This window comes from Hetaerina americana, unplaced genomic scaffold (assembly GCF_022747635.1).
Source record: "Hetaerina americana unplaced genomic scaffold, ioHetAmer1.1.p SCAF_98, whole genome shotgun sequence".
Lineage (NCBI taxonomy): Eukaryota > Metazoa > Arthropoda > Insecta > Odonata > Calopterygidae > Hetaerina > Hetaerina americana.
The window spans coordinates 157405-229493 of record NW_027287627.1 but is presented as its reverse complement, the minus strand read 5'-3'; the positions used below and the strand labels follow the sequence as shown (position 1 = coordinate 229493).

Below are 72089 nucleotides of genomic sequence, written 5' to 3'. Positions count from 1 at the left end.
AGTTTATCTAAGCTAGAGGGTTCATAATTATTTTTCATTTGTTGTAATTTTTAATTTTATGTCCCTAAGTATAATAAGTGAGCCCATGACGCAGAGAGAAACCTCTAATAAGCCTTGATAGTGCGAGTGTATGTGACAAGCAAGGATCAATGATGCAGAGTACATCCAAGCTAGACAGTTTGTATTTTTTTTTGTTTTTATAATTTGATTATTTGTTACTTATGGGCCACTGGTGCAGAGAGAACTTCTTGTAAGATGATTGAATGTGATTGCTTTGGAGTAGCAAGGATCAATGCTGTATTGTCCAAGCTAGATACTACATGATTTATATGCAGTTGCCATTTAATTGTTCTTATTATTTATGGTATCTAATTATGTCAATTATTTTTAATTTTTTAATGTTATTTCTTATTAGTTTTTTTCATTTTTTATATAATTTTATAATTTTTATAGATTTACTGTTTATATCTTCTCTATTTTCCCTCATCCATCCTTTGCCCATTTATGAGAGTGTGGCTGGTGTTGACTCTTCACATTATATTTCGGAGGTTATTGGTGCTCTGAATTATTGGTAGCATATAAAATGAGGGTTCTCAGGATTATGCAAGTATATGATAATTCTTCAGAAGATGGGCAAAATTTGAGTACTATTCAGCAAGGTTAAATCATTATCGAAAAGTAAGAAGGACAGATCTATTCTAACAATCAGAGATAAATTGAGTATGAAAATAGCTTAAAAAAAGATCCAAGAGAATTGAAATGAATAATGTGAAAAACTGTCTGTTAAAGAACTTAGGCCAACATCGTTACACAGTAAGAGAACTTGGGTCAGATAAAGAATGCTAAGACAGAAAATATCCAAGAAACTTGGAAAGAATATTAAAAAAAACTGAATGGTTAAGACCTAAGGTATCCAAATTTATGCATGAAAAAGTAAGCTTACAGTGAAGAAGACGCCTTAGGTCCAGGCATATCCGATGTTGGCATAGAAGGGGCTTTAAAGCCAATTAAGTTGATAAGGTGGTAGGGGTAGACAATGTTTTCAGAAATACCAAAAGGTTTTGGAAAATATGAGAGAAAGAGTATATAGACTGGTTAATAAATGTAAGGATGGAATCTGGCCAGAAAAATTTATGTGATAAGTTTTAGTTCCTTTCCAAATAAGGTAAAAGTCACATCATGTGAAGACTACAGAACAATTAGTGTGAAATACTGTACATCTACAGTGTTCTTCTTTGGTTTGTCAACAAAAGGATACAATCAAGCAAATAATTACTTAGGGGATTTTTTTCATGAGCTATCAGCTAAAATATGTATTATGTTGCAAACAAGTTAACAATTTTTTTCTTCATTTCAAAAAAAAGCATGTATAACAAAAATATTTTTCATGATATCCTGAAAATCTGTGATATATTTTCATTGATCTTGCAGGATCCTTTGGAAAATGCAGAAATAAATATATCCCCTGAAGAAGAAGTTGATATTAAGGATGATTGTGATGCTGACATTCCTCAGATGGAAGTAAGACTGGGAGGGGAGGTGTTGCAGGAACAAGGTAAGGAGAGCTAAGGACTGTGCTGACACTTCCCTTTTTCTACTGTCTGGTGTAATATAACCATTGGAGATTAACTCTTGCAGTACTACTAAGGTTTTTTGGAAAACCTGGGTTGATTTTTTAAAATTGTTTTTAAAATAACAGAAAGGCCATTTTAAAAAGTTTGATAATTTTGCAAAAAAGATGTTTATATTATCATTGCTTTTAGAATAATTTATAAATGTATATTATATTATTTATTTAGCAACTTAGACAAGATCTTTTATTAATCTTGCTCTGTTTTTAAGCTTTTTTCTTTTGTTTTGATATAAGATTATTATTTTAGATTTTATCAGTAAAGAATGATATCTTACAAAACCCAAAACAACCATTTCCCCATTTCAATATCTGGTTTTCACCTTTCACCAAAGCATTTGTGAGAAATATTAAGCTTATTAAAAAATTGACATGCAAAATTTTTTGATGAATTTGTAATGTCTGCACAATTCTTTTAATGAAAAATTAAGATGGGATTAAGACTCCATCTCGGGATGTCCTCCTATAGGTCTATAGAGCATCTTCATGGCAAAGTTACCTGATCTGGTTTACTTAAACCTGAAGTTGCTCATTGAAACACAGGCTAAACTGTTGTCAGAGAAATAACCTGCATGGTGATATCCTGAGAATGGGAAGTCTTTCATCTGAATGCCACAAAAATCTATGATCCTAAGATGTGAGTTAGTTTAGTGCCTTTTAATTTTACCCTAAGGTCCTCATGGGATATTTTGGTATGGCAAAATAGACAATTTGCTTGGGTAACTCATTAAATTTTGCCGAAAGTTGATATTTTTTATTTTAGCCAATAAAAGTATATACAATTCATTCAATGAAATCAAATCAAAAGTAAGGAAAATCAATTTTTTGAATTAATTTAATTTAAGGTCATTACACAGCACTGCCTCACCATTGATCATGTCAATAAGTTATCAAGATAGGCTAAGACATATACAGGATACCTTTAGTGCTGCAAAAATTTAGTGTGAAAATTTGATTAATTAGTTTTTTCATGAATTTTAAAAATAATTTTAATGAAATATCTTCTGAAAAATGCATATAGAGTTAATTATAATTCATCATAATAAGTTGCAAAAATAATTTGCCACTAAGTAATTCATTATATTTTAGCCAAGAAAGATACAATTTATGTTCCCAACGCAATCATTAAATAGTTCAAATCATCTGAAAATCCTAAGATATATAGGATAATTAAAACTAATTAATTGCACTATTTAATGTTATCTGCTGCATACTCACATTTTCCTAGTCCTAATCTTACTATTTTCTTAATTACGTCATATCTATTGTTATTGATTTATTTTCTTTATTATATTAAATGCAACAATATGAAATTTCCCTGATTTTAAAAATTCTTTTCACAGAGAAAAATATATCATTCTTTAAATGATATATTTCCTTTCATGTGTGCTATGAAATACTTCAGAAATATTTTTCTTGATCTTTCTTGAAGTCCCTGTTTAAAAAATAATGGTTTTGGTATCAGGGTAACACTAAGTAAACCCATGCAGAACAGTTATGTGAGACAATTATGACCCCTTTTATTAGCTATTTTCCTTTATTGGTTGTGTGTTTGCAATAAAAAACCTGAGTTCATTTTACTTTAAGGCCATGCTATATTCCTTTTTTTGCTCAGCAATATCAGTTTAAATCTTATCAATAAAATATTAAAAAGCAAAATAACCTAGTTTGTATCTCTCATTTATTGGGAAGATATTGAAGATATTGTAAGTGACTTTTAGTACATACTTTATGTACTTACAAAGGATAAGGTGCTTATTGATTAAGCATGATGGATGAAATAAGCAATTGACATAACAACAGAAAGGGTAAAATTTTGCAGATACACAAATGAGGACCCAAAGGTAACAGAAATTGGGATGCAGTAGTCAATAAGAGCTGTTTCAGTGGAACAATTTTTTTTTCATTTTGGCAGAAAACATGGTGGAGTATTCAGAGTAAAATACTGCAGTATAATTTTATTTCCTGTTGGATGAATTACCAGTGCAACCATTAGTAATGCTCAAGACTTGTTATGCCAATCTCTTCTAAGGAAACCCAGAGTCTATGAGTGATTTATACTTTTGAGAACCAATTCAATTCAAAAGACCAATCACAGTCAGGCTACCCTTCAACATCAGCAACTGATTAAAATATTGACAAAATCAATGCACTCATTGGTGAAGATCATCACAGAACCATTAATCAACTCTGTAAGATGTCTGGAATTTCCTTGCATTTCTTTTTGGTTGATTTTTTCTGAAGATTTGCATATGAAAAGAAAGATTTTCATACCTTATTGCAGCAAAATTGGGCTCATACCCTTCTCTTTGTGATGCAATTTTTGAAAAAAAAATAGCATGACATCATTTCTCTACTGCCCTTCCCTGAGAAAAACATATTGACTCTGACGAAGGTAAAAAAAATGTGCTAGAAAGCATAATTCAGAATGATCTGAGGCTTTCCTGGCAAATACTGTGGATGAAGGCTTCTCCGGTTTTGCACCAGGTCAGTTAGGGTAGCACCAACGTTTCGACAGCTAACTTTGCCATCGTCTTCAGGGTGAATTGGCATTGCCAGGAATGTGCCCGGGATTTATGTTTGCTCTTGAGTCTGCCGACTCGTGATTACTAATCTGGAATCCATTGTCTCAATTTACCTGGTTCTTGTTCAATCTTATGTGGACTCCTTCATTGACAATCCGGTCCAAGTATCCATTGGCTGGACAAAGGACCTTTGTCTTAGAGAATTCTATTCTATGTTCCTTTTCGATGCAATTTTCTGCCACTGCCAATTTCTTGGTGTAGCAGAGTTTGATACATCTCTTGTTTTCAATGAGTTGCTTTTCCACTGATCTCCCCGTTTCCCCAATGTATGATCTCCCACACTCGCAGGGTATTTCGTAAACCCCAGCTCTTTTTAGATTCTGGTCGTCCTTCAAGGTGGATAAGAAGGATTTCAACTTGCTCTGAGGTTTATGTATTGTCTCCACCTTATGTTTCTTAAGAATCCTGCCAATCTTTTTCAATATGGTGGACAAAAACAGGCTGTAGGCTCTGGCAATCAGAAAACAGCGGACTCCAAGCCAAACGTATTAATACTGGGCACAATCCCGGCAATGTCACTTCACCCTGAAGACAATGGTGGAATTATCTGTCGAAATGTTGGTGCTACCCAACCTGACCTGGTGCGAAACCAGAGAAGCCCTTATCCCCAGGCATAATTCAGGTCAGCTTTAGTTAATGACAGATGCTTTCTTCCTGGGATTTCAGCACAGCTGAACTTGCTAACATACATACATACATTGACAAATGACTTTTTACAGTAAATGATGTGTACATGCATACCTATAATAATTTATTTAAAATAATACGTTTATCCAAACTGGTTTAAACAATTTTTTTCATTGCAGGAATATATTATTAAATGAATATCAACCTTACCTTATCCTTCAAATGTTTCAGATGATTACCAAAAACAAGATAATGCAGGAGAAAATGCTTCAGCCACTCAACTGAATGTGAATAAAATTTGCAACAATGTATTTGAACAAAGGGACCCTCTCAAAGATGATGTAATTCATGTGCATCTTAACAAGGTGATGCAATTCAAATGTGATGTTTGTTTGGAGGTATTTAAGAGAAAAAAACATCTTGAAAGTCATATCAAATGGGTGCATGCTCTTAACAAGGAGCACCAATGTGAATTCTGCTCCAAAAACTTTCTAAATTTAAGTAAACTCAAAAGGCACATGTCAACACATACTGCGGAAAGGCCATTTCAATGTGCATTATGTTTAAAAGGTTTCGCTAAAAATATAAATTTACAGATTCATATGTTAACACACACTGGAGAAAGGCCACACAGGTGTGAAATATGTAGCAAAGGATTTGCTCTTAGTAGTAGCTTAAAGAGGCATGTCTTGACACATACTGATGGAAAGAGGTACAAATGTGATGTGTGTTTAAAAGCATTTCCTTATAAATGTTTTCTAAAGGATCATATGTTGACACATACTGGTCAAAGGCCACACAAGTGCAACATCTGTTCAAAAGCATTCGCTCAGAGAAGTCATCTGAAGTCACACATGATTACACACACTGGTGAAACACCACACAAGTGTCATATTTGTTCTAAACCATTTGCAACAAAAGCTTCTTTAATAGGCCACATTACGACACACACTGGTGAAAAACCGCACAAGTGTGACATTTGTGCAAAGGCATTTGCTATGAGAAGTCATTTAAAGACACACATAATGACACACACTGGCGAAAGGCCACACAAGTGCAACATCTGCCCAAAAGCTTTTATCCAGAGCTGTGAACTAAAGGCACATATGCTGACACACACTGGTGAAAAGCCACATAAGTGTGTCATTTGTTTGAAAGCTTTTGCTGTGGGTAATCTTCTAAAGAGACACATGAAGACACACACTGGAGAAAGGCCATAAAAGTGCAATGTCTGTTCAAAAGCATTCATACAGCGTTGTCATCTAATCTCACACATGCTGACACACTCTGGTGAAAGGCCTCACAAGTGCAATGTCTGTTCAAAAGAATTCATTCTGCGTACTCACCTTTTCACACACATGAAGACACCCTGCAAAATGATCATAAAAATGTAAGATCCTAGAGCTTATTTCACTCTATAGAAACGATTGTAAAACTTTCATTAAAACTTTGTAACAAAGTGACATTATTATCCTGTTTAATGTAATTTCTTCAAATAAAAAAGAATTGATAAAATGACAAATCTCAGCATTATTATGTTTATCATGATAACAATAATTAATCCTCTTAGTGCGGCGGGGATCTCAGGGGTACTAGTGAAAAGTGCGAAAGGGTAATTTAAGAAAATGTATCACCTTAGAAAAAAAAAATATGAAGTTATTTGTTTACATATCCATGTTCAGTTTTTTTAATTTAAAATATAATATTATAGTTAATAATGATGTAATATATTTACATCATCTGAAATATTAATGTAATTACTACAGTATCATAAATTTGAAGAATATTTTTTAGCAATTATATTTCGATTTTTAGACACAAAACTTACGTTTTTTTAAAAACATTTTTCAATTAAACAACGATATTTAAACATAATAAAGAATCAAGAAAACATGCAGAAAATATTATTAATAAATAAAGAAAAACCAGTGAATTGCAAATTTTTTTGACAGCCTCTGCATAGTTTGATTTTGTTGAAAAGGCTGATCTCACTGTTTCAAATTGGGACTTTTCCCCTTCCTTGAGGCTGCAGCAATGTGCTTACAATAAAAGGCAGAAAAAAACCAATTTCTTACTCACAGAGAACTGCTGAAAATGTAATCCATTACACAGGGCGCAATTGATTAGATAGGATGGACGGCAAGAGAAACAAAAATGATTACAAAGCAGTGCTCTCATTTTCATCGTCTCAACAAAGTCTGTACAACTCCGGGGATTGTATTGCTGACTTCATCTTAAAGAAAGTGGGTTGGGATGTTTGGAGTTTGAAGTATCAGGCTCTGCAGAAAAATAGGTTTGGATTGCTGTTACCTCTTGTGGAAGCAGTCTTCAGGATAAATTAGTATTGAAGTAATTCATTCATGAGGACCATCTCTTGATGGAAGAAAGGGAAATAGGGGAGACTACCTAGAAGGTTCACTTATCTAGAAAATTAGAACTTCGGGTTCCAGATGGGTTTGCATATCAAGGCACTTTGCCTAATTAGATGGTTCTACTTGGGTATCTTTGGCACTAAGATTCTGGCTTTCAAGGAAGGCTTTGATGGATATTTTGTTTCTTGCTGGTAGTGTTAGGAGCCATGTCTCATTAATTCTGATAATTCATAGCAAAAAATGGATCAGTTTCCTCTTGAATTGTTTGAAACATTGATAAAAATTTGTTGGAAGATTTGTTGGTAAATGGCTTTCAGCAAATGCAGGATTCACCTTGCCCAGATATTTCCTATCCCTAATTCCTTGTAGAAGTATTTTGCCCCCTTTGTTATAATTAATTCATGGCCATTTGTTATTTAATATGTTGCTTCAATTTATGGCCATTCTTCAGGTGGATCATTTCCAAGGGATATAAGATCATGTTTTATTTAAGCTTCCTAGTTTTTAATGGTTGATATTGAAGAACTAGAGTCCCTGTACATTTAGTTAACTTTTGATTAATTTCCTCAGAGAATAATGCATCCATAATGAAGAATTCTTAGGCTGCAGGAAATTCAAGTTAATTTATTTCAACAGAAGCTATATAAGGAGCCACCTGCCACTCCTTGCCTTCAAGAGAATCAATGGTAAATGAAAGTGATAAACAGGAATTAGTGACAAGTGAATCAAACACAGTGGGTGATAGTGGACTTGATATGGACCCATACCAAGAGATGAGTGTATAGCAATTGCCACTGCAACTCCCTACACATGAAATGCATGACAATGACGAAGGCTTTGTTTCTCAGAGCCAGACGAGGAACGGGAGCCAAAGGAGAAGCCACTGTCACCAGGACTAGAAGAAGAAGGAGGCTCTTCTTCCTTACCACAGGCATATACCCATATAGATTTGCATCCCAGTTAGACCATTGGTTGGGTTGCCAATGTACTTAGACCAGAAAGGAGAATCCTTTACCTTCCTGCCCTCGTGGTCGACACCGGTGATCAATGCATATATGACAATGCTGGTAAACAGTGGGATCCTGACAATGGAAAAGATGACGTGCACCTTTCCCTTTGTAGCAATCTTGAAAGCGGGAGGTGGCAAGAGGATCATTCAAGACCTGTCGCCATCTATCAAGTATATCTGAACTCTAAAGTTCACCCTCCACTCAGCTATGCAGGCACTGGAGGTAATTCCCATCAATTCCCAATTGATTAAATTGGATATAAAAGATGCCTTTTAACTTAGGAAAAATACTATCTTTGCTTTCTACAAAATAAACTTTATTGGTCGACTAGTTTTGTTACACTGTAACATCCTCAGGACTAGTGGTACAATATAGATTTATCTGAGTTACATACTCGGTTGAGTAGAGGTAACAGATGGAAGATGGGGGAGTGTAATTAAGGAAAGGAGAGTTGTAAGAGGGAGGGGGAGAAGGGTTGGGAATGGAGCATGGGTTTGCGTCATGGGGATTTTTTGGGATGTAGAATAGGAATGTCCAGGAGGAGTGAGTGGAAAGGGAAGAGTTGGTCATTAGTTATCTTTTCCTTCTTCTTAACCATTTTTAGAATTTCTAACTGCTCTTAGATATCCAGCTGCGTCCCTTTCTTTACTCTGTGCAGTAATTCGGGGATGAAATCCACTCGGTGGCCTTCCTTCGAGAGATGAGTTGCAAATTGAGACATCCCAGTGTTCTTTATGAAATCCCTCCGGTGTTCTTCCGCTCAAACCATTGAGCTCCTCCCTGTCTGATCAATATATTTAGCACCACAGTCAGCACATTGCAATGGGTGAACCCCGCTCTGGAGAGTTGGTTTCATGGGGTCTTTGACTGCTGGTAGCAAACTCCTTAGGTTTTTATTATTGTAAAAGGCAGGTTTTATGTTCATATCACTGAGTACACGGCCTATTTTAAAGGAGGGTTTTCCTACATATTTAATGTGTCGCCACAAAGCTAGGTCTCTGGGTGGGGGTCAGTAAATTTCTCTGAATAAATTTTTTTTCCTTTTGTTATCGAACAAGTCATCAATCAATTTTTCTGTGTGCCCATTGGCCAAAGCCATTCCTTTAATATTATTTATTTCCAACTTGAAGGCTGAGAGGTCTTAAGGGATAACTAATGCCCTGTGTATCATGCTTTGAAAGGCTGCAAGTTTTTGGTGAAATGCATGTTTTGATGATGCATGGATGACCTGGTCTGTACAAGTGAGCTTGTGGAAAATAGAAAATTTGTGTTTTTCCTCTTTAATGGAAATAGCTAGATCCAGGAAATTCAAATTAAAACCCTCTTGGAACTCCTTGGTGAATTAAATCCTTGAGGTTAAAGAATTGATGAGCTTTAAAAAATTTACCAATTGTCTCTGTGTATCTGTCCACAAACATAATACATCATCTACGTAACGGAACCAGTAGTGCACATTTTTGAGGAGAGGATTTTCACTTTTGAAAAGTACCATTTCTAGGTTATTCAGAAATATTTCAGCCAGTAGAGGTGATAGGGGGGAGCCCATAGCTAGACCTTCCAATGGTTGATATAGGTTTCCATTAAACAAGAAATAATTCTAGGGTTGTGAAGTGCAAATTTGTAGAACATTCCCAATTTCATGGAAAATATAGCATAAAGAGCTCCATAGAACTGACAAACTCCTTAACACATATAACTCCACCAACGAATTCCATATTAGTATCATTTGATGTTGTAAACTTATTCACAAGTGTCCCAAGAGAAGAAGCAGTGCTCCTAGCAAAAGAAGTGCTACTTAATGCTAAAACACCAGAAATTATTTGCAATGAAGTCATATCTTTATTGACATTTTGTATAAATTGCATGTTGTCTGCAAATTTTATGCTGAAGAGAGTAAGGCTGTGAATGTCCGGAATGATGTGATCCCTGTCAAAGAGGAGGTTGGCACTTCTAGTGGTTGCTCTGTTGCTCCTGTAAAGGATGTAGAATTGCCAATGCTCAAATCAATGCAAGGTGACTGGTCCAGCAATGATGAAGCAGAAAATTTGGTGAGTGTTCATATTCATGTTGCTTGCATAGTTAGCATTCTTTGCTTTGAAATCAGTTTTGTTCTTTGCTATGTGAATTTTAATTATCTTCCCTCTTTACATGAATTTGCACTTTCCATTTTGTTATCATATCACCTCACTTAAGTTATTGTGACCAGCAATGACTGCAGTTTATATACCTCTGTTTGCATTAGTGGTTAGGAGTATGTAAACAATTTTATCAGTAATTATAACTATGGAAGTATGAAAACATCTTTGCATCTCTAATGCTTTTCTTTGATCTTGCAAGATCCTTCAAATAATGAATGATTCTGCTTGTCTTTAAATTAAGAATTGGAAATTAAGGATGAGTGCGTAATTAGGATTCCTTGGGAGGAAGGATGCCCAGGAAAGGATCAGTTGCTGGAACAAGATAAGATAGTCTCACCACTGTTGTGGGTATACTTTTTCATCAGGAAAAGCCTTTTCACTGCCCTCAGTGTTTTGTTTTTAGTTATTATGTACCATCAGTTGATATGTATCAAGTATATGTAAAATCAAAATGCAAATAACTTTTTTCAGTTGGCAATTTGTAAATGCCATTTCAATATCTTTGGCTAACATTTACTCCCTTTTTTGAGGGTTCATTTTGGTATTAAGGCAGTTTCTTTGTTAGAGTTTAGTCTGCAAACCATGCCATTTTATAAGTGCTTTGGGCTGAAACCATCAGATAGCCCAAAACTCTGACTTCATCATTTCTTCCTCCTTAAGGTGTTTCCCAGTAGTTCCCTCTCAATCTACCAATAGCAATTACTGATTTGTTTTCCTTTCTGTCTACCCTACCTTCTCAAAAGCCACATTTCAAAAGTGTTTCAATAATCATATTTCTGAGTTATGTGAAATTAAAGCTGAAAGATCCAGACAGTAAAATTATTAAAGGCTTGTTATATGATGAGGTTCACTGTCTGAAGTGCCAACCTAGCAATACCTTCTATATTGGACATTATACCACAACCCTTCGTATTAGAATCAATAACAACCTCAAGGCTCACTCTAGAATTCTTCCAATTGGGATACTTCCAATTGCCCAAAAAAGCCTAGGGCATAAGGTGAATAAATATTCCAACTAAATAACATGTCATTAAAGTTGTAATCATTTATTTAAAAACCTGTGTGGCTATGTCTTAGATGGACCCTGGCATTACAAAATAATGAGCCCTGAAACCCTGATATTCGTGATATTATATTTAAGGATGGATAAAATGGTGAATGAAAATGTTTATAAAAGCATAGTTTTCATAGACCTATGAACTGATAAATTATTATCGGTAGAAGTGCACATATGATCAACACCCTTGATCATCATTCTCTTCTACATACAAAGCAATCATAAGCAGAAAGAAATTGAGAGGATTTACCACCTTTACAGAACATAATAAATAATGAGTTCATGCAGGAAAATAAGAGAGTAACATTTGTAACATATGATAGTGATATAAGATTGGAATAAGATATAAGGCAGAGTAGACAGGGTGATTAGGTCCAAGACCACAGTTTGTGGAATCACCACATGAAGAAAGGCATTGAGTTCTGCAGGTTAAAGATGAGGATTAGCTATTACTTATTCCTTATTAGGACACGAAAAAACATAGGTATGCATGAAAATTGCCAGGTGACTCAGATAGGACTTAGTGAGGTAATTATTACTGAGGTTTAAGAAGAATTAGGCATTAAAAATTAAATAATAAATTAACACAAATGAAACTAGTATAAAAACTATTGTATAAATGCTGACTGAGGCTATGGAAAGTCGACAGAGTAAGGGTGGAATTGATACACTATACAGTAATGCAGACTGATTTTCATTTGTCCAATGTCATTGGCTTCCTGATCCTATTATACTTTCAGGGAGAGATTATTGGAAGGGAGAATGGTGAGAAAGTGCGTTAAATAATAAATTTATTTTCCACGTGAATGTGAATTTTTTTATGCTGGAATATGTATGATCAGTTACCATATTATCTGCCACTTCATTGTCTGACAAATGACTGCTACCTTCCTCTATTGATGCAACAATTGATGAATGAATATCACCTTCTGGAGAAGTAGGTCATCCAATGGCAATATCAACCTCCTCTTTGACAATAATCATGTCATCTGGGATGCCACAGCCCTCTTGTCAATATCATCACTGTCAATCAAGTTGTCAGAATAATCTTTCTCGAATTCACCAGGAATGTATTGCAAAGCATTAAAATTCCATAATTCATTAAAATGCTCTGTCAAAATTTATAAATTAGAGTATCAATGTAATAAATCCTTATGTCAAAACTCTTTCATATATTTCTAATGAGAATTATATGAGACTAACTCATTTTGCAAAAAAATAACAATTGTACCAAAAGGCAATTAAATTGCTGACATCAACTATTCATAAAAGAGATTACATATAACTGCATGGTGGACTACAATTTAAATGTAAGTTTTGGTAAGGACAACAAAATAGAAATCTGATGCATTTTATTAATCTTGCCAAAGAAATACAACAGCAGACTATATAATTGGTTAAATAATAAACAGAGGTTAATCATTTTTAGAAAAAAAGGAACCATTGTGGAGATATGTTGTGAGGATATGGACACAACCTAATAGACTATGCCATTAACATGTATTAACACCAGAATGCACGTAACTCCTCTCGCCTAAACTTATATATACATTTGGACAACAGTGTACGGAATATATAAACCAAATACCAATTCATTTAAGATATCTAACGAACAAAATTTTTAAAACACTTAGCAAGACAACTTTACTTACTTTGGCATCTATTAAATCCTCTATCGTATTTTCCAAATTTATTTGGAATTTAGTATTCTAAACCGAAAACATTGACCAACAGACCGCGACTGTTGATCAATGATACGCCCATTGATTTACTAGACAATCTAACGTCAGAGAAATAATGCAATTTGTCAAAATGTATTGAACGTGTATTAAAAGTTATTAACACAGCCGAAAGAATTAAGTAAACAACGTTATAGCAGGGCATTTGCATTTCGTTTTTCTTTTGTTACACTCAATTGAGTTGTGATGCTATGGATTGAAATGGAAATAAATGATCTTAATCCGATCCTAATATTTGGGGTTATTTCAATGTAATCTACGAATTAGGTAAATTAAAAAATCTACCCTTTAATACATGTTTATTATGCGATGAAGTATGATAGGCATTCTTTAATATAAAGTGGAAAGCAAAAAAACTAATTACTTGGTGAATGTTTTGTTCATTCTTTCGACGACTGTTTAAACACCATCTGCAGAGTTAAAATACGGCTTTAGCGGATATTCTGATCGTTTTCAAGTCTACAGAAGAATTGAACTAAAAACCAACTATAGAAGTACACGGCCGTTTTTCACACATTACTTCACGCAGCATTTAAAGTTTTAAATATTGCAATAACATATAAAATACGTAGCTCGTCTGCTGACCACTTGCATTTCGTTCTTCATTTGTTAGGAAGTTGTTTGAATGCAAAAGGAATAGGCTGGTCTAAAAAGAGAGGATCTTATTCCAGATCACACATATGAAAACCTTTCTCGCGATTACTCAGATTTCATTCAATGCGGAGTCTTGGAAAATCGGAATCCGCCTTTCCTAAGATATTTTTGATCTTTTGTAGTATCAATGAAATCATAGAATTGGAAAATAAATAAATGAATGAAAACATTGCTGTTCCGTTCTTTCATTTCAAGATCCGTGTCAAAAGGTTTACAATAACCATTGTTTACGAGGCAAACATTCAAGATTAACCAAAAATAAAGGCATCTATCAGCCGTCGTAATTCTAGAGTAATGAAATTAAATTATAAGTTCTACTGTACCATTTTTTCACTAGGCTTCTTTAAGAATACTCGTCAAAATAATTATTCGATAGAATTTGATGAACTGCTCTAATAGTTATAAATGGGCCTAGGAAAATCTGGGAGGCAGAGTATCGTAGGGATTATATCATAGGGCCATAATACTATTATTATCTTGAGCTAATGGAAAACTCTGATCGTTTGAACTACCATAATAACGAACAACTAGCTTTGATTATACAAATATGGGTGGGAATAGTATCTAAGGGATACATCCCAGATAGGAAAGGACGCTATTCCACATACTGTCCATGTCTGAAACTGCTATCAGGGGCGCATGGGGAAAGAAGAATCAGTATGAGCAGCTTTAGGAGTATGACTATGGCATGCCGTCTCTTCTTTTGTCACCTGTCCTGCTAAATGTATAATAGGCGTTCATTGGAGCCTAATGTATTATGTGTGTGGAGAAAAATGTAGGAGGTTAAGCAGACATGACTGAAAACGGATAAAAATGGGCAAATAAGGGAGGAGTTTGGGGATTGTTTGGGAGAAATCCAAAGGATGGATCATTATTGAATTTTAATGATGCATGAAATCGTTAATTCACTATTCATTCAAAATAAACTGAATTTTATTTTAATAAAAACACAGAACTGCCATTAAAACTTTGATTTACAGCAAGTTTTTTCTGGAGTAAACAGGTCAAGAAAAATCTAAATATTAATATTGTAGCTTTTGCTAAAAAGGTATGAGTAGTAATTAACACATGATTTTGGACTTGCCTCTTTATATTAAACGAAAACCCGGAATTAATGAATTCACATTACAAACGTCATTTATTTGGAAAATTACTGAGCAGAAGAATATCAGCAAATACTTAGGAAAATAACTATCAATTTAAATGGTCTAATTAAAAACAAATAACAGAGCAATTCAAACTTTACTTTTATAATTATTTCAAATCATTTGTCTTCTGTCTAACAGTCGTTGTATGTTTAAAAATCCATGCCATGGTTTTGTTTCAACTTCCGATGTTAAAATTTATTAACTCAAAAAAAATGACGTATTAAGTAATTCGTGCTTGGTTCATTAACACATTAAAAAGGTAACTTATGCCAGAAATGATTTCATGAATATTTTTTTCACTCTGAATAGTGACGCTTTCTGAAAAATGTTTTATCCGAAAACTCAGCTTATCACAACATCATTTTAAAAAGATGAAACTTGGGGGTTAACTTATAAATAATAAATAAGGTTAACTCTAATACTACGGAATTGTAATATTATTTTTAAATTGTCCTTTTTAGGTAACCATATACTATTTTAAACTCTTGCTATTTGAAGAGTTTTATTTGTTGATAAGAATGATTACACTCAATTAAGTGAGAGATTAAATAATTATAAGATGCGGAAATTTATTTGAATTTGGTGATCACTTGGAGCCAAAATATAACCAGATCGACTCTACACCTCGCACTTAGTAATCGATTCAGAACAAACGACCCATCGATATGTAGACGGCCATCTTGGAATCTATTGCTTACGAGTTTTTAATGTTGCCGTTTTTAAGTGCTACGAAGATGTCTCGACAAGAAAGTTTAAAGTGTAGATTATGTCTTGGCCGTGGTGGTCGGTTGACAAATATTTTTAGTGAAAACGACGATGCTGAGCAGTTGGTACGGGAAGCAATAGAAGAGTTATTGGAATTGAAAGTAAGCTAGCCATGAATGTTTACGTTTTCACCATGACGCTTTTATGGTAATTTTACCACAAATTTGTCGGTATTTCCCTGTTTTGGGTCAATATAAAGCCTTTGCATCACTATGTTAATAATAAGAGTCCTTTTGAGAGAAGATGTGTGGGGTTTATTAGCTTGATAATCTTGTTTTCGTAGGTATTGGAGGATAGAAGCCACCCGTGGTTTATTTGCTATCAGTGCTTTAAAATACTGACCGATTTCTATATGTTTAAGCAGCAATGCTACGAAAACAATCTTACGTTGGAGAGGCAAACGGAATACAAACAGGAAGAGGGAAATATTTGCCGCGAAAAGGTGAGTTGTCTCCAAGTTATGTTTTTATTTTATAATGTCCGTGGTAACAATATCCGTTACGAATTTAGTCATATTTTTCAATAAACGTGTTTATATTTAATAGATTTCATTCCAAGTGTACAAATGCCTAAATGGCTAATAACCGAATGGCAAATACGGGCATCGACTTAAAAGTTGTGAATATTGTTCGCATTAACGATGTTCGTGAGAAATAATTGAATACTTGATTAATTAGAAGAGAATGTGTGAGAGTACTTAGACTGCCTTTTTTTCAAAAATTCGTGAAAATAATTGATAAAAAAAGGCAATTACGTTTCATTAATTGTAAAAAAAATAATAAAAAAGATAATGAATTTACGTATGTACCACTGTGAAATATAATCTCGTGTGAAAATAATATATTGTAGTAATGACTTCTTGTTCAAAAGCCAGTAGAACCCTATTTTCTTGAAGAAATTTCCTCCTCATGAAGAAACTCCAAGAATTATTAAGTAAAATGTGCAATTGTGTAATTTTTAATCAGCGCTATCAACATAATTTGTAATTTGAATCGGAGTTACATCTATAATTACTTTTTACCAATTGTGCAGCTTAATTGTATATAGGCATCATAGTTGCGCAAGGATTAAAAATTAATGCAGGTGCCAAAAAGGTGTAAAGTGGACGTTGGAAAATTGATAAATCCTTTTCTTATGTTTTATTTATTCATATTGAATAAAGTATTTTTCCATTGAGATCTTCTCTAATAACTAATGACATAGTCAGAAACACTTGTTTTTAATTTTTTAAACGTTATTAATATTTTTGTTACAACGTAATTTAAGCTTCTTATTACATTTTATAATAATTTTCCAAAGATAAGAATGTTATCCACCCATGCTAATGTATAAGCTGGACATTTTATATTACAAAACAGGCAGTTTATGAGGTATATGCTCATAATTTATTCATCAAATGTGGCATTGGTGCATCAAGGAGAGCTTATATTTTCCCAATTTATCTTGTTTTATAATTAAATTAAATAATTGACTTTCCAATTCGACATACTTTTGTCGACCTTTCACCTTGAAGAGTGGTAGGCCTAGGAGTGGGGAGTGAGAGGGATACAAAATTCATTGGCAAGGATATCTTTGCAACAGATGCATTTCAAAATCTGCAACTGCTCAAAGCATCAAGCCTTTGACATTTATATGCAAAATAAATAATTTAAGTCAAAGTAATATCAGTGGACACTTTTGATGAGTTTCTTTGCAAAGAGGAATGTTAAGCTCTTATTTTTTACACATTTGGTTTTCTTTAATTCTTTCCCTAAATTTTCCATCCTGTAGTTTTTCAGTTCATTTTGGAAACAAATTTATCTAGAGAATGACTAGCATATTTTCTTATTTATATAAATTATTGGTTTTAATTGTTTAACACTTATAGTTTTGAATGATTCCACAATTTAGAATAATTCTCATTCAGTCATTGGAGAATGTCTGAAATTTATATTTTTACTTTATATATATCAAATGATAACCTAATACAATTCATTTTTTAAGATAGTATCTGTTCAAAATTTCTAATCCTTAAATGTTGAAATTAGCAAACATAATGTCTTTCTGTATTTTAGAATTTTTTAGATTATTTATTGGTTTTGCTGTGATACCTAGCCCCACTATATGTAAATAGAAATAATCTTCTCCCGGATTAAAATGAAAATATGTTATGCCATAAGCATAAGATATTAGGACAAAAGCCCTGCTGTTTAATTTCAAATTGCAATTATCACAATCATTTTCATTCAATAAAAAATTGTTGATTTTGCACTCTACTTTAATTTATAGGTTGCTAGTCATATTTTTTATTATTTTCAAAATTTTTAACAATTATGTACAGATCACAATGAAAAGAGAGATGATGGATGTTGGAAAGCCGGAGGGTATTGAAATTCCAGCAAGCCAGGATGAAGTGAACCATTATATTCAAATTCAGGAAGAGACTTCTGTTGAGGTAAGGGAAAATTGAGAGTAATTAAGAGTATTTCATGTCTAATGTAGAAATGCCTAAAGGTCTAAGGACCAAATGGCAAATACGGGAAATGACTTAAAAATTGTGAATATTTTATACATAAGATGTGTACATAGGAAAAAATTGAATAATGATTTGTTTATTAAAGAGCATGGGTAAGAGTACTTAGCCTGGCTTTCTTTGACGTGTTTTATTCTGATTACAATTATGGTATTTTTCATCATTATATCTTAGCATTCATTTTTTATGCTTTGTATACATAAATAGTTATGGAAACAATTATTTCCATAGCATTGCCAAAGTAATTCCTCTGTATTTTGGTATGTTTACTACTCTGTTAGATTAATTAATGTATTCATTTTTAATAGATGGACTTTTATGTAGAAATATTTCAATTGTGTAAACATTGGACCAATGGTAGTTTTTCATTTAATCTTGGGTAAACATACAAATTGCCAAGAAAATGACTAGCATCTAATCCTTATATAGTTAAAGTTATAGGGTCATATGCTCAAAACATACAATTTTGAATGATTCCTGATAAAAGAAGAATTCTCAATTTGTCATTGTGTAATGTCTGAGATTTACATTTCACTTCATATATGACCAATGATAACCTAACATAAATCATTTTTGTTACACAATATCTTTCCAAAATTCTCGTACTTAAATGGTAAAACTGGCAAAGCTAGTCATATTTATTTATTATTGTTCATCATTTTTAACAAATATATGCAGATCACTGTGAAAAGGGAGAATGTGGATATTGAAGAGTCGGAGGTTATTGAAATTCCAGCTAGCAAGGAGGAAGTGGACTACAATATTCAAATTCAGGAAAGGACTTCTCTTGAGGTAAGGGAAAAATAAGAGCGTTTGTGTCATAATGACAAATGCTTAATTTTTCAAGTCATGATAACCATGAGAGGAACAGATGTTTACTTTTTATGCTGTAAATTTTATGCTATTTATTTAATTATACTATATTAGTCTTTCTGACTTATGTTTTTGGCCATATAGTTTTACTGTAATTCCTCTCCAATGAAAAAGGCAAAAGCATTGAATTACTGCTCATGATATAGGTGGTGTATTCAAATAGGTGAATATAGTGATTTGTCAGTGTTTTAAGAGGAGATAAGGTATTCCCAGGATTCCATAGCAAATTAAAGTGTTAAGATAGATAATGGCTATTATGTAGCATGACATGTATTAGATTTGTGTGAAAATTGAGGCAGGATTTAATTTTAAGAACAGGAAATAGACAGCTTGTGCCAAGTAAGGAGATATATCAGAATTGTAAAGATGCTGTTTTTAATAAGGTGTTCTGTTACTATTCAGCTGATAGGGCTGGATAAAATGTTCTGATACAACTTCAAATTCCTGTTTTTTACTGGGATAACTTAGTTTATCCTTATCTTTATTCTTTTTAATACCTCTACGTACAAATCATATTATTTGTTATTTCCCTGACACATAAATTTATTATTCGTAGCCAGGTATTTGATGCATTCAGTGGGCTTGGTTAGGCTGGAATGCCTTTAATGACAGGAGCACTCAGATATGCACCAATTCTCATTTCTTAACTATCTGCTATTTGCAGGTTTTGAAAGGTTTTCAATCACCCTAACAGAGAAGTGGTCATCAAAAGATTGGCAATGGGAGGCAGGGTGATTAAGGATGGGATAGTTAAAGATCATGATGGTTTTGGTAGAATAGTATTGGTTATGATGAAGAGGGAAATGGTGGTGTTTCAGTGAATGATGTACTAGGCAGGGCAGAAGTTACAGTAAAGGCTAAGTTCACAGATTGTTTAATTTTATGGTATTTGGATAAAGAAGTGATGATAAGGTAACGGCTTTTCAGGCAGTTTGGTTCAAAAAGAGGAGTTTATTGGGTTGAAGGTTTGAGAATGTTACTCTTCAGCAGTTTTTCAGGTTTCCCACTTTTTCTGAGACAGTGAAGTAGCTGGTTGATGTATTTTTATTGGGGAGGAGTGTTCTTGTAGAAACAAAAGCCACTGACAAAGTGAGAAGGGGATGAAGGATTTTGTATGTCATGGTTGGCCACAGTTCAAATAAATTTATTGTTGATAGTTGGTAAGTTTCGTTCAAACTGTTAAAATTATTTTTCTAGGTGTGAATGTTGATAGCTAGGAAATTTATATTCGAGTCAGATGTAGATTAATTGAAAGATACTGTGAAAAAGAAGAAGAAAAAGACATGACAGTATGGTTTGAGTATTACTTTGATGAGAGAACTTATGTTCAAGTTTATCCATTATTAGATTGTCATATGCATGAGCTATAGTCATTCACATTCACTGCATTTTTCAAAGACCCTTCAAAAAGTAAGGTCTTGCATTGCTTTTTATGGAAAAAGAAATGTATTGTCAACTTTGTTTAAACCTTAAGAAAACCTGAAGATTTAAAGTTGCCTTGACAATCAATCATGTTTTTTATCCTTGTAAACAGCTTCATAATACTTGAGTCATACCTTTCTCATGCCACATCATAAAGCCAACTGACTCCTGCTTTTTGCACTTCCTTGTCTGACTTGAATATGTCCTCAAAGGTGTTATTATGCAAGAGCCTCTGGGCACTCCCCTTACCTTTTCACTAAGTACCAGTCACAGTATAAATGTCACAAGAGATTCCACGGTTGACCTGTGACTGAGTTTTGGAAGGATTAAGGCATCTTCACATATCCAAGCAAGTGAGTGATTGGCAGGCCTCTGGTGCAGAGAGAAACCTCTCGTAAGCCCTGATAGTGGGAGTGCATGCGATAAGCAGGGATCAATGCTGCTTAGTATATCCAAGCTAGAGAGGGTGTGATTATTTTGCTTTTATTATTATTATACTATGTGTGACTGATAGGCCAGTGGTGCAGAGGGAACCTCTTATAAGCCCTGATTGAATGCTATATATTACATCAAAGCTAGAGGGTAGGTGATTATTTTTCATTTGTTACAATTCTTAATTTTAATCCATTAGGTGTGATTATTGAACCGCTGACGGAGAGAGAAACCTCTTGTTAGCCCTGCTATAGTGTAAGTGCAAGCAAGAAGTAAGGATGAATGCTGCTTAGTACATCCAAGCTAGATAGTTTGTAATCATTTTTGTTTTATTTTTATATTATGTGTGACTGATGGGCCACTGTTTCAGGGAAAATCTCTTGTAAGCCCTAATAGAATGTGATTCTTGAGACTATCAAGGATTTAGGCTATATAGCACATCCAAGCTAGAGGGTTGGTGATTATTTTTTATTTATTTTGATTTTAAATTTTATTTCGCTAATAATAGTGTAATTAGTGGGCCCTTTATGGAGAGGGAAACCTCTTGTAAACCCTGTTAGATTGTGAGCTCATGCTACAAGCAAGGATCAATGCTATATAGTACATCAAATCTATAAAGTTTATAATTTTTTTTAATAATTACATTCCTTATGACTTACGGGCCAGTGGTGCAGAGGGAATTTCTCCTAAGCCCTGATTGAATGTAAGTGCTTGATACTAGCAGGGATATATGCTATATAATACATCCAAACATGAGAGTATGTAATTATTTTCCATTTGTAATAATTTTTCATTTTATTTCCCTTTGTGTGATTAGTGTGCCCCTGATGCCGAGAGAAATGTCTCATAACACCTTATAGAGTGTGAGTGCATCTGACTAGCAAGTATCAATTATATATAGCCCAAGCTAGATAGTGCGTGATTTATTTAGTCTTCCATTTCATCATTCTAACTGTTTACTGTTTCCAATAATTTCAATTATTTTTAGTTTATTTATTGTATTTCTTATTGTTTTATATTCAGTTATTTATTTTTATATTATTTATTGATTTACTGCTACTTCTAATTTCCCCCACCCATCCTTTGCTCATTCATTAGAGTACGGCTGGGGTTGACTCTACTCGTTATATTTGGAGGTAATTGGTACTCTGAATCATTGGTAGCATATGAAATGAGGGTTCTCAGGATTATGCAAGAATATGATAAGTCCGCTGAGGGAAGGCCAAATTAGAGTACTATTTAAGAAGGTAAAATCATTATCAGAAAGTAAGGGGGAAAGATCTATGGTAGCAATTAAAGATAAGTTGTGTAAGATTATAGCTGACATAGAAAAGATCCAAGAGAATTGAAAGGAATAAAGGGAAAAACTGTCTGTTAAAGAACTTCGGCCAACATGGTAACATACAGTTAGAACTTGACTCAGATAAAAAAAGCTAAGACAAAGAAAATATCCAAGAAACTTGGAAAGAATATACAAAGAACTGAATGTTTAAGAACTATGGTCACCAAGCTTAAGCATAGAAAAGTAAGATGACAGTGAAGAAGATGGCTTAGGTCCAGGCATATCCAATGATGACATAAAAAGGGCTTAATAGCAGATTAAGTTAAATAAGGTATTAAGGGTAGACAATATGTTTGCAGAATTACCAAAATATTTTGGTAGATATGAGAATAATGGACTGATTTATATTGGCTAAGAGACTTTGTGATAAGTTTTAATTCCTTTCCAAACAAATTAAAGGTCACATCATATGAAGATTACAGAACAATAAGTTTGAAATGCTTCCTATCTAAAGTGGTTCTTTGTATTGTCGATAAAAAGATAGATTCGGGCAAATAATTACTCAGGGGATTTTTAGTCTGGGTTCAGGAAAGGGAGAGGCATGCTGAATGCTTTTGAATGAATGAGAACACTAATCAAGAAAAATTTAGATTACAATCAGTGTGTACCTATCTTTTTTGATTTCAAAAGCTCATTTGATAGAGTGAATTGGGATGAACTAATGAGTAAATGTGGAAAATAAGAAAAGATAGAATAAGCAGGAGGCTAATCATTAACCTGCATATATCTCAGACTTGGAAGGTGTAAGTGAAGAACAGAGGGTCATGTTGGGCAGTGCTAGGAAGAGATGTAAGGCAGGGTTGTCAATTATATCATAGCTATGGAATAAGAATCAAAATTAATGAAAAAAGATTGTAGAATTTTAAAGAAAAGAAAAAAAGGAGGGCAAAAACTGCTTTACTGATCTAGATTGTGTTCAGTACCAATACTGTCAATGCAGCAGTGAGGTAAGGAGAAAACCTGCACTAGGAAATGAGGCAATAACAAGGAAGGAGTAAATGTCAGGGATGTGAAGTAAAGATGTAAAGAAAAGACTGGTTCAAATTTGGTATAGGACATTTAGAGAAGTAGATTGAAGGCTTTTGAAATGAGGGTATATAAAAGGATAGAGAAAATGTAATTGACCAAATAGAAAACAAATCAGGAAGTGCTAGAGATTGTGGGCAAAGGTATAGGTTTGTCCAAAAATCCTATGAAGGCAGCAAAAATTGGAGGAAAGCCATATTGACTGGCAATAGGAGCCTAAAAACTGTAATAAAAGGGAGAATGCTAGTCAAGTGAGGAAAGGGCAGGAACAAGATAAGAATTTTGGATGGGGTAAAGGGAAAAAGTACTCAGAGATGAAGACTGAGATAATGTAAAGTTTGTCACTTGATTTTGTTTTGTTAGCAGTTGCAAAAATACCTATTTGGTTGTTATGTCCATCCATAATCTAACTTAACTGCTGACTACCTAAACAAAATAATAATGCATATGAAGTTAGCACTAGTTGGCAAAGTGCACAGCCTCAGTTAATGGGTTCTTAATATCTGTTCAATAGGGCTAAGGCCAAGTCTCAAGAAGCATTTCTGTTTCTCACATTTTATTTTTTTAAAGAAAAAGGTTTGAAGTTTTTTACTGTGTAGAGTTGTAAGTGGTTACTTCTTTTGTATTTCTTAACAGAACAGGCTGACACAACTTCCCAGCAAGTCTTTAATAATCTCTGCATATATCAATCATATCAGCCTAACCAATGCAAGTCAATTGTTTGAAGAAAAAAATTTTTTTTTAAGAGGTATCAGCTAAAATACTATTTTTATATATTAATATAATGTGTACAAGTTAACAATTTTTTAATCTTAATTTTTAAAATAACATGTTTTTAAAACATATTTTTCATGCATATCCTGAAAATCTGTAATATTTTTTCTTTGATCTTGCAGGATCATTTGGCAAATGCAGAAGTAAATATGCCCTCTGAGGAGGAAGTGGAGATAAACGATGATTGTGATGCTGATATACCTCAGATGAAAGTAAGACTGGGAGAGAAGGTATTGCAGGAAGAAGGTAAGGAAAGCTGAAGGACTGTGCTATCCCTTCATCTTAGCTTATTTCTGGTGTAAAGAACTATTGGTGATTAACCCCTGCAGTTCTTCTAATGTATTGTGAAAAACTGCATTAACTTTTGAAAATTGTTTTAAATATAACTGAAAGGCCATTTAAAATATTATAATAAACTGCAAAAAAGATGATAATGTTATCATCAATTTGCAATTATTTATTAATGTATTTATTATTATTTATATAGCTACTCAGACTAGATCTTTAATTAATTTTGCTGTGTTTTCAAGCCATGCCTTAATTTTGCTTGATTATTCTGATTTTAGATGTTATCAGTTTAGAATTATAATGATATAACCAAAGTCAACCATTTTCCATTTCAATATATTATGTTTTATCCTAAGTTAGATCTAAATATCATGTGAAAGATGTCAATGCCATTCATTTGTTGTTTTTACATGTCCATTATTTACAGTTAAACTATTTTCTTTGGTTTTTGATGTCTATTATTTCTTAGTAAAGTATTTCTTGCTTTTGTTTGAAACAACAGCAACTTTGACTCTGATGAAGGTAAAAGACAAAGTGCTAAAAGGCCTAATTCAGATCAGCAATAAGTGAAGACAGATGCTTTGTTCCTGGGATTTTATTGCAACTGACATTGCTAACATACATATTTAGACCGATGAGTATGTACAGGCAAGAGTAGATGTATGATTGTATAAATGTATGCACCTTTTTAATGAATATCTACTTATACTTCAAATCTTTCAGATAAACACCAAAAAGAAGATGATGCAAGGAAAGCTGCATCAGCCACTCAACTGAATGTGTGTAAAATTTGCAACAAGGTATTTGAACAAAGGGACCTTCTCAAAGATCATGTAATGCATGTGCACCTTAACAAGGTGATGCAATTCAAGTGTGATGTTTGTTTGGAGGTATTTAAGAGAAAACATGACCTTGCAAGTCATGTCAAATTAGTGCATGCTCTTAAGAAGACGCACCAATGTGATTTCTGCTCCAAAAACTTTCTAAATTTCAGTAAACTGAAAATTCACATGTCAACGCACACTGAGGAAAGGCCATTCAAATGTGCATTGTGTTCAAAAGTTTTAGCTGGAAAGATACTTTTACAGAGGCACATGCTGACACATACTGTAGAAAGGCCACACAGATGTGAGATCTGTTCCAAAACATTTATTACCAAGAGTCACTTAAAAAGGCACATGCTAACACACACTGCTGAAAAACAACACAAGTGTAATATTTGTTCTAAACCATTTGCTACAAGTACTTGTCTAAAGCATCATATGTTGACACATGCTGGCGAAAAGCCATACAAATGCAACATCTGTTCAAAGGCATTCTCTCAGAAAAGTCATCTAAAGTCACACATGATGATACATTCTGGTAAAAAACCACACAAGTGTAAAGTCTGTTCAAAAGGATTCACTTCCAGATGTAACCTAAATTTACACATGATTACACACACTGGTGAAAAGCCATACAAGTGTGACTTTTGTTCAAAAGCCTTTGCTTTTAGCGGTAATCAAAAGAAGCACATACTGACACACACTGGTGTAAGGCCACACAAGTGCAAAATCTGTTCAAAAGCATTCACCCAGAGTGGTGGACTTAAGTCACACATAAAGACACACACTGGTGAAAGGCCACACCCGTGCAGCCTGTGTTCAAAAGAATTCATTATAAGTACTCAACTAAAGAGACACATGTTGAAACACACTGGGGAAAAGCCATACAAGTGCAACATCTGTTCAAAAGCTTTCATCCAAAGTGGTGAACTAAAGTCACACATAAAGACACACACTGGTGAAAACCTGCACTCGTGCAGCCTGTGTTCAAAAGCATTTATTCTAAGTAGTCATCTAAAGAGGCACATGTTGACACACACTGGGGAAAAGCCATACAACTGCAACATCTGCCCAAAAGCTTTCATCCAGAATGGCGAACTGAAGGCACACATAATGACATACACTGGAGAAAAGCCTATCAAGTGCACAATGTGTTTGAAAGCATTCATTCAGAGTAGTCAACTAAAGAGGCACATGCTGACACACACTGGAGAAAAGCCACACAAGTGCCATATGTGTTCAAAGGCATTCATTCAGCGTAGTCGTCTAATATCGCACATGATGACACACTCTGCAAAATGATCATAAAAATGTAAGATATGTCAATAATCATTCACTACCTGAAGCATTGTGAATAGAAGAGTGCTTAGGCTACATAAAATTGTGTATTAAGTGCATTAGACTGCTGAGAATTATTTGTTATTCCTTAACTCTTCCCAAATATTCACTTGCACTCTGGAAAAACCAATTGTAAAACATAAATTATAACTCTTTAACAGTGACATTGTCCTGTTTTATATAATTTTTTAATTAAAAAATAATTGATAAAGTTGAAAATCTCTGCATGATTATGGACATCATGATAACATTAATCTAAGAAGAAACGATTTCAACCAGAATTATAATTTCATAATTGTTTACATTTTAATCTTCTAATTCATCATTAACTCAAACATACCTATATTTTTTTCAATTTTGGAACTTCTAAATGTTAAATCAATTTTAAGGCTTATATATATATATATATATATATATATTTCATCTATTTGTACATCAATCATGCTAGGATAGTTATTAATAAGTTCATTTCAGTACTATCTACTAAGTTCAGTTTGTACAAGCCAAAACACTTGCCTCATGCCTTTTTGCTTAGAAATATACCTGCTTTTAATTTCCTTGAGGAATACGATGATGAGATAAAGATAATGCAAATTGGTTCTGCAAGAGAAAAAAGAAATTGTATTTTTCACAGGATATTGGAGTGTATATGTTCTCTCTTTGGCTAGTCAGTAAGTGTGGAAAGTCTAAGATGGACAGGGTTTAGATGTTAAGACTGTTGCTGAAGAAAAAATATGTAAAGTTGGGCATGGTTTGTTGACAAATGTTTATTGGTGAAGAATGAATTGTTCCATGGTGACTATGAAAGTAAGATGAAACAAGGCATCTGTCTATATCACACAGCGTTTGGTTAGGAAGAAGTAAAGGTATATTTACATAAATGCCCCTATGTTAATACTGGAATGCATTGAAGGTATTCCCTGGTTCTTGGTGGATGATCTTGGAGAATGCATTGCAGATGTCATCCTTAGGATTTTAAGAGTTTGGAGTACCTGGTTGTGCACAAAAATAGTGATTAGGACCCAGTTACATTCTGCTGAAATTTTATTCACAGTAATGAGAAATTGAGGTATTTCAGTCCGGAACACCCTGTATTTATGGAAGAGCTGAAAAAAGGGGGGTCGATGAGAAATTTTACCTATCTAAACATTTTGAGCTAGATTACCTCATTTCTCCTATATAAATTATTCATTATAAGGGTTTGAATAACTGGGTTTGGATATAAATTCCCTTTGCCAAACTGGAAGCATTTGATTTTGGTTTTCTTACTGCCAAAATACAGGCTTTAAAAACTTTGTTTATCTGCTGTTTTGATGCATTTTGTGCTGGACCAAAAGTTATTAATTTCATTAAATTGTAGCACAAAATAGATTTGCTTCCTCTTGAATCAGTTGAAATTTTGCAACAAAAATGTTTTGCACTTAGCTAATATCCATCTTTAATCACACTGCATTTAGTTTGGAGGAAATTAAGGTGTATCTATGTAAGTTCTAATGTATGTCAAGAATAGAACGCTGCAATTGCAATCCCCAGTTTTCTGTACAACTCTGGCGATTGTATTGCGGACTTCATTATAAAGAAAGTGGGTTGGGATGTTAGGACTTTAAAGGTTCTGTCTCTGCACCAAAATAGGCATTGGAACGATGTTACCTGTGGAATTTGCCTTTAGGATAAAGTGACATTGTAGTATTTCTGTCATGAGAACCATCTCTTGATGGAAGAAGGGGAAATAGGAGGACTACCTAGAAGGTTCACATATCTAGACATCCAAAATTTTGGGTTCCGAATGGGATTGGATATAAAGGTGCTTTGCCAAACCAGATTTTACTATTTGGGTATCTTTGGCACTAAAACTGGTTTTCATTCAATGCTTTGATGAATGTTTTGTTTCTTGCTAGTGGTAGACTTGGGAGCCATATCCCATATTTTGTGAAAATTCATAGCAAAAAATGGATCAATTTCCTCTTGAATTGTTGAAACATTGCTGCTAAATTTGTTTGGACATTTTCTTGTAAATGGCTTTCGGCAAATGCAGCACTCTCCTTGCCCAGAGATTACCCATCCCTAATTCCTTGTAAAAGTCATTTTGCACCTTTTCTTATAATAAAAACATGGCCATTTGATGTTTCATGTATTGCTTCACCTTATGGCCATCCTTCGAGTGGATTATTTCCAAGGGGTATAAGATCATGTTTGAATTATGCTTCTTACTTTTGAATGGTTCATATTGAAGGAGTTGAGCCCTTTACATTCTGTTAACTTTGGATTAATTTCCTCAGGGAGCAATGCATCCATCTTAAAGAATTCTAGGGCTGTAAGAAATTTAAGTTTATTCATTTCAACAGGAAATATATTATCCATGTACTGCAACAATATGTGTAAACAAACTACTTGTGAGATTTAGTTGAAACCGGTCTAAGGACATATGTATTCAGACAGAAACCCTAAATTTTTCTTGGTTTGGAATACCAACTATGGGCCAGGTACAGAATATTTCACCTTACCCAATTGTATCATTCCATTTTATATTCTTAGGAAATTCTTTATCTAAATGAGGTTTTTCCTCATTAAAGCAGCTGTATTCCTGCAATTCCATGGAAATAACAGATCATCCCTAATGAAGAAATTATATACATCACTTAAATTCCATAACAGCGCCTTGTTGAACTTGTGTTTCTAATGCATTAGAACTGGTCCAAATACTTCCATTTCTGAAAATATGCCAAGTGAATGAATTTTCCTTTTACCTGCAAATGGGTGATGAGGAGATATATCACCAGAAATGTTTCGGAAGATTAATATTATTTGTGTTCTACTAGCAAATCTGCATTAGCTATCAGCCTACTCTTTTTTATTGAATTACACATACATCTCAATAGATTCAAACAGTTTCCTAGAGAAAACTGAGGAGCAAAAAAACTTTTAAAAATGTGACCAATGAAATAATTTTAAAGTTCGCAAACTTATGATAGAATAACTCTTTACAGGAGTAGTGGGTACTGCAAATATATCATAAATATTTTCGGAATGTTCACATTATACACTTGAAGGCCATCTCATTGAAAATGCATCGCTGCCTTCATAGGTTAATAAAATTAATTTGAGTTGACAGGTGTAACCAGCTTTAAACAAATATCTTTTGAAAATAATACAACTGGGAAAAATCATATGATAGGGGTCTTCAATTACCATTTTAATTCTTATTTAGAAAGAAGTGTTGATCAAACAAGGTAACTGTGATTTAAGAGCCTTACTGACAGTATACATAGAATTTTGATGTAATATAAATAGCAATTAAAGTTTTGTGTACAATTTCTCCCTCAAAAAATGGCAATAGTGATTTTATATCCTCATTTTACATGAATTGTGTTACCTTTTATGTTATGTCAACACCACCAGTCATTCAAATATGGACTTAAGTTGGTTTCGGCAAGCAATTGTTTCAGATCAGTGGTAATGCCAGCCTGGACAGCATTTAATATAATCATTCTCATCAACAGTGAAGTCTTGACTAAATGAAGTACGTGTAAAAGAGAATCCTTAGAGATATTGTACATATTATTTTAAAATTGAATAAATAGTAATTGAAAAGTTTTGTGCAAAATTGCCATCTCCAAAAATCGCAGGTAAAATTTTATATTCTGATATTACTTGAATTGTATTACTTATTATAATGTTTCAACATAACCAGGCATTAAATTATGGACTAAGGTTTATTTCAGTAATTCATCGTTACAATATAGCTGTAATATAAGCCAATTTTTCCAATGAAAATCAGCATTTTCTCTCAAATCTCTTAACTATCAAAGAGTTAACAACATTTCAAACAGAATGATATGCTTAAAAATTTCAGGGTAGATGGGAAATACTAACACATATAATTATTATCAAAAATACAGTAACAAATGCGATTATATACATATATATGCACAAAAAAACCCTATCAAAAACATTCACCTATGCGGAGAAAAACACACTAACCGTAATACTAGCACAAACATACAATAATGTACACTCATGTAGACATACTAACACATGCCAAAACCTACAAGCATGAGATGCCACACATCTGGGTGCTCCAGTCATTTAAACCTCCAAGATTGTATCATGTCCATTTTCAGTCATCACTTAAATATCCTCCTACCACCTTGTCAATTTCCTATTCCACCCATAGATCTTCTCCCCTCACAACTCCCCTAACCAAACTCTTCATTCTTTCCCCAATAACTACTTTCTTATAAATATATATATGAAAATACACATAAATATATATATATATATATATATATATATATATATATATACATATATATATATATTTGTATGTATGTAGGTGTGGGTTGCTGTAGTCCAGTTGGTAAAGCATTGAACTGCTGCCAGAGGGTCCCAGGTTCGAGTCCCGGGTACCTGCAGTGCAGTTTTTGGTACCAGGTCTTCATGGAAAACCATAACCAGAGCAGAGAAAGGAACTGGCCCCCAATAGCCTCTTAAAACCCAGATAAGCCCTGAAATTGTATCTGCAGGGCTAGGCCCATGTGGGTAGCTTCTGCTCCCTAATGCTCAGTGGTTATTATGGGGTCTTGTGAATCCAGTCTGCTCAGCCTCAGATTTGGGGACCAAGTGGATATATAGGTGGCATAAGGCCTTAGTTGGTCAGTTGGTCAAAAAGGTTCAGAGAGGAAGAGTGCCTCCAGTTCTCTTCATTGTTACTGGTGGTTACCCCATCACGCACATGTTAAACCAATTGACCTCACCAGTCTTCAGTCCGAGACATCTGGCGACAATCAAAGCATCCAGAAGTTAGACTTATATCTCATCCATAGCCAAGCATGTCTCCATCATCTCTTGAACCAAGGAATGTTACCAATACTGAGCATGGCGGAGCAGGATCACCTGCTTAAGCTCTAGCCCTGCAGACAGTATTTCAGTCCTTATCCCAAGAGATGCAGACCATTAGGCAATCAAAATCTATCCTGGTCAGTCAGCAAGACCAGTAACACTGCTACCACCAGCACCAAGGATGGCACTGGAGAAGATGTTCGTGGCACTACGCTCTGAAGGCCCGGACCCATTGATCACCCTACCAGAGGACAATGATGAGGTCCTCACCCTGTGCCATGAAGTTAAGAATGGCAGGAGTTCATATAAGCTGACCTGGCATGACCTGCACGAGTTTGATTTACTGGTAGCCATTGAGGCTGATTGAATGATGCTCCCGGGGACTGTAAAACATGTAGTATACAATTGAATCTGGGTACTTTCTATGGTCCAGGCACATGTCTGGGAAACAGCCATGTGATTGCAAGACATGTTGGGTAACACCCTGCTGCAGCTGCCTTCGAATACTATCCAGCGGCAGCCCACCATTGTAGTACAAGTACTATCACAACAACTATACCAGCTGGCAGGACAGCCCAGCAGACAAGCAGGAGCCAAGAATGACTATATTCAGATATCAAGGCAGCCCTTTCAGGACAGAGGATAGTGCAGGAGCATACATTCCTCCTCTGCCAGGTTTGACAACTGAGCAAATGCCAGTGACCATGCTGTCATTCCCTGTGGTGCCAAGCCATCTGAACAAGATGGCTAATGAACCTGGGGTCCTTGTTGATTTCCTCAAAGGTTCCAGAGACCCCAAGGAGTAGGAGACAGACTCCTCATCTTCAGGTGACTCAATGGTAAATGAAACTGACAAACAGGAAATAGTGACAGGTACATAAAACACAGTGGGAGATAGTACCCTTGATATGGACCCATACCAAGTGACAAGCGTGTAGCAATTGCCACTGCAACTCTCCATGCATGAAATGCATGAAAATAACAAAGGCCAGAATTATAACTCAGAGCCAGACGAGGAACGGGAGCCAACAGAGCAGCTACTGTAACCAGGACCAGAAGTAGAAGGAAGCCCTTCCTTGTTATCATGGGCATATACCCATATAGATTTGCATCCCCCAGTTCGACCATTGGTTGGGGTGCCAACGTACTAACACCAGAAAGGAGAACCCTTTATCTTCCTGCCCATCCAGTCAACACTGGTGATCAATGCATATGTGACAATGCTGGTAAACAGGGCAATCCTGACATAGGAAAAGACAATGTGCACCTGAAAAAAAAAAATTGAAAATTTGACTCTCTTCCATTTTTCATACCTTGCTAATAGGTGAATTTCACATAATTCAGGGTATGGCTTAATATTTGGTAAACTCTCGTTGACTACAAAATCAACCTTTCCTGTTGGTGGTTTATGAGGAGAAGAGTTATATCCTCAGCTAATGCAATAAGGGTTAGGAAGGGCCAGGAGGGGACATGGTTTATTTTGCTTCATGCAAAATATGTATGTTGAGTAGTGACATGGCATTTGTTAGTCATATGCATCAAATAACAGCATTTAAGATAAAAGAGTTATACAGAGTTAAAAGAGTTTTACATTAGCCACATGAAAAAAATGTATGGTCACTATTAATGACAAAAAAGTGAAGATTTAGTTGAAATAATTCAACAACAATGAATTGCAGTCTTAACAAATATTATTTCCCAAAGTTAATTATTTAAGTCTCTGATATTAATTAGGTTTTCTACTGCTGCTCAGTTTTCCATTAGCTCAAAAGGTTTGTCGGTGTCATACTATTTTTTCAAAATTTTTATCATCTGCCTTTTTTAAATTACCATTGCTGTCCGCCATTTTTATATTGACTTAGTTTTCTGGTGAGATTGAAAAAAGATTGCTGATGATACAACTGCCAGTGATGCTGAAGAAAGTAAGACTGTGAATGTCCGGAATGATGTGATCCTTGTGAATGAGGAGGTTGACACTTGTATCAGTTGCTCTGCTGCTCCAGAAATGGATGTAGAATTGCAAATCAAATCAATGCAAGGTGACAGGCCCAGCAATGATAAAGCAGAGAATTTGGTGAGTGTTTATATTGATGTTGCTTGCATAGTTAGCAATCTGTGCTTTGAAATCAGTATTGTTCACAGTTGAACCACTATTTGAATTTTAATTATTTTCCCTCTTAATATGTATTTTCACTTTCTATTTTTTTATCCTATCACCTCACTTGAGTTATTGTGACCATTGATGACTAAAGTTTATATACCTCTGTTTGCAGTAGTGGTTAGGAGAATGTAAACTATTCTATGAGTCATTATAACTATGGAAGTATGAAAACATCTTTGCAGCTGTAATGCTTTTCTGTGATCTTGCAGAACCCTTTAAATAATGAAGAACTCTGCTTGTCTTTAAATTAAGAATTGAAAATTATGGATGAGTGTGTAATTAAGATTCCTTGGGATGAAGGATGCCTGGGAAAGGATCAGTTGCTGGAACTAGTTAAGATGGTCTCACCACTGTTGTAGGTACACTTTTTCAGCATGAAAAGCCTTTTCACTGACCTCAGTGTTTCCTTTTTAGTTATTATGAACCATCAGTTGAGATGTACCAAGTATATGTAAAATCAAAATGCAAATAACTTTTTTCAGTTGGAAATTTATAAATGCCATTTCATTATCTTTGACTATCATTTTATTCACTTTTTTGAGAGTTAATTTTGGTATAAAGGCAATTTCCTTCTTAGAGTTTAGTCTGCAAACCATGCCATTTTGTTGGTGCTTTGGGCTGAAACCATCGGATTGACCTGAAATCGGACTTTATCATTTCTACCTCCCTAAAATGTTTTGCAGCGTTTCCTTCTCCATCTACCAATTGCAATTACTCGTTTGTATTCCTTTCTGTCCGCTTTACCTTCTAAAAACCCACACTTCAAAAGTATTTCAATGATTATATTTCTGAGCGACATGAAATCAAAGTTGAATTATCCAGTAACTAAAATTATTAAAGGCCTGTTATGTCATGAGGTTCACTGCCTGAAGTGCCAGCAATGCCCTGCCTTCTATATTGTACAATATACCACAACCCTTAATATTAGAATCAATAATTACATCTTGACTCAGTCTAGAATTTTTCTCATTGGGATACTTTCAATCACAAAAAAAGCTCCAGAACACTCTAATTCCTTTGATAAATGGTATAAAAAACCATAAACACAGTAATCAACCCTAAGGTCGGTTTAGTAGGTGACGGGGTTTAGAGATCACACAGTACTAAGCCCTATACAGCATGTGAAGATTCACACCTCAGGGTAGGGAGGCCAGTTGCTTCCCCTTTGCAAGTTATGGTTTCCAAGGGAGACCTGGTACCCAAACAATCATTTTAGCTTGAGTGGAGCTGCGGGTGCCCAGAGTGCCTTGCCTGGAAATCAAACCTGGGACCCTCTGGTCAGCAGTCCAATGCTCTAACCATTGGACTTTCACGATCCACAATAAATACTATAATATCTCCATTTTAATATCCCTCTCATCCTTAGACCCTAAATTTAAACTTAAAATAACAGAGGTGACTCCTTGATTCTTCAAATACCCAGGTGTTAATGTTAGTTATAAATTATCTCAATCATAACTGCTGTTCAACTTCTATCTGCAGAAGGAATTAATGACACTTTGGAAGGCACATGTAATTGTAAATAGATATTAAGTAAATACCTATTCATGAGCATATGGCCACCATTGAACATTCAATTCTTTCAGGAACATATAGTGCCTTGGGAGAAGACTTATGGAAGACATTAGAATGCAGATAATTGACTGATACCTGGGCTCATGTCTGTTTGAATAACTTTGCCTTATCTACTCTTGAAATCATTAAATTGATATTAAAAATGTATTCATTTATTGTAATTTACCTGTCAATTTTAATGAAAAGTTCTCTTTGATTTTGTGAAATATTGTCTTTACTGTGTAATTATTTTACACAACAGCAAACTAATATATGGTTATTCATTGAATAAATATTTGATGGATAATAAGTCTATTATTATTAATATATTCTAGGAGAAGTCATGTTAAATTGATTTGTGAGGATAATTTTGTTAAACTGTACTGTTTCCTTCCATAGCAAGTGTTTTCAACTTGCTTCCAAAGTTGTAGTTGATGGGTCACTTAGCTTGTTTATAGAGAGGAACTGTTGGAACCTAAATGATCAGTAAGAAAATTGTGTCATTTGAGTTTGATTTCATTATGGCTTATTTTAAATATTCTTATCTCAGTACCTTTTTTTTCTTCGATAAATTTATTTCTTTGAAAGTGGGAAATGTCCTTCCATTTCCTTTTTCCTGTTTTTAGATGGCATCATCACTTATTTATTTGAAATGGAGGGTGAAATTGCATAACCACTGGAAGAAAACTGTAGAATATAAACAGAAATTGGAGGTTTTAAACAGTGCCTTTGCACACAATGCAGGTTTGCAAGCCTGAGTGAAGGACCTGGAGGCTCAACTCCAGTAGAAGGTGACCACAAAAAGGAAACTACAAGTGGGAGTGAAGTATTTGTCTGAGAATTTAGAATGGGAATGCCATCTGAATAAGTAGCTTGCCCTGGAGAACTAAGTGTTGAAGTTGAAAATTAATGAGAACAGTAAGCTAATGGCATCCTACTCTGGGCAATTGGACATGTCATCACCTATGACGTGCTCTATGATGGCATCCTCTAGTCCTAGCAGCGATCCTCGTGGTATTTCCCCAATGGCAATTGGGCTTGGAAGCCCTGATTGACCACCCAACTTCATGTTTCTAAGGTTTTCAACTCGACTATCACCAAAATCCTCATTTTCTGATATAAGCAGGACAATTAAGCTAGAGGAGGAAGGGGAAGATATGGAGGACGATGAAGAGGAAGAGGAGACAAAGGTGGGAAGAGGTGAGGCCATCTGCCATCTCCAGCACCATACCTCCCCCCTCAACCTGCTGGGAGCTGACTTACCTGGCCAACTCTCCCTCTCTTACCTTGCCCACATCCACTAATCCCAGCAGCAGGGTGTTCCACAAAGGGATCCTGCCTTTATCCCCATCAGAAGCCACCCCCAGATGGGCCTCTACTTCGGTCCTCCTTGCCAAGTAGACTCGTCCCAAGAGGGGTAAGCTGGCCGGGATGGTCTAAACCTCGTCCCTTTTCACCGGACACTGCCCCGTGGTGACCTCGTCAGGGGGGTGACATCACTACTGTTATAATTACCAGCTGAGGTCCGTGAATTGCCCATCCAACTTACTTATCTCCTTCACCAGGTACACTGTGTCCACAGACTCAGTTTCTTGATGCAGAAGAGGCATCTGCTGCAGCTGGTGCCTGTCTGGCAAGCTTAAGGTCTGGAGGGGTACCAGGGTGCCTGTTCCCCCCAAGGTGCCTTCCCAGGAGGAAGTGCCCCAGCCAGGAAGGTGGCTGATGGGGGTCAAAAGGGAGAGGGTGGAGGACGGTCAGGATAGGGACATGGGCTGCTCTCACCTCTCTGAGGAGGATCTACCGGCACTGCTGTCCAAGCCACCCATGCCCTAAAAAAGAACAGGAGCCATTTACCTTTCTGTGAGTTCAGTGACCACTTTTCTGACCAATTGCCTTCCAAGTTCCAGATGTACAGAATGAGCCTCAACTGCTCTAGCATGGAGATCTTGCTGGGGATACTGAAAAAGACCCCTGGCGCAACCACTCCCGAATAGCCAGGGCCCTTCCAAGGGTGGGCCAGGGGATGGAATGGCCCACAATGTTAAGATTCACCACTACCACCTGAGGCACGTGCTGTCCTTCCTGTGTACCCACCCGCACCTCTGCATCAAGGAGTCAGCCAGAGAGATGATGATCTCTGACGAGACACAGGGCAAGTTGGAGGAGAGGAGGAGGAAAAGAGGGGAAATGGGAAGTTGCTAGAGGACTGTGTGAAAGTGATGAGAATCTTCTCATCAACTCCATACCAGTAGTACCAGCAGGATCCCCAGCAGTGCCAGGTCATCATCTGCTGAGGCGGCAGTCAGGTCAGAGGTCATTCATGTTGAGGAGCAAAGGTATAAAGGGAATAATGAGATATAGAGGTACACCAGGATGAACCCACCCCTGGCACCAACTTGCTCAAGTTGGGTAAGGAGCAGCTCCTGCCTTCTTTTACACTGGACTCTAGCCACTTGGCCCATATGAACTCCTCCAAACTTCAAGCTCCTCAGCTGTTCTGAGGAGCTTGAACTAATGCCTTCATAATCATAGGTGTGAAAGAGACGGGCAGAAGTATGTCCTACCGTTTGCAGGTAAATTGGTTTCTTAAAACAATAGGGCTTATATCAAAGAGAAGAAAAAATGATATACCATCCATTCAAAGAAGATTCAAAATTGTGTTTAGAGGACAAGAGGGAGAGAGAGATGGAGGGGGTGAATTTCCTTCCCAAGGTTTATCCCAGCATCTTCTCAAACCCCTTCCTCTGCCTTCCTCAAACCAAGGCTTCCCAGTAAATAATCTTTTTTTCTAGGTCAGTATATGCTACTTTTTTTCATTTCAATCACATGCATAAGGTGAATAAATATTCCATCTAAATAACATGTCATTAAAGTAGTAATCATTTATTTAAAAACCTGTGTGGCTATGTCTTAGATGGACTCTGGCATTACAAAATAATGAGCCCTGAAACCCTGATATTCTTGATATTATATTTAAGGATGGACAAAATGGTGAATGAAAATGTTTATAAAAGCATAGTTTTCATAGACCTATGAACTGATAAATTATTATCGGTATAAGTGCACATATGAACGACACCCTTGACCATCATTCTGGTCTACATGCCAAGAATCATTACCAGAAATTAATTGATAGGATTTACCACCTTTGCAGGACATAATAAATAATGAGTTCATGCAGGAAAATAGGAGAGTAACATTTGTAACATATGATAGTGATATAAGATTGGAATAAGATATAAGGCAGAGTAGACATGGTGATTAGGTCCAAGACCACAGCTTGTGGAATCACCACATGAAGAAAGGCATTGAGTTCTGCAGGTTAAAGATGAGGATTGGCTATTACTTATTCCTTATTATGACACTAAAAACATAGGTATGCACGAAAATTGCCAGGTGACTCAGATAGGACTTAGTTAGATAATTAATACTGAGATTGAAGTAGAATCAAGCATTAAAAATTAGATAATAAATTAACACGAATGAAAATAGAGTAAAAAGAATTGTAAAAATGCTGTCTGAGGCTGTGGAAAGTCTAAATGTAAGGGAGGAATCGGTGCACTATATAGTAATGCAGACTGATTGTCATTTGTCCAATGTCTTTGGCTTCCTGCTCCTATTATACTTTCAGGGAGAGATTACTAGGAAGGAAGAGGGGGTGAAGAATTGAATCAATTTGTACAAGTGCGTTAAATAATAAATTTATTTTCCACGTGAATGTGCATTATTTTATGCTGGAGTATGGATGATCAGTTACCATATTACCTGCCTCTTCATTGACTGACCAATGACTGTTACCTTTCAGTATTGATGCAACAATGGATGAATGAATATCCCCTACTGGAGAAGTAGATTATCTAATGGCAATGTCAACCTCCTCTTTAAAAATGATCATGTCATCTGGGATGCCACAGCCCTCTTGTCAATAGAATCACTGTCAATCAAGGGGTCAGAATACTCTTTCTCAGTTTCACCAGGAATGTATTACAAAGCATTAAAATGCCATAATTCATTAACATCCTAACTTCACAATTTCAAAATAAGAGTATCAAGGAAACAAATCCCTGTCAAAACTCGTTCATATATTTTTAATGAGAATCAAGAAGGACTCACTCATTTTGCAAAAAGAGTAACAATTTTACCGAAAGGCAATTAAATTGCTTACATCAACTATTCATAAAAGAGATTACATATTATTTCATTGTAGTCTAAAATTTAAATGTAAGTTTTGGCAGGGACACCAAAATAGAAATCTATTGTATTTTATTAATCTTGCCAAAGAATGACATCAGCCAAATATGTAATTAGTTAAATAATAAACAGAGGTAAATCATTTTTAGAAAAAAGGGAACCACTGCCAAGATGCAGTGCGAGGATATGGAATGTATAAAGAGTTAGGGTGACATTGTTGCAGTATACAGGAAGGCAGATTAATTTTTATTTGTCCAAAGTCATCGGCTTGATACTATTTTTGGACTAAATAAATATATGATGAAAACTTCTTAAAAGATTAAGAAGGGCTGACAACATTATTCACCAAAAAAGTCAATTTTTAGCTCACTGTGCAAGTGTTTATTTGTCATTCGCCTTGGAAAGTCAATGAAACATTGAATTTTCTTCTTGACTTTTGAAAAAATCAAAACCATCTATCTTGATTAATTGTCCATAAAATTAAACTCTAATTTCAATGTTAAAATTATTCCATCCTGAAAAAGTGGTATTTTCGATAACATTCAAATGACTGCGCTTCTTCGCAGAGACGATAAAATGCTTTTCCCACATATTAATCAAGGAACATGTCAGGAAATATTAATTTTTAGCCAAATTTGTCTTCGTTATTAATATCTATCATATTATTAGATACAACTGACCTCTTCTCGATTGGTTATTAGGTATTTCCTTGAAGGATAGCTTCCCCTCTTGGATGCGATTATACAAAACAAACACATCACTCGGCACATTGACGTTAAAGCAGCCGGAATTCCGTAACCTTCTCCATGCAGGGAGAACACACCAACCAGGGATAATATGCATCATCCACAACCTAATAGACTATGCTTTAACCATGTATTAACACCAGACTGCACGTAACTCCTCTCGCCTAAACTTCAATTTACATTTAGACAACAGTGTTCGGAGTATATAAACCTAATACCAATTCATTTAAGATATCTCACAAACAAAATTTTTGAAACACAAAAAGCAGACAACTGAACTTACTTTGGCATGTATTAAATCCTTTATCGCAAGTTCCAACATTTTTTGGAATTTACTATTGTCGCCGAAAATATTGATCAACAGACTGCGACTGTTTAAGCACAATCTGCAGACTTCAAATTCGTGTTTATCGCATATTATGAAGGTTTCAGAGTGCACCGAATGATTTACTGGACAATCTTACGCTAGAAAAATAATGCAATATGTCAACATTTATTGAACTAGCATTACAATTTATTAAAACAGCCGATGAAAAGAAGTAAACAAGGTATTAGCAGGAAATTCGCATATCGTCCGTCAACTGTTACACTAATTTGAAAAGTGAGGTTATGCATTGATATGGAAATAAATTGTCTAATTCCGATCCCAAATATTTTGGGCTATTTCAATGTAATCTAGTAATTGGGTAAACGAAAAAAATCAAACCTTTTATACATGTTTATTAGGCGATGAAGCATGACAGGCATTCTTTGATATAAAGTTGAAAACAAAAAAAATAATTACGTCGTAAATGTTCCGTTCATTTATTCGACAGATCTGGGAAATTTCTTAAACCCATTATTTAAAGAGCTAGCGAAATAGACTTATGAACTTACTTTAACATCTATTAAATCCTCTATTTTCTTTTCCAGCATGAATTGTAAATTAGCCTTCTCGCCGAAACATTAATGAACACTTCACGACTGTTCAAACACTCTCTGCATAGTTAAAATTCGGCTTTATCGGAAATGCTGATCGTGTTCATGTCTGCAGAAAAATTGACCTAAAAACAAAATATAGAAGTACAAAGCCGTTTTTCAAACATGACTTCACACAGCATTTCAAGTCTTCAACATAGCAATAACACACAAAATACGTAATTCGTCTGCTGGCCACTTGCATTTCGTACTTCATTTGTTAAGAAGTTGTTTTGAATGGAAAGGGAATGGGTTTGTTGTTAGAAGAGAGGATCTTATTCCAGATCACACATATGAAAACCTTTCTCGCGAATTCTCAGCTTTAATTCAAGATTGAGTCATAGAAAATCGGGATCCGCCTTTCTTAAGATATTTATGAGCTTTTGTAGTATCCATGAAATATCCATTTGAATAGACATAGAGATAAATGAAGGAAAACATTTCTGTTCCGTTCTTTTAATTTCAAAGATCCGTGTCAAATGATTTACAATAAGCATTGTTTACGATGCAAACATTCAAGATTAACCAATAATACAGGCATCTAACAGCCGTCGTAAGCCTAGAGTAAATAAATTATATTATAAGTTCTACTGTCCCGTATTTTTCATTCGCTTTCTTTAAGAATACTCAACAAAATATATTATTCGATAGTTGGCGTCCCCGTTTCTGATATTCGAAAAATGTTATGACCTATATTCCAATATAGACGAATGACTTCATGCTAATATTATTTATGGATTCATTAACCTGAGGTAAATTTATTTAAATTCATTCGGATATGATCATACATACTTATCTAAAATATATACGTTTTTAGGTGAATATTACATTGTCATACTCATGAAATCAGTCTCACTTGATGAATTGCTGTACTAGTTATAAACTAGTAATGGGCATAGGAAAATCTGGGAGGTAGAGTATCTTAATATTATATGATAGAGCTATTATACTATTATCCTGAACTTATGGAAAAATCTGATCGTATGAAATGTATGATAACGAGCACCTACCTTTGATTATAGGGAAGTGGGTGGGAATAGTACCTAAGCATTACTACCTTGATCAAAAAGTTCCCGGAATAACCACCGTGTGGTGCTCCCATCGTTCCAATTTGAGTTCTGTTTTTTTGTTAAATTGGTGCGTCTGTTGTTGATATTCCCTTTAAATCTTAGTGTCATAACTTGACATTTGCAAAAGTTACGTAACCAAGAGTACATCTATCTCTGTGTGTGTTGGCGATTTTTTACAATTGCAGAAATGGATTTAAATTTGCAACAACGAACTTGCGTAAAATTGCGGAAATTTTGCGTAAAAAACGGATTTAGTGGCGCACGGACGTTGGAAATGTTGGAAAAGTGTTTCGGCAACGATTCTCTAAAAAAACGGTCGTTTACCAGTGGCACGAGCGGTTCAGAAGTGGTCGTGAGTCAATCGAAGATGATGAACGCAGTGGCAGACCATCGACATCGAAAGTCGGTGAAAAAATTGATAAAGTAAAAGAAATGTTGGTCAATAACAGCAAATTAACCATCAGAGAAATAGCGGAGGACTTGAACATTGCCTATGGATCCGCCCAAGACATTGTGGTTAATGATTTGGGTTTCCGTCGTGTAGCAAAAGCAAAGTTGGTGCCAAAAGACCTCAATTTCATGCAAAAAAGAGACCGTGTTGACGTCGCAAAAGACATGATTTGCGAGGCTGAATCCGATCCCACATTCATCAAAAGGATCATTACTGGAGACGAGACGTGGGTTTATGAGTACGACACGCAATCCAGACATCAGGCAAGTGAATGGCGTTCACCAAATGAGCCGAGACCAAAAAAACCACGTCGTTTTCAGTCAAAAAAGAAGGCAATGCTGACGGTTTTCATGGATTACAACGGTGTAGTGCATCATGAATTTTTGCCAGAAGGCCAGACAGTAAACATAGAGTATTATTTGGGCGTTATGAGACGTTTGCGTGAAGCAATTCGCCGAAAGAGACCAGAAATGTGGGCAGAAAACTCGTGGGTTTTGCACCATGATAATGCACCGTCGCACAGTGCTATCATTATTCGTAATTTTTGACGAAAAATGCAACAAATACCATCCAACAGCCACCGAATTCACCTGATTTGGCTCCCTGTGACTTCTTTCTGTTCAATCGAGTTAAAAAACCATTACGGGGAACGCGTTTTAGCAGCCGAGAGGAAGTAATGAAAAATCGCAGGAAGCACTGATGGACATACCGAAAACCGAATATAAAAAATGTTTCTAGGATTGGTTCAAGCGCTGGCATAAGTGTGTTGCAGTCGATGGGGGTTACTTTGAAGGGGACAAGATAGATTTAGACGAATAAACTTGTATTTTTAATTTTCTGAATAAATTCCGGGAACTTTTTGATCAAGGTAGTATATCACAGATGAGAAAGAAAGCTATTTCACATACTGCCCATGTCTGAGACTGCTATCAGGTGCGAATGGGGAAAGAGGAGTCAATATGGGCAGTTTCTGGAGTATGAATATGGCATGCCGTCTGTTATATGACTCCCTGTCCTGCGAAACGTATGATGGGTATTCAATGGAGCCTTTTGTAATATTACTGTGGAGAAAAATGCAGTAGAATAAGAACACATGGATTAAAACGGACAGATATGGGCGAATTAAGGAGGAGTTTAAGGACTGTTTGGGAGAAATCTAAGGGATTCATCATTAATGCAGTTCTATGATGCATGAAATCGTTAATTCACTCTTTATTTCATGAAAATTCATATATATGAATTTATTATTCATTATCATATTAATACAGAGCTGCCATAAAAACATGGATTTATAGCAAGTTTTTACTGAAGTTAACAGGTTAAGAAAAATCTAAATATTTATTTTTTAGCTTTTACCAAAAAGGTATGACTAGTAATTCACAGTAACTTTGGATTTGCCTCTATAAGTTAACGAATATCCGGATTTAATTAATTCATATTACAAACTTCATATATTTTGCATATTTTTGGGCACAAGGATAACAGAAAATACTTTGTTTTGACGATAAGAACCATCAATTTAAATGGTCAAAATAAAAACAAATAACAGTGCATTTCAATCTTCGCTTTTTATAATTATTTGAAATCCTTTGACGATTGTTGTATTTTTAACATTCCATGCCCATGTATTTGTTTCAAATTTTTTTGTTAAAATATAATCCAAAAAAATATGCCATATTTGCGCTTAATTCTTTTACTCAGTAAAAGGTAATATTTGCCATAAATGATTTCATTAATAATTTTTTTACTCTGAATAATGACGCTTTTACGAAATTTTTTATCCGAAAACTCAGCAGTGTTATTAAAGCATCACTTTAATAGGATTAAACTTGTTGGTAAACGTATAAATAATAAATAAAGTACTTCAGACAATAAAATATTGTTTGTATTGGGTCATTTTTAGAGAACGAAATACTATTTTTAACTCTTGCTATTTAGGGAGTTTAATTATTCAAAAAAATTTTTACACTCAACTAAGTAAGAGTTTGAATAATTTTCAGAAGTAGAAATTTATTTGAATTTGGTGATCACTTAGGGCAAAACAAAATCTGATCGAATTTCAAACTCCCACTTCGGAATCGATTCAGAACGAACGACTCATCGATACGTAGTCGGCCATTTTGGAATCTATTGCTTACGACTTTATAATGTTGACAATTCTAATAAGGTGATACGAAGATGTCTCGACAAGAAAGTTTAAAGTGTAGATTATGTCTTGGCAGTGGTGGTCGGTTGACAAATATTTTTAGTGAAAATGATGATGCTGAGCAGATGGTGCGGGAAGGAATAGAAGAGTTATTGGAATTGAAAGTAGGCCAATCAATTACATGTTTACGTTTTCACCATGACGATTTTATCGTAATTTTGCCACAAAGATTTCGGTTTTTCCCTGTTTTGGGTCAATAAAAAAGCTTTGCATTACTATGTCAATAAATAGAGTTCCGTTGAGAGATGATATGTGTGGTATAACACCGTAATAATCATGTTTTCATAGGTAGTGATGGATAGAATCAACCCGTGGTTTATTTGCTATCAGTGCTTTAAAATTCTGACCGATTTCTATATGTTTAAGCAGCAATGCTACGAAAACAATCTTATGTTGGAGAGGCAAACGGAATACAAACTGGAAGAGGGTAATATTAACCCCGAAAAGGTGAGTCGTCTTCAAGTTGTGTTTTCATTTTATAATGTCCGTGGTAACAATATCCGTTACGAATTTAGTCATATTTTTCAATAAACGTTTTCATATTAAATAAATTTCATCCCAAGTGTACAAATGCCTAAGTGGCTAATAACCAAATGGCAAATACGGGCATTTACTTAAACATTGCGAGTATTGTTTGCATTAACGATGTTCGTGAGAAAAAATTGAATACTTGTATGTTTTTTAGAAGAGCATGCACGAGAGTACTTAGACGGCCTTCTTTTCAAAAATTAGTTCATTAAAAGGTAATTAGGCTTCATAAATTGTAAAAAAGCGGGACAGATTATGAATTTACGTATGGACCTATGTGAAATATAATGCCGTGTGAAAATAGTATATTGTAGTAATGACTTCTTGTTCAAAAGTCAGTAGAACTGTATTTTTTTGAAGAAATTTCCTCCTTGTGAAGAAACTCCAAGAATTATTAAGTAAAATGTGCAAATGTGTAGTTTTTAATCAGTGCTTTCAACATAATTTGTAATTTGAATCGGAGTTACATCTGTAATTACTTTTTAGCAATTCTGCAGCTTAATTGTATATAGGCATCATAGTTGCGCAAGGATTAAAAATTAATGCAGGTGCCAAAAAGGTGTAAAGTGGACGTTGGAAAATTGATAAATCCTTTATTTATGTTTTATTTATTCATATTGATTAGTATTTACACAATGAGATCTTCTCTAATAATTAATGACATAGTCGGAAAGCAGTTGTTTTTAATTTTTTAAACGGTTTTTAATATTTTTGTCTACACAATTTAAGCTTCTTACATTTTATAATAATTTTCCAAAGATATGATTGTTATCTACCCATGGTAATATATAGGCTAGACATTTTATATTACAAAACAGGCAATTTATGAGTATTCTGCTAATAATTTATTCATCATATTGTTCATCATAGTGGCATTGGTGCATCAAAGAGAGCTTATATCTTACCAATCCATCTTGTTTTATTATCAAATTAAATAATTGAGTTTGCAATTCCACATGCTTCTGTCGACCGTTGACTTGCAAGAGTGGTAGGCCTAGGAGTGGGGAGTTGGAGGGATACAAAAGTTCATTGGCAATTACATCTTTGCAACAGATGAATTTCAAAATCTCCAACTCATCAAGCCTTTGACATTTATATTCAACATAAATAATTTAAGTCAAAGTAATTTCAGTGGGCACTTTTTATGAGTTTCTTTGCAAAGAGAAATGTTAAGCTTTTATTTTTTACACATGTTTAGTGTTCTTTAATTCTTTCCTTAAATTTTCCATCCTGTAGTTTTTCAGTTCATTTTGGAAACAAATTTATGCAGAGAATGACTAGCATCTTTTCTTATTTATATAAATTATTGGTTTCAATTGTTCAACACTTATAATTTTGTATGATTCCACAATTTAGAATAATTCCCATTCAGTCATTGGAGATCGTCTGAGATTTAAACTTTCACTTCATATATATCAAATGATAACCTAATACAATTCATTTTTTAAGGTAGTATCTGTTCAACACTTCTTATCCTTAAATGTTGAAATTAGCAAACGTAATGTCTTTCTGTATTTTAGATTTTTAATATTACTAATTGGTTTTGCTGTGATGCCTATTCCCACTGTAGGTAAATACAAATGATCTTCTCTTGGATTAAAATGAAAATATGTTATGCCATAAGCATAAGATATTAGGACAAAAGCCCTGCTGTTTAATTTCAAATTGCAATTTTCACAATCATTTTCATTCAATAAAAATTGTTGATTTTGCACTCTACTTTAATTTATAGGTTGCTAGTCCTTTTTTTATTATTTTCAACATTTTTAACAATTATGTACAGATCACAATGAAAAGAGAGATGATGGATGTTGGAAAGCCGGAGGGTATTGAAATTCCAGCAAGCCAGGATGAAGTGAACCATTATATTCAAATTCAGGAAGAGACTTCTGTTGAGGTAAGGGAAAATTAAGAATAATTAAGAGTATTTCATCCCTAATGTAGAAACGCCTAAAGGTCTAATGACCAAATGGCAAATACGGGAAATGACTTAAAAATTGTGAATATTTTATACATAAGATGTGTACGTAGGAAAAAATTGAATAATGATTTGTTTATTAAAGAGCATGTTTAAGAGTACTTAGCCTGGCTTTCTTTGACGTGTTTTATTCTGATGACAATAATGGTGTTTTTCATCATTATATCTTAGCATTCATTTTTTATGCTTTGTATACATAAATAGTTATGGAAAAAATTATTTCCATAGCATTGCCAAGGTAATTCCTCTGTATTTTGGTATGTTTACTACTCTGTTAGATTCATTAATGTATTCATTTTTATTAGATGTACTTTTATGTGGAAATATTTCGTTCATGTAAACATTGGACCAATGGTAGTTTTTCATTTTATCTTGGGTAAACATACAAATTGCCAAGAAAATGACTAGCATCTAATCCTTATATAGTTAAAGTTATAGGGTCATATGTTCAAAACATACAATTTTGAATGATTCCTGATAAAAGAAGAATTCTCAATTTGTCATTGTGTAATGTCTGAGATTTACATGTCACTTCTTTTCTGACCAATGATAACCTAACATAAATCATTTTTGTTACACAATATCTTTCCAAAATTCTCGTACCTAAATGGTGAAACTGGCATGGCTAGTCATATTTTTTTATTATTGTTCATCTTTTTTAACAAATATATGCAGATCACTGTGAAAAGGGAGAAGGTGGATATTGAAGAGTCGGAGGTTATTGAAATTCCAGCTAGCAAGGAGGAAGTGGACTACAATATTCAAATTCAGGAAAGGACTTCTCTTGAGGTAAGGGAAAAATAAGAGCGTTTGTGTCATAATGACAAATGCTTAATTTTTCAAGTCATGATAACCATGAGAGGAACAGATGTTTACTTTTTATGCTGTAAATGTTATGCTATTTATTTAATTTAACTATATTAGTCTTTCTGACTTATATTTTTGGCCATATAGCGTTATTGTAATTCCTCTCCAATGAAAAAGGCAAAAGCATTGAATTACTGCTCATGATATAGGTGGTGTATCAAATAGGTGAATATAGTGATTTGTCAGTGTTTTAAGAGGAGATAAGGTATGCCCAGGATTCTATTGCAAATAGAAGTGTTAAGATAGATAATGGCTATTATGTAGCATGACATGTATTAGATTTGTGTGAAAATTGTGGCAGGATTTAATTTTAAGAACAGGAAATAGACAGCTTGTGCCAAGTAAGGAGATATGTCAGAATTGTAAAGATGCTGTTTTTAATAAGGTGTTCTGTTACTCTGCAGCTGATAGGGCTTGGTAAAATGTTCTGATACAACTTCAAATTCCTGTTTCTTACTGGGATAACTTAGTTTATCCTTATCTTTATTCCTTTTAATACCTCTATGTACAAATCATATTATTTGTTCTTTCCCTGAAACATGAATTTATTATTCATAGCCAGGTATTTGATGCATTCAGTGGGCTTGGTTAGGCTGGAAGGCCTTTAATAAAAGGAGCACTCAGATATGCACCATCTCTCATTTCTTACCTATCTGCTACTTGCAGATTTTGAAAGGTTTTCAATCACCTAAACAGAGAAGTGGTCATCAAAAGATTGGTATTGGGAGGCAGGATGATTAAGAATGGGATAGTTAAAGATCATGATGGTTTTGGTAGAATAGTATTGGTTATGATGAAGAGGCAAATGGTGGTGTTTCATTGACTGATGTTCTAGGCAGGGCAAAAGTTACAGTTAAGGCTATGTTCACAGATTGTTTAATTTTATGGTATTTGGATAAAGAAGTGATGATAAGGTAATGGCTTTTCAGGCAGTTTGCTTCAAAAAGAGGAGTATATTGGGATGAAGGTATGAGAATGTTACTATTCAGCAGTTTTTCAGGTTTCCCACTTTTTCTGAGACAGTGAAGTAGCTGGTCCGTGGATTTTTATTAGGGAGGAGTGTTCTTGTAGAAACAAAAGCCAGAGACAGAGTGAGAAGGGGATGAAGGATTTTGTATGTCATGGTTGGCCAGTTGAAATAAATTTATTGTTGATAGTTGGTAAGGTTCGTTCAGACTGTTAAAATTATTTTTCTAGGTGTGAATGTTGATAGTTTGGAAAGTTATATTCGAGTCAGATGTAGATTAATTGAAAGATACTGTGAAAAAGAAGAAGAAAAAGACATGACAGTATGGTTTGAGTATTACTTTGATGAGAGAACTTATGTTCAAGTTTATCCATTATTAGATTGTCATATGCATGAGCTATAGTCATTCACATTCACTGCATTTTTCAAAGACCCTTCAAAAAGTAAGGTCTTGCATTGCTTTTTATGGAAAAAGAAATGTATTCTCAACTTTGTTTAAACCTTAAGAAAACCTGAAGATTTAAAGTTGCCTTGACAATCAATCATGTTTTTTTATCCTTGTAAGCAGCTTCATAATACTTAAGTCATACCTTTCTCATGCCGCATCATAAAGCCAACTGGCTACTGAGTCTTGCACTTCCTTGTCTGACTTGAATATGTCCTCCAAGGTGTTATTATGCAAGAGCCTCTGGGCACTCCCCTTACCTTTTCACTAAGTACCAGTCACAGTATAAATGTCAGAAGAGATTCCACGGTGGACCTGTGAGTGACTTTTGGAAGGATTAAGGCATCTTCACATATCCAAGCAAGTGAGTGATTGGCAGGCCTCTGGTGCAGAGAGAAACCTCTCGTAAGCCCTGATAACATGGGAGTGCATGTGAGAAGCAGGGATCAATTCTGCTTAGTACACCCAAGCTAGAGAGTATGTGATTAATTTGCTTTTATTATTATTATGCTATGTGTGACTGATAGGCCAGTGGTGCAGAGGGAACCTCTTATAAGACCTGATTGAATGCTATATTGTACATCAAATCTAAAGGGTAGGTGATTATTTTTCATTTGTTATAATTTTTTATTTTATTCCACTACGTCTGATTAGTGAGCCCCTGACGGAGAGGGAAACCTCTTGTAAGCCCTGCTATAGTGGAAGTGCAAGCAACAAGTAAGGATGAATGCTGCTTAGTACATCCAAGCTAGATAGTTTGTAATCATTTTTGTTTTATTTTTATATTATGATTGACTGATGGGCCACTGTTTCAGGGAATATCTCTTGTAAGCCCTGATTGAATGTGATTCTTGAGACTATCAAGGATTACGGCTATATAGCACATCCAAGCTAGAGGGTTGGTGATTATTTTTTATTTATTTCATTTTAAATTTAATTTCGCTAATAATAGTGTAATTAGTGGGCCCCTTATGGAGAGGGAAACCTCTTGTAAACCCTGATAGATTGTGAGTTCATGCAACAAGCAAGGATCGATGCTGTATAGTACATCAAATCCATACACTTAGTAATTTTTTATAATAATTACATTCCTTATGACTAATGGGCCAGTGGTGCAGAGGGAATTTCTCCTAAGCCCTGATTGAATGTAAGTGCTTGACACTAGCCAGGGATCAATTCTATATAATACATCCAAGAAAGAGAGTATGTAATTATTTTCCATTTGTAATAATTTTTAATTGTATTTCCCTTGGTGTGATTAGTGAGCCCCTGATGCAGAGAGAAAAGTCTCATAACACCTTATAGAGCGTGAGTGCATGTGACCAGCAAGTATCAATGCTATATAGTCCAAGATAGATAGTGCGTGATTTATTTACAGTCTTCCATTTCATCATTCTAACTGTTTACTGTTTCCAATAATTTTAGTTTTTTTTAGTTTTTTATTGTATTTCTTATTGGTTTATATTCAGTTATTTATTTTTATAATATTTATTGATTTACTACTACTTCTAATTTCCCTCACCTATCCTTTGCCCATTCTTAAGAGTATGGCTGGGGTTGACTCTTCTAATTATATTTGTAGGTAATTGGTGCTCTGAATTATTGGTAGCATATGAAATGAGGGTTCTCAGGATTATGCAAGAATATGATGAGTCCGCAGAAGAAGAGAGTAAGAAGGTTAAATCATTATCAGATAGTAAGAAGGAGAGATCTATTCTAGCAGTTAAAGATAAGTTGAGTGAGATTATAGCTGGCATATAAAAGATCCAAGAGAATTGAAAGGAATAATGTGAAAAACTGTCTGTTAAAGAACTTAGGCCAACATGGTAACACAGTGTTAGAACTTGACTCAGATTAAAAAAGCTAAGACAAAGAAAATATCCAAGAAACTTGGAAAGAATATACAAAGAACTGAATGGTTAAGAACTAAGGTCACCAAGCTTAAGCATAGAAAAGTCTTTCTGTTCAATCGAGTTAAAAAACCATTACGGGGAACGCGTTTTAGCAGCCGAGAGGAAGTAATGGAAAAATTGCAGGAAGCACTGATAAACATACCGAAAACTGAATATAAAAAATGTTTCGAGGATTGGATCAAGCACTGGCATAAGTGTGTTGCAGTCGATGGGGATTACATTAAAGGGGGCAATATAGATTTAGATGAATAAACTTGTATTTTTAATTTTCTGAATAAATTCCGGGAAATTTTTGATCAAGGTAGTATATCAATCATATCTTCCTAACCAATGCAAGGCAATGGTTTGACAAAAAAAACTTTTTTGAAGAGGTATCAGCTAAAATACTATTTTATTATATTAATTTAATGTATACAAGGTAACAATTTTTTAATCTTAATTTTTAAAATAACATGTTTTTAAAACATTGTTCATGCATATCCTGAAAATCTGTAATATTTTTTCCTTGATCTTGCAGGATCATTTGGCAGATGCAGAAGTAAATATGCCCTCTGAGGAGGAAGTGGAGATTAAGGATGATTGTGATACTCATATACCTCAGATGAAAGTAAGACTGGGAGGGAAGGTATTGCAGGAACAAGGTAAGGAAAGCTAAGGACTGTGTTATCAGCAAAATGTTTTAAAAATTACTGAAAGGCCACTTAAAATATTATAATAAATTGCAAAAAAGATGATAATGTTATCATCATTTTTGCAATTATTTATTAATATATTTAGTATTATTTATATAGCTAAGAAGACTAGATCTTTAATTAATCTTGCTGTTTTCAAGGCATTTTTTAATTTTGCTTGATTATTCTGAATTTAGATATTATCAGTTTAGAATAATAAATAATATAACCAAAAACAACCATTTTCCCTTTCAATATCTTATGTTTTATCCTAAGTAAGATATAAATATCATGTGAAATGTGTCAATGCCATTCATTTGTTGTGTTTACATGTCCATTGTTTACAGTTAAACTATTTTCTTTGATTTTCCATGTCTATTATTTCTTAGTAACATATTTGTTGCTTTTGTTTGAAACAACAGCAACTTGGACACTGATGAAGGTAAAACAAAAAGTGCTAAAAGGCCTAATTCAGGTCAGCAGTAGGTGATGACAGATGCTTTGTTCCTGAGATTTTATTGCAACTTACATTTCTAACATACATATTTAGACTGATGAGTATGTACAGGCAAGAGTAGATGTATGATTGTATAAATGTATGCACCTTTTTATTGAATATCTACTTATTCTTCAAATCTTTCAGATAAACACCAAAAACAGGATGATGCAGGAGAAGATGCTTCAGCTACTGAAATACATGTGTGTGAAATTTGCAGGAAGGTATTTGAACAAAGGGACCTTCTCAAAGATCATGTAATGCATGTGCACCTTAGCAAGGTGCTGCTATTCAGATGTGATGTTTGTGTGGAAGTATTTAAGAGAAAAGAGGACCTTGCAAGTCATATCAAATTGATGCATGCTCTTAAGAAGAAGCACCAATGTGATTTCTGCTCTAAAAACTTTCTGAATTTCAGTAAACTCAAAATTCACATGTCAACGCACACTGGAAAAAGGCCATTCCAATGTGCATTGTGTTTAAAAGGTTTTGATAAAAATATATTTTTACAGAGGCACATGTGGACACATACTGTAGAAAGGCCACACACATGTGAGATCTGTTCCAAAACATTTATTGCCAATAGTCACTTAAAAAGGCACATGCTAACACACACTGCTGAAAAACAACACAAGTGTAATATATGTTCTAAACCATTTGCTACAAGTACTTGTCTAAAGCATCATATGTTGACACATACTGGTGAAAAGCCACACACATGCAACATCTGTTCAAAATCCTTCACTCAGAAAAGTCATCTAAAGTCACACATGATGATACATACTGGCGAAGAGCCACACAAGTGCCGGGTGTGTTCAAAATCATTCAAAAGGCATAGTCATCTTAAGTCACACATGATGATACACACTGGTGAAAAGCCACACAAGTGCGAAGTCTGTTCAAAAGCATTCACTTACAGAGGTAATCTAAAGTTACACATGATTACACACACTGGTGAAAAGCCATACAATTGTGACTTTTGTTCAAAAACCTTTGCTTGTAGCAGTAATCAAAAGAGGCACATACTGACACACACTGGTGAAAGGCCACACAAGTGCAACATCTGTTCAAAAACATTCATCCAGAATAGTGATCTCAAGACACACATAAAGACGCATACTGGTGAAAAGCCACACACGTGCGGCCTGTGTTCAAAAGCATTCATTCTGAGTAATCATCTAAAGAGGCACATGTTCACACATACCGGTGAAAAGCCACACACATGCAACATGTGCTCAAAGGCATTCGTTCAGCGTAGTCATCTAATATCGCACATGATGACACACTCTGCAAAATGATCATAAAAATGTAAGATATGTCAATAATCATTCATTGCCTGGAGCATTGTGAACAGAAGAGTGCTTAGGCTACATAAAATTGAAGTGCATTAGACTGCTGAGGATTATTTGTTATTCCTTAACTCTTCCCAAATATTCCCATACACTCTGAAAAAACCAATTGTAAAACATAAATTATAACTCTTTAACAGTGACATTGTCCTGTTTTATATAATTTTTTAAATAAAAAATAATTGATAAAGCTGAAAATCTCTGGATGATTATGTATATCTTGATAACATAAATCTAAACAGAAAAATTTTCAACCTGTAAGAATTAAAATTTCATAATTTTTCCATTTTAATCTTCTAATTCATCATTAACTCAAACATACCTATCATTTTTTCAATTTTTGGATCTTCTAAACGTTAAATCAACTTTAAGGCTTATATTATATATAACTATATATATATATATATATATATATATATATATATATATATATATATATATATATATATATATATATATATATATTATAACTATTTCACCCTTTTGTCCATCAATCATGCTAGGATTGTTATTAATAAGTTCATTTCTCTACTATCTATTAAGTTCAGTTTATACAAGGCAAAACACTGGCCTCATGCCTTTTTGCCTGGAAATATACCTGCTTTTAATTTCCTTGAGGAATAAAATGATGAGATAAAGATAATGCAAATTGGTTCTGCAAGAGAAAAAAGAAATTGTATTGTTCACAGGACATTGGAGTGTATATGTTCTCTCTTTGGCTAGTCAGTAAGTGTGGAAAGTCTAAGATGGACAGGGTTTAGATGTTAAGACTGTTGCTGAAGAAAAAATATGCAAAGTTGGGCATGGTTTGCTGACGAATGTTTATTGGTGAAGAATGAATTGTTCCATGATGCCTATGAAAGTAAGATAAAACAAGGCATCTGTCTATATCACACAGCATTTGGTTAGGAAGAAGTAAAGGTATATTTACATAGATGCCTCTATGTTAATACCGGAATGCTGTGAAGGTATTCCCTGGTTCTTGGTGGATAATCTTGGGGATTGCAATGCAGACGTCATCTTTGGGATATTAAGAGTTTGGAGTACCTGGTTATGCACAAAAAAGTGATTAGAAGTTGAGGTATTACAGTCCGGAACACCCTGTATTTATGGAAGAGCTGGAAATAGGGGAGGTCTATGGGAAATTTTACCTATCTAGACATTTTGAGCTAGATTACCTCATATTTCTCCTGAAACTGCTGCTGCTTAATGGAGAAAAGTGGTCCATGGAGAATATTATAGAAATTATTCATTATAAGTGTTTGAATAACTGGGTTTGGATATAAATTCCCTTTGCCAAACTAGAAGCATTTGACTTTGGTTTCTTTACTGCTAAACCACAGACTTCCAAAACCAGCTTTATCTGCTGTTTTGATGCATTTTGTGCTGGACCAATACCTCATTAATGGCATTAAATTGTAGGACAAAATAGATTTGCTTCTCTTGAATCAGTTGAAATATTGCAACAAAAATGTTTTGCACTTAGCTGATATCCATCTTTAATCACACTGCATTTAGTTTGGAAGAAATTTCCAATTACATATACATTTCAGCAGATCCAATTAGCTTCCTAGAGAAAACTGATGAGCAGAAATGCTCTTTTATAAATGTCACCCATTAAATAGTTTTAAATTTGGAAAAACTTATGAAACAATAAATCTTTATAGGAATAGTGGGTACTTGAAATCTATCATAAATATTTTTAGAATGTTCAAATTATATACTTGAGGGCCATCTCATTCAAAATGCATTGCTATCTTCATAGATTAATGACATTGATTCAAGTTGACAGTTGAAACCAGCTTTAAATAAAATTTCTTTGGAAAACAATACGACTGATAAAATTTATATGATAGGGGTCTCCAATTACCATTATAATGCTTATTAAGAAAGAGGTCTTGATCAAACATGGCAACTGGGATTTAGGAGCTCTATAGAGAGTATGCATACAACTTTGATGTTATATAAATAAGAATTGAAGAGTTTAGTGCAAAATTTCTCCCTCAAAAAATGGCAATTCTGATTTTATATGCTCATTTGACTTGACTTGTATTACTTTTATGTTATGTCAACACCAACAGTCATTAAAATATGGACTTAAGTTTGTTTCAGCAAGCAATTGTTTCAGAACAGTTGTAATACCAGCCAGGCATGTATTTAGTGTACTTATTCTCATTTAGAGTAAAGCCTTGATTAAATGAGGTAAGTGTAAAAGAGGATGCGTAAAAAAAGTCTACATAGAATTTTAGATTGAATAAATAGCAATTGAAAAGTTCTGTGCAAAATTTGCCTCTTCAAAAATGGCTGGTGGAATTTTATATCCTGATATTACTTGAATTGTATTACTTATTAAAATATTTAAACATAACCAGGCATTAAACTATGGACTACAGTTTATTTCAGCAATTTCATGTTTACAATATAGCTGTAATATAAGGCAATGTTTTCACAAGGCAATGTAATCAGCATTTTCTCTCAAATCTCTAAACAGTCAAAGAGTTAACAACATTGTCAACAGAATAAAATGCTTCAAAATTTTAAGATAGATGGGAAATACTTAAATATACAAAAATTAGTATCAAACATACAGTAACAGATGAGATTATATGCATATATATGCACAACAAAACTACCGAAAACATACCTCTATGTGGCTAAAAGCACATAATAACAGTAATACTAGCACACACACTCAATACATATAATAATGCACACTCATGAAGACATACTAACACATGCATAAACGTACACGCATGAGATGGCACATATCTGAGTGCTCCAGTCATTTAAACCTCCAAGATTGAATCATGCCGAATTTCAGTCTCCTCTTAGAAATCCCCTCTCATCACCTTGTCAGATTCCTATTGGACACACAGATCTTCTCCCCTCACAATTTCCATACCAAAACTGTCTTCATTTTTCCCCAAATGACTACTTTCTGATGGCTACCATCAAAATTACTCACGTAAGTATCCTTTCTTTGTTCTTGTAATATCTTGTTCCATACTTTTTATACATTTATAAATGGTCAAAAAGCATTGTGTTTCAAAGATAGTTATTAAGTATGTATATATATATATATGAAAATGCACATAAATATATATATATATATATGTATAAAAATACACATAAATATTTACATATATATGTATGTAAAAGTGGGTGGCTGTAGTCCTGTGGGTTAAGCACTGGACTGCTGAATGGAGGATCCTGGGTTTCAATGCCAGGCAAGGCATTCAGCCCAATAAATCTCAGTATCTCCTGACCCAAGGAATGTTACCAATGCTGAGGGTGGGGCAGCAGGATCTACCGCATGGGCTCCAGCCCTGCAGACACAATTTCAGGCCTTATCTGAAGAGATGAGGACCACTAGGCAATTGCAAATCCAGCCCGGTAAGTCAGAAACACTGATAATACTGCTATCACCAGCACCAATTATTGCACTGGAGAGGATGTTTGTGGCACTACGCTCTGCATGCCTGGCCAAATGGACCACCCTACTAGAGGACAACGATGAGGTCCTCACCTTGTGCCATCAAGTTAAGGATGGCAGGAATTCATCTAAGCTGACCTGGCATGACCTCCACAAGTTTGATGTAACGGTAGCCACTTTGGCCGATTGAATGGTATTCCTGGACCTGGTAAAACATGTAGTATACAAAAGAATCTGGGTGCATGCTATCGTCCAGGCACATGGCTGGGAAACAGCCAGGTGATTTCAAGAACCATTGGGAAATGTCCTGCTGCGGCTGCCCTCAAATACTATCCAGCTGCAGCCCACCATTATAAACCAAGCATCACAACATCAATGATATCAGCCATCAGGACAGCCCAGCAGAAAAGCAGGAGCCAAGAATGCCTATACTCAGTAATCCAGGCAGCTCTTTTGGGGCAAAAGACGGTGCTGAAACACCGTGTTCCCTCACTGCCAGGTTTGACAACTGAGCAAATGCCTGTGCCCAAGCCATCACTCCCTGTGGTGCCAAGCCATCTTAACAAGATGGCTAATGAACCTGGGGTCCTTGTTGAGTTCCTCAGAGGTTCCAGAGACTCCAGACACCAAGTAGTGGGAGACAGACTTCTCATCTTCAGGAGAATCAATGGTAAGTGAAAGTGATAAACAGGAAATAGTGACAAGTATGTCAAACACATTGGGAAATAGTGGACTTGATATGGACCCATACAAAGAGACAAGTGTGTAGCAATTGCCACCGCAACTTGCTACGCATGAAACGCATGACAATAACAAAGGCCAGAATTATAACTCGGAGCCAGACAAGGAACGGGAGCCAAGGGAGCAGCCACTGTTACCAGGAAAGCAAGAATAAGAAGGAAAAAGTACTCCCTACCTCAGGCAGATACCAATATAGATGCGCATCCTTCAGGCAGACCATCCGTTGGGATGCCAATGTACCAGGACCAGAAGGAATTTAGACAAGACTCCCAATGGATCTTCAATTGGTACCCAGCCTTATGCAAGAGTGGGTGCAGGCAGTTAGTAGTGAACTGTGCAAGAAATTCCAGGTAGTCCTGAAAGCATATCTGGACAATTGGCTAATCCTGTTGAATACTGACCAAACAACGTTGGTGCAACAAATAGTCCAGTTCATAGAAGTAGAGCTAGGATTAATGGTCAATCTTGAAAAGAGCTTGTTAATTCCATCAGTGAGAATAAAATATCTGGGGATACATGTAGACACCGCTTTAATGTAGCTCAGCTTGACAAAGTACACATTAAAGCAGATCAGATACATGATTGGTGTCGTCCAGGGAATTCAACAAAAAGATATACCCAAGGCTGCGTGATATATTGCCTGGATGACCTACATTTTGAAATTCCCCCTATTCTTAGTCCAGGACACGGGAAGGGGCGACATCACAAGGCTGGAGTGCCTATGTGACGACAGTTAATGGCAGGATCCCGGAATGATTTCCAATTAAAGGCATGCTCTGCCTTTCATCTTAGCGTGGAATAAATATCTGAAAAAAAGATATAAAAAGCTGCAAGAGATAATAAACAGGATCTGTTGGCATGGAAAATGACAAGGAAACAATGAATTGCTGATGAGATGACTAGAAAAATAAATCATAGGCAAAAATGGCAGAATGTAAATTTGTATAGAGTTTGCCAGACGGAAGTAAAAAGGGAGTTATATAATAAACTTAGATGAGCTATAAATATAGCAAAATAAGAATGGTGGATGACAGGCTATTATTTAGGTGAAACAAATCACAGTTGAGAGAAAACAATGGAAATTCACAGAAAATGGGAGTTAATGATCAGCATCACTTGGTAAAGCCTCAGCAAAAGACAAAAGTATGCACGAAATCTGCCAGGTGACTCAGAATGTATCATTAAAATAATATCCTGGTTAGGTACAACTTTAGGAAGTGTCATTAATGGACATAGCTTCATGGGAGCTGATTGGACTCGGACTACAATTAAGTTTGAAATGCAGCATCCATTTCAAAAAGATAAGGTAGGGAGGGTAGGTTAGAAAATGGATTGTAAAAGCATTAAATGGATTTACAAGCAGAAGTGCTGGCAGGCTGTAGAGAAAAATCATGGAATACAGTAATGACCTGAATACTATCAAAGAAAAATGGCAATGCATCATGAAAGGGATATCAAAAGGAGCAAAAGATACTATAGGAACCATTAGTGAGAAAAATACATGAAAACAATGGACCAGAGATGAGATGATTGCAAAGATGAATAAGAAAATAAAATACAAGAATGTAAACACAGAGTTAGGCAAAATGAAGAACAAAGAGTTAAATAATCAATTGAGAAGGGCAACAAAAAAAGCAAAAGAAGCATTGTGAAACATACAGTAATAGGATATGGAAAGTTTGCAGAGGAAGGATGAAATAGGTACACTGTACAGTAAGGTAAAAACCATATAAGGAAGTGAGAAGGGATGATCTGGTTAAATATATGGTTAGATATAAGTTTGGAGAGGCAACATCACTGTTGCAACAGAAAAATCAAAGGGAAATGGAAGTAATATATAGAGGCACCGTTTGGTGAAGGACTAATGCCAAACATGGTTAGGTCCAAGTATAAGTACAATGGCATAGAAATGTAATTAAGAAAGAAGAAATCTGAACATTAGGTGTAGACTATATGCCCTTGGCAGAACTATTGATGAAATCAATACCTATTATTTCCTTTACTAGAAATGGAGGATGAAATTGCATGAACACTGGAAGAAAACAGAGGAATATCGAAAGAAATGGGAGGCTTTGAACACCGCCCTTGTATGCAACGCAGCTTTGCAAGCCCGAGTGGAGGACCTGGAGGCTCAATTCCAGAGGAAGGTGGCCACGCAAAGGAAACTACAAGGGACAGTGAAATATTCGTCTGAGAATTTAGAAAGTGAATGCTGTCAGAATAAGCAGCTTGTCATGGAGAATGGATCATTGAAGTGGAAAATTAATTAGAGCAGTGCCCTAGCTAACAGCATCCTACTCTGGGCAGTCAGACATCTTGTCACCTGTGACTGGGTAATATTTCCACCATGGCACTTTTGCTTGGAAGCCTTGATTCACCAGCCAACTTTTTGTTTCCAAGGTTTTCACCTCAACTATCACCAAAATCCTCATTTTCTGACGTGAGTGGGACAATTGATCTTGTGGAAGATATGGAGGATGATGAAGGGAAGGAGGAGGAGACAAAGGTGAGGAGAGGAAAGGAAGACCAAGATGATGAAGATGACAGCAACTTGAGCATCAAACTAACACCAATCACTCCAAAGGTCCGTACCCTGGTGGAGAAGGATGAGTCTATGCCATGGCTCATGGAGATGGAGGAGGTCATCCCCACCTCCAGCATCTTGTTGCAAATGTAGGCTGGGGCAATCCAGCATTCCCTGCACTTCACCTCCCCCCTCAACCACCTCCTGGAGCTGACCTTGCTGGCAAAATATCCCTCCTCCACCTCACCTACGTCCTCCAACCCCAGCAGCAGCATGTTCTGCAAAGGGATCCTGCCTTCACCCCCATCAGGAGCCACCCCCAGACAGACCCAGACCACGCCCCCCCCTGCCAAGAAGACTCGCCCTAAAAGGGGTAAGCTGGCTGGTCACAGGATGGTCTACACCTCGACCCCTTTCACCAGATACGACCATCTGGTAACCTTGTCGGGGGGGGTCACATCACCACAGTGTTACCACCAGCCAAGGTCCATGAATCACCAATCCGACTCACCCTTCTGCTCCACCAGGCCATGCTCTGTGTCCACAGACTGAGTTACTCAATGCGGAAGAGGCATCTGGTGCAGCTGGCACCCATGTGGCCAAGCCAAAGGCCTGGAGGGGTACCAGGGTGCCGGTTCCCCTTGAGGTGCCTGCCAAGGATGGAGTTCCCCAGCCAAGGAAGCTGGCCTACAGGGGTCAAGCAGGAGAGGTGGAGGAAGGTCAGGATGGGGACACGGGCTGCTCTCATCTCTCCAGGGAGGATCCACCATCCCAATAATCCGAGCCACCCACGCCCTCAAAGAATGGGTGCCATTCACCCTTCTGTGAGTTCAGTAATGACTTCTCTGACCAATTGCCCTTCCACGGCTAGTTTGAGATGAATGGAACGACCCTCAACCTGATGGAGGAATGCAGCTCTAGTGTGAAGATCTTGCTGGAGATACTGAAGAAGACTCCAGGGTTACCAACCCCGACCAGCCAGGGCCTGTCCATTGGTAGGCAGGGGATGGAACGGCCATCACCGCTGAGATGCATCTCTACCAGCCGAGGCACGTGCTGTCCTCACTATATGCCCACCCACACTTCTCCATCAAGGTGTCAGCTTGAGAGGCGATGATCTCCATGGAGATCTCTGACGACACACAGGGCAAGTCACAGGAGGAGAAGGAGAGGGAAAATGGGAAGTTGCTGAAGGAGAGCAAGGAAAGCGTGGAGTTGGTGGGAATCGTCTTGGCAACTCCATACTGGATCGATGCCTGCAAGATCCCCAGCAGTGCCGTGGCAGTTGGGTTAAAGGTCATTTAAGCTGAGGAGTCAAGGTGCAACAGGAATAATGAGATGGCAACCTGGGACAAGCCGACCTCCTGCACCAACTCGATCAAGTTGGGTCAGCAGCAGTTCCTTTGTTCATCCACACAAGACTCCAGCCACTTGGCCCACACGGACTCCTCCGTGATGGAACTCAGCTGGTCCCAGGAGCTTGAACTCATGTAGTCAGAGTCAGATGTGTGATTGAGACAGGCAGCAGTCTGCCCTGCCCTTTGCTGGTGGAGTGGATTCTTAAAACCATAGGGCTGAAATCAAAAAGAAGAGGAAATGAAATGCGATCCATTCAAAGAAGTTGTATTTCAAAAGTATGTGTGGAAGAGAAGGGGGGAAGAGAGATGGAGGTGGTGATATTCCTCCCCACAGTATATCCTAGCATCTTCCCACACCGCTGCCTCTACCTTCCTCAAACCCAGGCTTTCCAGTAAATAATCCTATTTTCTAGGTCAATATTTGCTATTTTTTCTTCCTTTGAATCAAATGCATAAGGTGAATAAATATTCCATATAAATAACATGGTATTAAAGTTGTAATCATTTATTACAAAACCCGTGTGGCTATGTCTTAGATGGACCCTGGCATTACAAAATAATGAGCACTGAAACCTTGATATTCATGATATTATATTTAACGATGGACAAAATAGTGAACGAAAATGTTAATAAAAGCATAGTTATCATAGACCTATCAACTGATAATTTATAATTGGTAGAGGTGCACACGAAATTGACACCGTTTGTCATCATTCTGGTCTACATACCAAGCAATCATAAGCAGAAAGAAATTGAGAGGATTTACCACATTTACAGAACATAATAAATAATCAGTATTTGCAGGAAAATATGGCTGCATTTGTAACATAAGATAGTGATTTAGGATTGGAATAAGATAAAAGGCTAAGAATAGATGGTGATTAGGTCGGAGACTGCAGTTTATGCACAAGAAATCACTGCATGAAGAAGGGAATTGAGTTCTGTAGGTTAAAGATGGAGATCAGCCATTACTTTCTCCTTTTTTTGACACTAAAGCACATAGGTATGCATGAAAATGCCAGGTGACTCAGATAGGCATTAGTTAGAAAATTAATACTGAGATTTAAGTAGAATTAAGAATTAAATAATCATTTAACAAAAATGAAAATAGCATGATAAGAATTGTATGCATGCTGTCTGAGGCTATGCAAAGTCCACCGAGTAAGAGTGGAATTGGTATAGTTTGGTAATGCAGATTAATTGTCACTTGTCTAATGTCACTGGCTTGCTGCTCCAATTATACTTTCAGGGGGAGAGTACTTAGAAGGGAGAGGGGGTGAAGAATTGAATGAATTTGTACAAGTGCATTATGTAATAAATTTATTTTCCACACGAGTGTGCATTTTTTTATGCTGGAATATGTATGATCAGTTACCATATTCCCTGCCTCTTCATTGTCTGACCAACCAGTATTGTCTACCTTCCAGTATTGATGCAATAATGGATGAATGAAAATCCTCTACTGGAGAAATTGAGCATCTAATGGCAATGTCAACCTCCTCTTTGCCAATGATCATGTCATCTGGGATGCCACAGCCCTCTTGTCAATAGCATCACTGTCAATCATGTCTTCAGAATACTCTTTCTCGGTTACAACAGGAATATATCGCAAAGAATTAAAATACCATAATTCATTAACATCCTATTGTCAAAACTTCAAAATAAGAGTATCAAGGAAACAAATCCTTATGTCAAATGTCTTTCATATATTTCTAATGAGAATCAAGTGGCACTCCCTCATTTTGCAAAAAAGCAAAAAATTGCACCTTAAGGCAATTAAATTGCTCACATCAACTATTCATAAAAGAGATAACATATTTTTGCATGGTGGTCTAAAATATGTAAGTTTTGGTAGGGACACCAAAATAGAAATCTGTTGTATTTTACTAATCTTGCCAAAGAAATACAGCAGCCAAATATTTAATTAATTGATTAATAAACAGGTAAATCATTTTTATAATTAATCATTTCCTGCCATTCTCTTCATGACAAACCCCTCTTTCCCCTGCCTCTTTCATCCCCTGCCTACTCTTCTTGTAGCTTGATATATATGCATATATATTCCTTCCTCTTGTACTTTTCCCCACCTGATGATAGTTTATCAAAACATGGTTGAAAAAAGTTTTAAATGAGGAAAATTGCAACAAACTTATTTTTATTGCTATACTTAATAATATTCAAATGAATGATAGTCAAATGAAAGTTTTCATAACTGGTAATTTTTTTCAAAGAAATTACACAAAACCGGAGAAGAATGTAACATTTTTACAAGCTTGAAATTAATGTATTATAATGATCTTTAGTAATAATAAAATATTTGGAGTTTTTCAGAAGCAAATAATCCTCATTAACTAAATTATGCACGTCATTCATACATTGCCTCTAGTTAATTAGAGAAGGATTTGTTTCATTAGAGCACTTTAGTTTTTTACTTGTTCCTAAGCCTGCCTTTATTCAATGTTGTTGCTTTGTTGTTAACATTCTGAAAAACATGTAACTCATTTTTGTGGGTTTTCAAAAGTATGTGGCGGTGAACAAGACATAAGTTATGAGGATGAGTGAATTTCATTGAATATAATTTACACTGCTCCCTGATCATTATGGGGTGAGTGAATTCATGTGTGACTTGAGATTCTTGTTCTGATAGAATGCTCTAGAACAAATGTTGCTTATGTGTGGTTTTCTCTAGTGTGTGTCATCATGTGAGTCTTTAGATGACCTTTCCGAGCGAATGCCCTTGAGCATATGTTGCAAATGTGGTTCTTTTCTCCAGTGTGTGTCAACAAGTGCATCTTTACATTGCCATTCAGTGCAAATGCTCTTGAGCAAATCTTGCACGTATACCTCTTTTCACCCGAGTGTGTAAACAAGTGAACTTTTAGATTACTACTCTGTGCAAATCCTTTAGAACAGATCGGGCACTGGTATGGCTTCCCACCAGTATGTGTCATCAAGTGCATCTTTAGGTGACTATTCCGAGCAAATGCCCTTGAGCATATCTTGCACTTGTGGCTCTTTTCTCCAGTATGTGTCAACAAGTGCATCTTAAGATGACCTTTACGACCAAATGCTCTAGAGCATATCTTGCACTTGTGGCTCTTTTCATCGGTGTGTGTCAACAAGTGCCTGTTAAGATAACTATTCTGAGTAAATGCTTTTGAGCATATTTCACATCTATGCGGTCTTTCTTCAGTATGTGTCAAAATGTGCCTTTTTAGATACTTGTTTTGAACAAAACCTTTCAAACACATTGCACATTTAAATGGTCTTTCTGCAGTATGTGATGATTTATGGATTTTTAGTTTACTCAAAAATTGGAAGTTTTTGGTGCAGAATTCACATTGGTAATTCTTTTTCACAGCATGCACCAAGTTGATGTGCCTTGCAAGGTCATTTTTCCTCTCAAATGCTTTTGAGCAAGAGTCACAATTGAATTGTGGGTCCTTCCTAACATGCACATGCAAGACATGATCTTTGAGAAGGTCCCTTTGTGCAAATTCCTTGTGGCAAATTTGACAAGCATGCAATAAAATGCCTCCTGCTTCCTTCCCCGCACCATCTTGTTTCTTGTAATTATCTGAAAGATTTGAAGAAAAGGAATCTTATCAAAGAAAAATTATAACTGCAATGAAGAAGTTTGTTATCTCCAATTGGTGGTAAATAGACTTATAAACATAAAAAATTATCAAGAAAAGGGTTCAATGCCATCATGCATTACATTACCACAAATTTTTACTTGGCATGTACATGTTGCACAACATGTGTTGACATTTAAATATTTATGTACATAAACTACTCTTATAGTATAATTGAACTAGGGCATGTGTGCTAACTTCAGATGGTATACTTTGTGCAATCTTAAATTAACCCTCATAGTGCGGCGGGCCGATATATCGGCTTTCGTGTCCCTGGCAAAAAGTGCGGCGGGCCGATATATTGGCTCTTGTGTAGGCTATTGTTTAAATCGCTGTAACTTATGGTTTTTTCATTGATAATTTATGGTTTTTGTGCTATCGATAGGTTGAATTCCATAAAATTACGTAAGTAATTTTTTAATTTTTTATTAGCAATTTTAAATGCTTTTCAAAAAGTATTAATCTTACTATAATTTTTCATTCAGTTTTGTACATGTTGGGAAGCCTAATTGTTTGCTCGTTTTTTTCTGAGTGGTCTTTCCACTATGAAAAGCCACTGAAAGAGTACTTATCTATTTTCATCTGTAATCTCTTGAATGTGTTGTGGTGTTGATATATAGCTGCTTATTCAGACTTTGTTGAGACGATGGAAATGAGAACACTGCTTTGTAATCATTTTGGTTACTCCTGCCGTCCATCCTATCTAATCAATTGCGCCCTGTGTAATGGATTACATTGTCAGCAGTTATCTGTGAGTTAGAACCTGGTTTTTTCAGCCTTTAGATTGTAAGCACATTGCCGTAGTCTCAAGGAAAGGGGAAAAGTCCCAATTTGAAACAGTGAGATCAGCCTTTTCAACAAAATCGAACTATGCAGAGGCTGACAAAAAATATTGCAATTCACTGGACTTTCTTTATTTATTTATAATATTTTCTGCATGTCTTTTTGATTCTTTGTTATATTTAAATATCGTAGTTTAATTGAAAAATGTTTTTAAAAAAAATTGGTTTTGTGTCTAAAATTCGAAATATAATTACTAAATAATTATTCTTCAAATTTATGATACCTTAGTAATTACATTTATATTTCAGATGACGTAAATGTATTACATCATTATTAACTAAAATATTATATTTTAAAATAAAAAACTGCATCTGGATATCTAAACAAATAACTTCATAATATTTTTTTTCTAAGGTGATACATTTTCTTAAATTACCCTTAGCACTTCTCACTAGTACCCCTGGAATCCCCACCGCACTAAGAGGGTTAAGCTAAAAGGCCAGGGACAAAGCATCTGTCATTATCTGATGCTGAACCAAAGAATGTATTGAGTTTTTTTATCAGAAAGTCTGCTGAAAATATTGGTACTCAATACAAAAATGTAGGCAGAATACTATATAGCTTCTATAACACCTTTTCAGAAGAATTTGGCAAAGAAATTGTTGCCTTGAGTTGTTACAATCAAATCATCCATTGAAGTTTAATTTTAAATAAACAAATCTAAAATACAGATACTTTTTGCTCCATTCCCTAATTTTATAAAATCATATTTAAAAATTATTTTCATGTTCCATTAAAATTATTTCATCTAATTGATGATTTAAAACTTTTAACACCAAGCAATTCAACTTGTAAACCTTGCACAAGAGTTCAACAATTTACTTAACTCATGGTTTGTTTCAACCAGCATGCACATTCCATGAGCACCTAATTGTTGACTTTAAAAAGACAAGTACAGAGAGAGATGCAGTAAAATGAATATCGTTTTCTGGTGGAAAATTGACTTATATACATTAAATTAAATTATCAAGAGAAAAGGTTCAATGCCGTCATGCATTACATTTTTGTGTTGTTGATGTTTACTTGGCATGTACAAATGTTTACTTGGCATGTGCAATTGCTTCAAAATTAAATTTGTAAAAGGCCTTTTAAGAAAAAAAGAATATTTCTTGTTTTAAAATAATTGAAAAAGAGAAAAGACAAATGTATAAAGAAAGGAAATTCATTTCCAAGGGAATAGATAACTAATTGAAATAAACTCCGTGTGGCTATTTTTTACAAAAAGCACAAAGTCCAAATTTAAAAGTTAAAATAACAAAATTACAAAATGTAAGATGGGGACTAGGAGAATGACAATATTCATTGATTAATAAAATAATCAATTCATTCATGGACAAATTACTAATCAGGTCAAATGGTCAATCTAGTGAGTGATAAAGTCATTCACCACAAATAATTTATTTTTAATACTTAATTTAATTATAACTTCTATTTAATTATCTGAAACTACTATTAGTATGCAAATGCTTGCATTAATTGTGCTTTAAAAAAAATAAGAATTAAAGATTATGATCTTGCTTCAATCATGGGCAGATAAGTCTGACTCAATTAAATGTACTAAAACAATTCTAAAGAATAATTTACATTTACTTTTATATTCTTTTTCTTGATATTTTTAAAATTTCATCACTTAGCAATGAAAAATGGTGGATTTCATGTTCATGTTATATTATTATTTGGCTTTCTGATTAAATTATTAAATTAGAAACTATGGAAAGATTTGGACTAATTCCAGGCTGAAATATCTCTTGAATTCAAGAAATGAAATATAATATATTAAGGTGCTAACTTTTAAAAAGTTTATTATTTCCCACAAGGACTTTGATAAGGACTAGGGGTTTTTTCACAAAACAAAACCAGAAACTAAATAGGCAAAGAGGATATATAAAATTAAGAACGCAAGCCATTTCTATCAAAGGGCAATATATGAAACTATCGTTTTATACACAAGAAAAAATTACATTATTAACGAATTATAAAAAAAACTAAGAGAAATTTTGGATTGGTACACTTAATAAAAGCAAATTTTGGATCGGTACACTTAATAAATAAATGGCATTGACAACTAGGGCCTGATAATACAGCTCTTCTTAAACAAAAGGCTTCAGACTTATATTATGGAAAATGGTGGATTGTTTGTGTGAATGCAGTTATAGGGTCAGTATAATAGGTGTCAGGACTGGCCTGCTGTAGCCTAAATAGAGCATTGGATAGGTAACTGACTTGTTGGCTTAGTAGAGGGTATCCCCAAAAATAATAAACATTAGTTTATTTGGCTCTGTGCATGTATTGAGAAAGATGGTGAATATCAGTTATGACTGATTTTTTTGTTTTCATGCAAGAAATTAGTGTATATTGGAGCAATGGTCTGATGTTCAATTTAGCATTTAACTCAAGAAATTCATATTTGGAGACCTAGAACTAATTAAAAAGGCTCATGCAGATGATGTCTTACCCCTGAGAAGTTTTTAAGTGGCAAAAAATGTTGAAGAAAGCGTGACAACTTGTTAAAGATAAGGGCCATGTAAGACACCTGATGAACACTCAATATGAAAATGAGGTATCAAAAATAAAACTGTTTTTCACTCTGCTATGCATTTAATAACCTCCCTTATTAGGAAAGAATCCAGCCTTTTGGGTGAAACCAACATTAACAAATTATTGAGGATCTAGTGTTAAAGGAGGTATGTTCTAAGTTGGTGACAAAAGTCTTGAGCAAGGAACAAAAAAGAAAGAAGCTTCAGACATAATTTGCCATTTCAATGCTCTTTTAAGCCCTGACCTTGCTCTAGTGTCCCTTTTTTTGTATTTGAAATAAAAAGGCAGATCAAAAGATATCAAATATACTCCATTCTAACAGTTCATGTACCGATGACAAATGCTGAAACAATATACTAGATAATGATTTTCAGTGGACTTTTGATGAATAGCAGATAAACCAAATACATATATTGATGCAGGATGAACATATTTTCAATTTATTTAGGTAGCTGTGGTGATAACATCATTGGCTTTAGATTTTTAGAGCCAACAATGATACTTATTGTAAGGATCCTGCTTAATTTTATACCCAAAATCCTGAAAGAGAATAATTTAAGGTTAAATATTCAACACAAAAAAGTTGGAAAACCGTTTAAACAAACTTTTCTACAAGTTAAGACCATAGTAAATAAACCTGGATTTAAATTGATCAATGTACTAAAACCTTGACGAGGGTAACTTCCAAACTGAGCAAGAATATTTAACAATTTCAATTTCAATCTTGGCCAAAAGGGATAAAGATCATTAACTGTTAGTATGAAATGTAAAAAAGGATACCATGGAATATTTACGGTTCAACATATGTATCAGATTGGTACTCAAATTATTAAAGTTTGAAAACAAGAGGGACTTAGAAAATAACAACCTGAGGCAGTGAAATGAAATCTATTATATTCATTTTATTTTGTTTATTTTTAGAATTTTTGCCCAGCAAATGCCTGAAAGAGAGCATTTTAATTTGCAACATCTTCTGTTGCAGTTGTTCTTGGGATCAAAAACAAAAGGAAAGAGAGTAAGGCAATCAATTACTTAGAGGATGATCAGTTTGGGTATAGGAAGGGGGAGAGGTACATGTGATGCCATTGCAGTAATGAGGTTTTTCACCAAAAGGAATAAAGAACATGACCACAAGATATAATGCCAAAAATAGGAATAGATTGGAGAAAAAAGAGGCTAATCGGCAACCTGTTCATTATTGAGACTGCTCAGGTGCAAGTACGGAATGAGGAGTCCAGATGGGCAGTGTTAGGAAGAGGTGTAAGGCAGGGTTGCCCATTATCACTGTTGCTGTTCAACCTGTCTGCAGAGGAAATGATTAAAGAGGCATAGGAAAAACTGGAGGTAGGAATGAAGGTGGGCAGGGAATTCATAAAATCAGTTAGGTTTGCTGATGACCAAGCTTTAGTTTGTCAGTCAGCCAAGGGGCTGCAAGCATTGCTTAGTGAATTGGCAATTCAGTGCGACAGGTATGGGATGATAATCAATATTAATAAAACAAAGGTGATGCGATTTTCTAGAATGAAAAAGGCTAAGCTTAACATTAAAATAGGATGGCAAAAACTAGAGCTGGAAAAAGTTTATATATCTCAGTATTGATTGGAGAAACACAGTAAAAGTAATAGGGACATAAGGATAGGAATTGCTTTAGGCAAAGGGATGTCAAGCAGGGACATAATGAAAAGAATCTTTAGGAAACTTTGATATGGCGGATAGCTATATACAGTGCAGAAATGTGGTCATTGAAGCAGAAGGATAGACATTGACTAAAGGATTTCTTAATGTGGGTGTGGAGAAGAATGGAGGAGGTAAAATCGACAGAAAAGAAAATAAATGAGGAAGTACTTGGTATAGTAGGCAAAGAAAAAGGTTTGCTTGGGGATATCTTATGGAGGCAGGAAATGTTTCTGAAGGGGGTATTGACTTGCAGTCGGATGTTGAAGACAAATATAGGGTAGAATGTTAGGCAAATGAGGAAAGAGAAGGAACAGAATAGGGATATTAGACTGGATGATGGGAGGAAGAAAGTACTCAGAGCTGAAGACGGACCTGATATAGCGTAGAATGTTATGTTTTGCAAGGGGTCGAAATTATTAGTTAGTGTTTATGTCTATCCATAAACCTACATTGACCGGTAGATTACCTGATAATAATAATTTTGTTACAGGTTTATTCTGATTTATATATTTTCCCATCAATTTTTGTAATTAGTCATAATATTGTATCCAACATTTTCAGTATTTCTAAAATATTCAAAATGCAAAATTAAGACAACAGAGTCTCCAGCTCCCCTCACCTTGTGCCTTCAACTGTTCCGATGTAACTCCGCCCATCTCCTGCAAAGTATTGTCATCACATTCTTCCTTATTGTCTACTTCTTCATCAGAGGATAAATGCAATTCTAAGTCTTCTAAATCAACCTGAAAAATACCAACATAACCAATGCAGATTGTATCCATGTAAAACATTAATAAAATGCCCAAAAAACTTTCAAACGTAATCTATAAAATTACACAAGGTTTAAAATTATACATTTCGATTTAAATTAATAATTAGGGAGCATTTGTCTTAATTTCTTCAAAAGCATTAACATTATTCATTGAACATTCTAAAGTCATCACATTGTCTAATTGGAATCATGATCTTCTTCAAGAATACAACCTGGTCATTTTGAACATTGACAGCCCCAATATATCACCAAAGAACACTATCTAAAGCTCTCCTCATATATCATGATACTAATGCCAAGGATATCCATTCTTATCTATTATGACAGATGGTCAAAATTTCAAAATAATTTAATCCAGAGCATACATCTTGGGAGCTAATTTCTTCAAATTACTCCGGTAATTGAATAATTTTGTAGTCCTTCATTTTCTTAAACACAGAACATTTGACAATGTTAATAGTTAAATTGCATGAAAGTGTTATTCAAAAAAGTAATTAAAGATTTGTTTATACCAGTCCTCATTTAAAGAAGGATTTAGCTATGCAGAACCACATGGAAGGCAATTTCATCTCATAACATTACCTAAGTTTAAAAAGCAATGCACTCAGAATATAACATAATGC

At 35.1% G+C, this 72089-nt stretch overlaps 3 protein-coding genes across 3 annotated transcripts; all 3 read left to right on the top strand.

Annotated features, from left to right (window-relative positions):
• Positions 1-18093: 18093 nt before the first annotated feature.
• Positions 18094-25816, top strand: LOC139699911 (zinc finger protein Paris-like). Its single transcript, XM_071598324.1, has 5 exons — positions 18094-18159; positions 18916-19029; positions 24229-24352; positions 25118-25606; positions 25806-25816. The coding sequence occupies exons 3-5, from the start codon at positions 24256-24258 to the stop codon at positions 25814-25816; spliced, it is 597 nt and encodes a 198-aa protein (XP_071454425.1). The 5' UTR covers positions 18094-18159; positions 18916-19029; positions 24229-24255.
• Positions 25817-25823: 7 nt separating this feature from the next.
• LOC139699904 (zinc finger protein 70-like) lies at positions 25824-26686 on the top strand. Its single transcript, XM_071598316.1, has one exon. It carries the CDS (start codon positions 25825-25827, stop codon positions 26518-26520), a length of 696 nt encoding a protein of 231 aa, XP_071454417.1. The 5' UTR covers position 25824; the 3' UTR covers positions 26521-26686.
• A 5793-nt stretch (positions 26687-32479) lies between these two features.
• LOC139699910 (uncharacterized) lies at positions 32480-52095 on the top strand. The gene is made up of 5 exons (XM_071598323.1): positions 32480-32621; positions 36676-36743; positions 47043-47156; positions 47913-48026; positions 51947-52095. The coding sequence occupies exons 1-5, from the start codon at positions 32480-32482 to the stop codon at positions 52082-52084; spliced, it is 576 nt and encodes a 191-aa protein (XP_071454424.1). The 3' UTR covers positions 52085-52095.
• Positions 52096-72089: the final 19994 nt, after the last annotated feature.

What these genes read in the sequence shown, in the direction of transcription:
- LOC139699911 (XM_071598324.1), top strand. Translation starts at nt 24,256, where the DNA reads ATGCCCTCTGAGGAGGAAGTGGAGATAAACGATGATTGTGATGCTGAT. An exon ending in GAAGGTATTGCAGGAAGAAG is followed by an intron (nt 24,353 to 25,117) that starts GTAAGGAAAGCT and finishes CAAATCTTTCAG; the next exon opens with ATAAACACCAAAAAGAAGAT.
- LOC139699904 (XM_071598316.1), top strand. Translation starts at nt 25,825, where the DNA reads ATGATTACACACACTGGTGAAAAGCCATACAAGTGTGACTTTTGTTCA.
- LOC139699910 (XM_071598323.1), top strand. Translation starts at nt 32,480, where the DNA reads ATGGGCATATACCCATATAGATTTGCATCCCCCAGTTCGACCATTGGT. An exon ending in ATGCATATGTGACAATGCTG is followed by an intron (nt 32,622 to 36,675) that starts GTAAACAGGGCA and finishes CTCCTTCACCAG; the next exon opens with GTACACTGTGTCCACAGACT. An exon ending in AGGAAGAGACTTCTGTTGAG is followed by an intron (nt 47,157 to 47,912) that starts GTAAGGGAAAAT and finishes AAATATATGCAG; the next exon opens with ATCACTGTGAAAAGGGAGAA.